The 64108-nt window shown below is 43.9% G+C and overlaps 1 protein-coding gene across 2 annotated transcripts; it reads left to right on the top strand.

Annotated features, from left to right (window-relative positions):
- The first annotated feature begins 25557 nt into the window (after positions 1–25557).
- LOC137336133 (dihydropyrimidinase-related protein 2) lies at positions 25558–52363 on the top strand. Of its 2 annotated transcripts, none has more exons than XM_068001617.1 (14): positions 25558–25760; positions 26703–26791; positions 26929–27113; positions 30313–30477; positions 33150–33211; positions 33313–33393; positions 37262–37330; positions 39417–39537; positions 42663–42819; positions 44097–44238; positions 46173–46343; positions 47376–47555; positions 49434–49599; positions 50821–52363. In XM_068001617.1, exons 1-14 carry the CDS (start codon positions 25722–25724, stop codon positions 50910–50912), a joined length of 1719 nt encoding a protein of 572 aa, XP_067857718.1. In that variant the 5' UTR covers positions 25558–25721; the 3' UTR covers positions 50913–52363. The 2 variants fall into 2 exon arrangements, with proteins under 2 accessions (XP_067857718.1, XP_067857717.1); XM_068001616.1 differs by having other exon boundaries at positions 49434–49605.
- Positions 52364–64108: the final 11745 nt, after the last annotated feature.

Here is a 64108-nt window from a genome sequence, read left to right as displayed (position 1 = left end):
GGTTCAAAAAAGATTTACTAGGATGATACCAGAACTGAGAGGTTATACCTATCAGGAAAAATTGAGCAGGCTCAGGGTCTTTTCTCTACAAAAGTGACCTGGTGGAGGTCCTTAAGTTTATGAAAAGGTAGACGTGGAGAAGATGTTTCCACTTGTGGGGGAGACCAGGACTATAAGGGCCATAAGTATAAGATAATAAATCCAAAAGGGAATTCAGGAGAACCTTCTTTACCCAGAGAGTGGTTAGAATGTGGGATTTGCTACCACATACAGTAGTTGAGGCAACTACCATAGATGCATTGAAGGGGAAGCTAGAAGAACAGAAGGATACGCAGATAGGGTTAGTTGAAGTCGGGAGGGCGGAGGCTCGGGTGGAGCATAAACACCGGCATGGACGTGTTGGGCCGAACGGCCTTTTTCTGTGCTGTACATTCTATGTAATTCAGCACTCCCTCAATATTGCTCTGAAGTGTCAGCCTAGATTTTGTGCTCAAGTCTCTGGAGCGGGGCTTGAACCCATGATCTTCTGACTCAGAGGCGCATGTGCTACCAACTGAGCCACAGCTGACAGTGGAGGGCAGCAGCTGAGGAACTGCAGCTATTCTCAGAGCTTAACAGCTCGGGCAGGAGGAAAAAAATCAGCCAAATGTTGCTGCACCTGGTCCTTGTCCAGTGACGCCTGCTGGAAAGGACGTGCATGGATGTTGGGAGAGGACAAGCTCAGTACCCTTAGCTGATCCACAGTAAATTATCCTGCTCGCAGCTGCTGAATAAGTAGAGCATTCAGCTCTCTCAGCCTAACTCTGGAACTATGCGGTTAAACCCCTCTGTCTTGCTACCTCAGCCCCCTCAAAAGCTACCGCTTCAAACATCCCTTCAGTTACCTCTTCATTTACCGCTCGCTGTCTGTTTTTCCTCTGTGAAACACCTTGAGGTGTTCATTACATGAAAGTTGCTGTATAAACACAAGCTGTTATTGACTGAAGTCTCAACTTTGTTCATGAACATGTCCTTCCCTTCTCCGTTTGAGTCAATAAAATCGATGGAAGGCCAAAGGTGAGAAATTAGCCTTATTGTACTGAGATCTCCGAGCTCTTGGCTGAGCTACGAAAGCGGACAGCTTATCATAGTAAAACATTAGAGCTCCAGGGAGGGAGAAATTTTAGCTGCAAGCAGAGTGGGTTCCTGCACCCAAAAAGGCCAAAAAATGTGAGGGAAAAGAAAAAAAAAAAAATCACAACATTACAGATAAAGATCTGGCATTGACTGAGCAATAATGATTCAATGAGCCTATGTACAGAGATATTAGTAAGGGGTCCACATCTGTTTCATTGTTGGGTACTCCACAAATCCTATTACTGACCCTGTTTGCTATTTTCTATCTCCTTTGGTATTTTTTTTTTTTGCAAGTGTAGATCCTGTTTGCTGTTGCTAAAGCTGCATGGACACCTGAGAACTCCATAGCCTGAACCTGCTCTGCTCTCCCAACTGAACTGTGCTTTATTTTTAATAGATTTAGAACAGTTTAAATGAACTGAGCTTGTTTTTGTAGCTAATTTTCTCCCCTCTGCTTCAGGTGTGGACTCTTGAGTCGGTACGGTTTCTTGGATATAGACTGCCTTCCATTAGCTCCAACAAGTGGCCATTCTTCACGTGTGAACCTAAACAGTGAGTATCAGCAGAGTATTCAACTGTGGGGTGGGGAACCTACCTCTGTCCTAGAAAGTACACCTTCTGTCCTCATGTACGCAGTTTCCAAAAGGATGATGTTCAGGAATGGGAAACGGGAGCTCATTCTCCCCCCTCCCAAGGCACTGAAGCCAATTCTAGCACTCATACTGCAAACCTAGTTCACTGACAGCAGACCGGGGATTGAAGGTAAAACCTTCGAATGGCTCAGTGACTCACTGACTTCATCAATTGAGCTATCAGGATGTTTTCTCTTTTTTTATTTTTTTTTAAACAGTCTGTTGTACAGAGGGAGGTTAAATATTTTTTCACAAAGTACAGTGACTGTCGCAGGAAACGAGAGAGACTTGACAGTCCAGAGGAAGGACGTGCAGCACATTTGGTGAGGGTGGGCGAGGAGGGAAAAATGTAAGCAAAAATAAATCCTGATGCTCTGTTAACAGGACTCTGCTTTTATTTTACTGTACAATAAAAGCAGAAAATGCTGTATATGGTCGGTCCAGCGCATCTGATTTAGAAAAGAAGGATTAACATACTTGGCCAGAACTGTCAGAGTCCCAGCCTGAAACATAAACCTGCCATCTCTCTTTTTTCTGATGCTGTCACCCATTCACAGCATTTCTCGTTGTTATTTCACATTTCCGCCATTTGCAGTTGTTCTTTCTAACCGGTGAGGGGGCCCTGACTGGGCAACATTGGTGAGCAGCAACGGAAGGTGTTTTTGGCACCAGGGGGATTTCTGCTCCCCCCCGAAAAATAATTGGGTGTATCAGAATTGTGGGCTCCTTTCTTTGCACATTCAAAATCCTGCAGACACCAAGATTTTAAAGTTTTTATCTGACCATCCTTTAGAATTGCTTATTTTCAAGTAACATTCAATTGTTTAAAAAATAGAAACAATAGCTCCTAATGTGCTCATTTTCTGAAAGGCCAGAGGTTCGTCATGATAGGGGTTGGCTGCAGTGCAGTGAAAACAGCAGCAGCAGCCTTGCCTTTTCATGACCAAATATCGCCTCATTAATCTCATGGTGAAAGATTAAATCATTTCTGTGGCTCTGCGCCGTGCTGTGTACCCGTGCTAAATGCTAGGTTGCAGGTTGAATTATTTGAACCTTTATGTAAGAAGCTGGCTTCAGTCCAGGCAGTCTGGAGGCATCAGTCGAAAAAACGTCCAGACTGTCAGAGGAAATGTGCCTGAAGCACCAGGCCAATCCACACCCTGAGTGCTTGTATCTTGTTGCGCCGTGATTGGATGTTTTCAGGTGTTCTGATGTTCTGCTGCAGACTGATTTGTTGGTTCAATGTCATGACAACTGGTCTCACCTACTAACAACTCCAGAGATGTGTCTGTCAGCAATATGGTGCCGTTTTAATATGTTTGGTCATGACGCACTGTTTTTGAACAGGAGCAATGTGCGGTTTGATGTGATTTCCAATTTCCAATAACTTAAACTTTTAACAATTAATATTGATTTGTATCTTTTCCATTATTTTATACACAAAAAAAAATCAGTCAGCAGTTAAGCAGTGGCTGAATGAAGTCATAAGAAAACAAAGCATGCACTGGTGATAAAATTTCCTGGAATATTTTTGATTTTTCTCCCCTCTTGCTGGACAATGGCTCCGTGGGTACCAGCCACATGCTGGTGCCTCACCCAAACGGCTGTGAATTTAGACTGTGTCGGCAGGCTATTTGACTGCTGAGGGCAACACAGCCAAGCGTGATTGTGTTCTCACCTGACATTCGCCCACATTATGTTAGCAGGAATCACTGGATGGGGAACAGGAATCCTGGCTGAAATTCCCTTTCCTGCCCCAGATGCATCAAGGATAATTGCAGCACTCCAGCTGCCAACTCAGCACAGACCAGGAATCAAACCGAAGACCCTCTGGTCTGTGTGACCACCTCGCATGATGCTAACTGACCAATATATCTGTTGTGGTAGTGAAGGTTGAGGGAAGAACGTTTCTCAGGACACTCCCGACTGCTCTTTGAACAGAGCCATGGGATCTTTAACATCTGTCTGACCATGGACATTACACAATGAATATTGCAAATGGGATGAAAATGAACAACTCATTTGCATCCATTACCGTGCAATACATCAATGATTCGAAAGCCCTCCCTGAGTCGGGTGACCACCCAGCTACTTTTAAATAGGATTTCAATAGTAGCAACTGATAGCCATACTCCATTTTTCAATTGCTGAATTTAACATAAAGACAATGTGTGTGCATGGTCTATCTTCGCACATGCATAAGTGGATCAGTTTATCAGCTGCAAAGGTTTGTTTACATCGCCCACCCCTGCTCGGTTTCGGACTGGCCCAGTGATGGCAGCCCCATGCCTGACCAATCGATTATTTTCTTCCCTGTTGAAATTGAGCCTTATCGCACCAACTCCCTAATTTAACTCATTCCACCCCAAGACTTCAAAATTGTGAAACTCCTCACCTTCCTCAATTTTCCCTTCTTCCTACAATGTTGAAGCTTTTAAAAACCTAAGCTTGATATCACTTAATCACAATTTTGTGATTTACCTCATCTTCTCTCCTCCACCTTTCAACCTTGGCGGTGTCCTGCACAGTACTTGGCTCATGATCTCGGTGTCTCAATTTTTAAAAAAAAAGTTAAAACCTGGATTATTTCAAGAAAGATGATACTTTTTCTGACCTATTTATACAGCACATTTGCTAATACATGAACTGCATAAAATATTTGTCTGAGACTGGGAAACATTTTAGAAAAAGGAAATGAGGGCTGCAATATTGCTGAGTTGATATTTTAGGCAAAATTTTGCAAGTATAATTTTTAGCAATGTTTCAACTGTGAACTGCATTGTTCACCTCAGATAAAATCGGCAAGAAGCAATTTTTTTCTCACCAGTTTTCTTGACCACGTTTTTGAATATAGAAAATACTTACACCAGCTTACATTGTGCATCTGTTTTCAATGCATGGAAGCTGTTTTTGAGACTGATATTGTCAGACGCTCTGGGGTAATGGTCACAACACAACAGGCAGCTTCTGTTCAACCACCCTCAATTTCCTGCGTTTAAAAATTTTCCCTCCAATTTTCTCACCCCCTTGCCCGAAGGCACCGACTCTCGCTGGGTTCAGCTCCTTTGGCATCTCACCCGAGTGGCCATTCCTCGTGTGTGATGTGAGAAGGTGAGTTTTAGAGGGCTATATTACCATGGACGACATCACGTTGATCCTGTCTTCATGTGGACACTTTCCAGCAGGGGTCACTGGCTGAGATCAGTGAACTCTGCACACACCAGAGATGGAAGCAGGGGCCCCTGGCTGCTTGTTCAGTGCCACACCATGCAGTATATTTACCAGCTGAGCAATTGAGATTTTTCTTAGTTTTGTTACCTTTCTCAAATATCACTGGTTGATACTTTCTGTTTAAACCTATAGTTTGAATGGGAAAACTTGTCAGGTTCCATTGGATGCAGGATTTGTTCAAAAGTTGAATCTATTGTCATAAAGTTTCACCTTGGCTCAGTTGGTAGCATTCTCACCCCAGTTCAGGTGGTTGTAGATTCGAGCGGTGCCATGGGAGTGCTGCATTGTCGGAGGTGCCATGCTTTGGATGAGACACTAAATCAAGGCCCCATAATGGCGGTCGAGGTGGATGTTGGAGACTCTGACACAAATTGAAAATCAAGGTCTTTTACCGGTGCCCTGGCCAACACCACTAAAAACATGAACTAGTCATTCAGTGCACTGGTGTTTTGGGAATCTTGCTATGCACAAAATGGCTGCTGCATTTGTTCACATAGCAGTCACTGATCTTCAAAGTAGTTGATTGTATGCAAGGTCGTTTTGAGAGATGTGATAAGGATGGATATAAATGCAAGTCTTTTCTTTTGCTCTGGTGACTTCAATCATTGCTTGTTAAACAAATGTCATAGTGAGTCCCTTTTTCCACCAACTTACTAAAGGAACCCATTCTTAAAGAAAAATGTTGCAAATTAACAGCAAGTCACCAGCATCTGAAGCAGAAAGACAAGCCATCATTTAAGATTGGCACTCAGTTCTGATGAAGGGAACTTAAAACTGTTCACCTTTTTGACTTGCTGAATGTCCGGCTGTGGAAAGTGACTTCTCACAGGTTGTCATATAGAGGTATATGGGATAGAGAAATTACACTAAGAACAAGATATATCAGGGTAGCAGGACAAAGGGCACAGATTCAGGGGTGTGAAGAGTCTCAAGAAGTATTTCTTTACACAGAAAATGATAAAAGGCTGGACTGTATTACAAGGAAGGATGGTTGAGACCAAGACATTGGACTGATTTGAAGAGAGAGATAGATGCTGTAATGGGAAGACTATCGGGTTTCTGGTTCAGAAGGATGAGATCAAATCAACCTCAAGGGGCCGCCTTCATCCAATTCATTGGTGCACAGACACTCCTTTCATGGATGCAGGAGTGTTTCATAGAATAGAATCATAGAAAATTTATGGCACAGAAGGAGGCCATTCGGTCCATCATGTCCATGCTGGCTGAAAATGAGCCATCCAGCCTAATCCCACTTTCCAGCACTTGGACTGTAGTCCTGTGGGTCACGGCACTTCAGGTGCATGTCCGGGTACTTTTTAAATGTGTTGCGGGTTTCTGCCTTTACCACCCATCCAGGCAGTGAGCTCCAGACCCCTACCACCCTCTGGGTGAAAACAAAATTTTCCTCAGCTCCCCTCTAATCCTTCTACCAATTACTCTAAATCTATGCCCCCTGGTTATTGACCTCTTTGCTAAAGGAAATAGGTCCTTCCTATCCACTCTGTCTTGGCCCCTCATAATTTTATATACCTCAATTAAATCTCCCCTCAGCCTCCTTTGTTCAAAAGAAAACAACCCCAGCCTATCCAATCTTTCCTCATAGCTAAAATTCTCCATTACTGGCAACATCCTTGCAAATCTCCTCTGTACCCTCTTTAGTGCAATTCCATCCTCCCTGTAATGTGGTGACCAAAACTGTACGCAGTACTCAACCTGTGGCCTAACTCGTGTTTTATACAGTTCTAGCATAACCTCCCTGCACTTATATTCTATGCCTCAGCTAATAAAGGAAAGTATCCCGTATGCCTTCTTAACCACCTTTTCTACCTGTCCTGCTACCTTCAGGGATCTGTGAATATGCACTCCAAGGTTCCTCACTTCCTCTACACCTTTCAGTATCCTCCCAATTATTGTGTACTCCCTTGCCTCGTTTGCCCTCCCCAAATGCATACTTTACACTTCTCGGGATTGAATTCCATTTGCCACTTCCTGCAGTCTCCAACTTTCCTCCTCACTATCAACCACACAGCCAATTTTTGTATCATCTGCAAACTTCTTAATCAAGCCCCCCACATTCAAGTCCAAATCATTAATATATACCACAAAAAGCAAGGGACCAAGTACTGAGTCCTGCAGAACCCCACTGGAAACAGCCTTCCAGTCACAAAAACACCTATCGACCATTACCCTTTGCTTCCTGTCACTCAGCCAATTTTGGATCCAACTTGCTACTTTCCCTTGGACCCCATGGGCTTGTACTTTTTTGACCAGTCTGCCATGTGGGACCTTACCAAAAGCCTTGCTAAAATCCATGCAGACAACATCAAATGCGTTACCCTCATCGACCCTCCTTGTTACCTCTTCAAAAAGTTCAATCAAGTTAGTCAGACACGACATTCCCTTAACAAATCCCTGCTGACTGTCCTTGATTAATCCGTGCCTTTCTAAGTGATGGTTTATCCTGTCCCTCAGAATTGATTCCAATAATTTGCCCACCACCGAGGTTAGACTGACTGGCCTGTAATTACTCTGTCTATCTCTTGCTCCCTTTGTAAATAATGGTACAACGTTAGCAGTTCTCCAATCCTACGGCACCATGCCTGTATTCAGTGAGGATTGGAAAATGATGGTCAGAACCTCCACCAAGTCCTCCCTTGCTTCTTTTAACAGCCTGGGATACATTTCATCCGGGCCTGGTGATTTATCTACTTTCAAAGGTGCTAATCTCCTTAATACTTCCTCTCTCACTGTTTCTCCCATCCAATATTTCACACTCCTCCTCCTTAACTACAATCTCTGCATCGTCCTCCTCTTTTATGAAAATAGACGCAAAGTATTCCTTAAGAACCATACCCACATCTTCCACCTCCACACAGAGGTTACCTTTTTGGTCTCTAATAGGCTCTACTCTTTCCTTAGTTATCCTCAGCTCTTAATGTATTTATAAAACATCTTTGGGTTTTCCTTAATTTTACTTGCCAATATTTTTTCATGCCCTCTCTTTGCTTTCCTAATTTCCTTTTTAATTTCACCCTTGCACTTTCTATACTCCTAGCCTTCGGTGTCTGACATAAGCTTTCCTTTTTTGCCTTAGGGGCTCCAGATTTACCAGTCCCACCCGCTTCTGCACTACATTTTCTGCACTAAATACTGTTAAATGAATATTAGTCTCAGTTCTTGTCCACATGCCCCAGTTTCTGGATTAAGCCTGTTTAATTCCTTCTGCATTTGCTAGTTTGGGCACTGATTAGGATGATGCATAATTAGGCACACATTGTGCTGTTTGAAAGTAGAAATAATGGGGAATGGTCCCATCTGTTTTTCACTGCTTCTGAACCTACGTTTGAACCCTGTGTCTCCCCTCACCGTGCCTCTGCACTCAGCAGCTTGCTTTGCCTGGGAACAATCCTCTCCTCTCCCACTCGAGCTGGTCAGGCAGCTTCAGAAAGTGAATGAGAAAGAAAATAAAAGCCCAGGCCTGCTGTCCTGTTGCCATGACAACTGCAGTCGGGCAACAGGGTCGCATTCTGCTTGCAGAGCTGAGCATTGTTACAAGTGGAGACACAAAGAAGACATAACCATTTAGCATGGCCATCGAAATTCGCCACAATCAAGACAGTTGGCTCTGACTTTACGTTTGGACAATGTTTTGATTTGTGGTGTGTTTAAAAAAAATGTAATATTGCAAGGAAAATTCATATTATTTTTCCTCAGTGGGTCTTGTTCCGTACATCTGCTATAAGTGAAGGATTGTCAACTTGTGCAGCTTACCAAAGTATTTAAAGCATCAACAGTGCAACACCTTTGGGTGTTTGAGAGGCCACTCTTCTCATGAAAAATTGGACAATATAATGTTAATTTTGTTGCATTCTTGGCACCTGCTGCTAAGTGTTTGAGTGGTTGGAGCTTTGTAAGGGGTCCTGAGTTTAGAGTAAGAGTCTGAACCTCAAATGGAAACAGTGATGTGGTTAAGTGTTACGGTGCCAACATCCTGCTGGCCATAACAAAGACACCGATGGGCCTGATTTTCCTCTTTTCCCACACATAAGGTTAATAGCTCCTAGTTTGTAGGATTTAACATCTTCAAATTAATGATGATGGGTGTGCGCCAGTTTGACCCTAAAGTTTCCATGTTTCCAAATCTGGCCAATCAGCACTCAGCTGTGATAATGATGCTTTCACACCTGTTAAATTGGATGGTAGCTGGCATAGATCGGGAATAGTGACTTTGGCCAGCTCAAAGCTCAGTCACAATGCTGCAACTAAGATTTTGCCTATTTTATAGATCGGGATGTGAGCTCGTCTGATTGAAATACGAGGTGACCTTTTTGGGATGGAGTGGGGAGACAGCCGACAAAAATCCACAGGACACAAAAAACCATTGTCGCGCATCACTGCTCCGGACAACTTAGGGTTGTGAGGAAGTCCACAAAAAATTTCCATGAGTTGAAAAAGGACCACCATGATAAGGGAAAAAAAATCAATCTATCATAATATAGAAAACAATTTTACAACACCAAGTTATAGTCCAGCATAACTTGGTGTTGTAAAATTGTTTACAATTGTCAACCCCAGTCCATCACCGGCATCTCCACATCATAATATAGAAAGAAAGAGCATGTATGGGTGGTGATTATTTTTTGGATTGCAAGACACAAAAAGCAATTTAAAAAAAACTAAACAGAGTGATACTGTAAGTGGAAATAAACTAAACCTGACAGGCCAGTGGTTTGGAATCTGTTCACTTGCCTCGAATTTCTCCCGGTCATCAAAAATATTGCACGGTTTTTGATTCTTGTTTTTACACTTCCCCTTATGAAGGCGCTGGCTGTTGCTGAGGGACGTTTGCACGGGTACCAGCGGCCCACTGGTACCTTGTCTGAATTGCCATTCTTCATGTGCAAGTCCAGACTGTAAGTGTTGATGAGATATTCAAGTGTGGGGGTCATCTTAGCCAAGAGCAATCTTGTCCTCATCTAACTTCCACATACACACTTTCCAGCAGGGGGTCACTAGATAACGATCAGGAGTGGGAACCCAGGCTAATTTTTCTCCTCTGTAACCCATGGACATTGACATAGCTCAGCTGCCCCCATAGTTGAGATCAGCTAACTCAACACAGTCCAGGAATTGAACCTGAAAACTTCTGGTCTGTGCAGTCCAGTACAATGCAGGGTGGTGCGTTTACCCACTAGGTTATCAGAGGAGTTTTCGAATGTTCCTTCGTGTGATAGTAAATATTTTTCCCATTGATGTTAGTGCTGGCTTACTGAATGAGTGATGGGATTGGCTGTGGGAATTGTTGACCTATCTGGTGGTTGATGTGAATTCCATACTGGCACGCGGTCTTTGTTTTTAAATCGAGGTAATGAGCAATTTATACAGGTGATAGTTAGGGTACTGTTTGCAGTTTTGGGTGGCCCATCATAGTAAGCATATTAAAGCCGTAGAGAGAGTACAGTGTAGATTGACCAGGATTATACTGGGGTTAAGAAGCAATGCTTATGAGGAGAGACTTCATAACAATGAGGAGATAATGGGATTATTTCCATTGGAGCAGAGAAGACGAAGGGGAGACTTAGTGGAGATTTTTAAAATTCTGACGGTTTTATATGATGTACAGAGAAGGGCTATTTTCTCTGATTGCAGAGCAATGATGACGGATCACCAATTTAAGACCGTCATTGGGAGTGTGGAGCGAGGTTTAGACAAATTTCTTCACACAGAATTGTGAAGAGGGTCGAATGCTTTGCCACAGGGAGTAGTTGAGATGGAGACCATTACATCTTTGAAGCAGAGGGAAATACTGAGCAATGGGATGAGAGCAGGGTAATGGGACTAGTTTTGAATTGCCTTAGCAAAGAGCTGGCATAAACACACTGGGTCAAATGGCCTCCTCCTGTGCAGTAAACTATCATGGTTTTATCTCCTGTTGGATTGCTCCCAATGAGTTGGACAATATTCTGGTTTGGATCAGGGATGTATGCAATATGAACAGGACATCTCAGTGATGCTCAGAACTCATCTCAGGGAAAACCCACTGGCAGAAGCAGCTGACCTGGTGGGCAGGCTCAGGGAATAGTGATCAGGACAGTGTGCCATTTGTTAAGTTGAAGAGATGCCACATAACTGAATCACACTGACGCAAAAGCCTTTTTAATAATATGGATGGATAGATGGGAAGACAGATAGATCCCCCTCTCTTTGTCCATTTCGCAGCACAAATTTCCATCTTCTTGAAAAGTACAAGAAGGCATTATCAAACTTTGTGTTTTGTTGAGTAAAGCTGGGGTGGAAATGAAGAGCTCAGTAATGTCGGAGAGACTTTATTTATTTAATTGCCACTGGTCTCGTTTGATGTGCTATCTGGTTGTCATTTCTGCCAATTGGAGATAACACACCTGTTGACATTTTGAGACGGAAGGAAAATGACCAGCTTACAGTCTCGTTAGTTGAGAGGCATACGAAGGGGACTGGAGCAGAGAAATTCAGTGCACAAGTCCCAAACTGTTTTTTAAAAAAACTGAGGTTGCTCAAAATCAGAAGTAAATACAGGAAGTACTGTAAATATACTGTAGGTCAATCATTGGGAAAAACAAAAGATAGGCTCGGGTACACTTCCTCAGGCACCAACCACTCTTCTTGAGCCGTTCTTCATGTATGAGCTGAGACAGTGAGTGTTGGTAGGCTATTTAAACATGGGGTGCGCCACAGTTGATTCCAATCCTGACTTCAGCCAATGTCCCACACACCTATTTTCCAGCCAGATGGAGATTCATTGGATTGTGATCAGGAGTGGGAGCCCTGCTTGATCCCTCCTTCGGAACATTTATGACTGAGTGGAGAAAACCTTCATGCACACATTTACGATGTCACTACATATGTCAACCAAAGCTGTTTCTTTCCTCCTTAATTACAGCATCCAGCTGAGCTCCAACGATGACAAATATTAGGGTCAGGATTCTTTGGCATTGCTGGCCCACCCTGCATTAAGGCTGGAAGTGAAGCTCACTGACTGTGCACATATTTGTCTGCAGTCACTACTGACAAACGTGTAGCAATGGCAGGACTTGGCTTTCCTTTCTTCTGGGGGCAGTGGCACTTACTTGCTGCACAACAAATACAAATTGTCAAACTGTGCGAGGTCAGATGTCAGCAGCTGATGTATTGGCTGATGCACAACTCATAAATTCATAGATGTGTCAGCACCGAAGAAGGCCATTCAGCCTGTTATGTCTGTGCTAGCATGTCCGAGCTATCTACTCCCATCTCCCTGCTCTCTTTCCGTGCCCTTGAATATTTTTCTTCAAGTCTTTATCTAACTGCCTCTTAAATGTTGTGATTGAGTCAGCTTCAATATTACTTCAATAATCCATTCCATATACTAATGTGAAAAAATTGCTTCTAATCTCCCACTTTATGCTTCTAGTACTAACTGAGTTTATGCTGCCTTGTTACCAATTCACTAACCAGTGGAAATAATCATTCAGTATTTACCCTCTCATACCCTTCCATAATTTTGAACACTTCTGTTTGATCCCATTTATATAATGTGTACAGCTCTATTTTAAAAAAAAATCTCACTAGATGTATTTCCTTTCCTCCGTGGTATAATAAATTGATGTCACCTCTTCACCATTGCTCGAATGCCCTTTCTGAAGCTGCATACAGTACTCCAAATGCAACCTAATCAACGCCTTGTGCAGATTCATTATCACCTTATCAAATAAATGACTGTCGACATTTTTAGAAATAATTTCCATGATGAGAAGGGTGCAGGAGCTAATATTGATTGACAGTTAATTTGACAAATTCTGGTGGATATAGTAAGACCAGGCAGCTACCAAATGAGACCAAACATGACTTGCACACCTCAGGCAGTGACAAGGATGCTAAATACCAACTTTGGGTAGTATGATTCGATTTTTTTTTTCAGGATCTGATTGGCCACAAGCTTACCAAAAAGGAGGTAGAGAACCGTTCCAAATTGCTCAGTCATCAAATAAGAGACCTCCGTTTGATGCAACTTCAAGGCGGGAGAATAATACTTATGTAAAGTAGGCTATTTGACTGTTGAGGGCATCACAGCTGAACTTGGTCCAATCCCATGGTGCTCTGGCTGATGATTTCCTCTCCTGTGCCCCTACCACTGCTGTGCCTCAGACCTGCTAACTCTGCACAGCTCTGCCTTATCCTTATGTTTTAGTACCACTCAAGCAGTGCATTTTCCCACAAAGCCACTGGGGGAGTTGTGGATCGTGGTTGCCGAATGTTTAATGTTGGCATTGGGAGCGATGGTGGATCTCGATGCAGAATGTAGCCAGTTGATAAATGGGGATTTTCTCCGTGTGGTAACTTTAGCGCGCTGCTTGACATATTGCCATCAAATTTCTGTATGGGCGATTTTAATCAAGTCATGAACTTATTTAAGATGGGTTGACAAGGCAATTAAAATATCATGGCCGGGAATGTGGTGGCAATGGGTTAAGCAGTTTACTAAAATTCGGGATAGTTGAAAGTTGAAGCCAGCACTGAAAATAAAAGAGCACATAGGGGCACGTATATGTCCTGCCTTTGCTCTATTTGAGTCAGAGCAGATTACCAGTATTGAAGCATGCTGTGCAAGGATCTCATTTCCTGTAACAGATGACTCATGCTGGTCACCAGATTATAATTGCTTCGTTTAGAACAGAGAGGTGCTGAAGAGACAGCGCCTTTAATTAAAATAATACATGAATAAAAAGGAATTGTCCATGGGAACTCTCAACTTGCAACGTAATGTCATTGCAATAAGTATAACTATTTAACTGACCTTGGATAACTTTAAGATGAGATATCGAAGGCTGCCCTGATGGTTCGGCTGCCTTGATGGTTCAGCTGCCTAAGTCAGCTGGCTGATAGATCAGAAGATTTGATCCCCAGACTGTGTTGAGTTAGCTGGTCTTGGTTGGGCAGTGGGAAAAGTGCAGCCACTGGCATCACAGTCAGCACCCTGATTAAACAAGGGGATTATCGACCAGAGTTGCTGCTTCGGATTGCTTTTCAGTGACTCCTGCTGGGAGGTGTGGGTGCGGACATTGGCTGTGGCTGTGATACCACTCTTCGCCCCACCTCCCCGGATCAAATGCACTGACTATCTCGATCCATACATGACACATGCCTCTGTGGATGGAGCTCTGGAGTGGAACCATGCCTGTGGGACAATACTCCAGCAAGAGCCAATGCCTTCAGGACAGGAAAAAACTGGCAGAGCAAGAGACAAGACAAATACATACATCATCTTATCTCAGGTGCCACTTCATTATTCGTGTGACTGCTGATGAACGTTATTAAATCTTGTACTTTTAATTCAATTGTACCTCGCCCTCCAAAAAAAAGTACTTTTATTTTACACTAAAGATGAATTGTATCCACCTGTTCTGGCACATCATTCCCAATAAGAATAAATTCTGCATTTCATCTTCCCCGCCCCCACCCCTGGATAATTTATGCTGGGGTTCAGTCCTTCAAACACTGGCATCCTCTGATACTTCACAAGTGGATACTCAGTTCTGTATTTCTACGCTTTTATTTAATCTTTTCAGCATTCACAGATTTCCTTTTTATCTCAACTGATGTAATTTAATATTTGAAGACAAAACAATTTTGGTAATAAATTTATATAGAGCATATATGGCTATTGAGAAAAACTGCAGCGTGTTGAAAGTGACCAGAATGTTATCCTCTGGTTAAAATTCATTCTGTCTTGAGATCATTTTTTGAGTTGAATTGAATCTGTCCTTCCGACATTGCTTTCCCCATTTAAGAATGCTTCCTTGATGGTCCCGACTGTCTGTGTGTATCTGTGTGTGTGTTTAGAGGAGGTGGTGGCAGAGCATCACTTCACTTCCACAGTAAAGCCTTGATTGATTGGGTTTGATGATGCAGAGTCTGTGTGCTGGGAACTCATAACATCACTGCTCATTTAAAAGGAGTTAGTTTTATTTCTCCAGTTACTGGCAGCAGCCTCTGCGAAGTTATATCAAGGCCACTAGCAAGACATTTAGACCACTCTGACAAAAGAGAGAAACAAACAAAAATCTGGACAAAATCAAATTATGGCTGAAAGGAAAATAAAGAAAGTGCCAATTAGACAGGAAGAACTTCCAGCTTATTTTTCAAAAATGGGATCTGGTAGCCCTAAACCTCGGCAGAAATTCGGGGGCATGTTTTCTGCAGTTGAGGGCTCCTCAGAAAATAAAACTCTGAATTTTGGTGCCTTGGGTCGTGGCTCCTGCAGGCAAACAACAAGTGGGAAAGAAAATGAGTCAGCTCGGCATTTAACTGACTCCAGTGTTACTGAGAAAGACAGTGATTACCAGGAATCGATTGCTAGCAAAACAGACCAGGGGATGGAAATCAAACCTGCAGCTGGCAAAGAAGCTCGACAAGACACTGATTTAAAGGTAAGGACAGATTTAGTTTCCTGTCATTGTTTTCTCGACGACAAGTTGTTCTTGGTATAATCTTTAAAGCTTCAGATACTCAACAATTTTGTTGCTGTCCGACATTGTTCAATGTTGGCAATATCTGAGTAAGCGTTTACCTCATGAAGGTAATTTATATCTTCAAATATGAAGAATTCTGAGTAATATCAAGTGAAAACTCTAAATAGCAGGAAATGCTCAGTCATTGGATATCTGGTAGAATCAGATGTATTTTAACAAGTCAAGTCTGATGTGATTGTTACATACTTCAAAGAAATGTATTCTTTTGAGCCAGCAAAGAAAGGGTTTCCCGAACTATTGGCTTTTTAGATAAAGTCACTATAGAGGTCCCATGTTACACTGATTATTTTTGCATTACAATTGAGGAAATGCAATTGTTAATAAGCTGGATGTCTGTCTGATGGATTCAGAGTATTTATTTTGTCAGGCTCTTTAAAGGCGGATGTTACGTAAGTGGTACCGACCTATTGATTATAAACAAACCCATGCTAACAGACTGTCTGTTATGATGGGATCAGGCAAGCTTTTGTCCCAAAAGGACTTCATTGGCAAGGATATGTGACTGCACATTTCATTTCAGACATCTGAGTTAGAGCACAAATAATAAAAGCTGCATTGTTAGGGACCATAGCAGCAACCTCGCCAATGATCTCAGAAAGTGGGGCAGTGGCGGCAACAGCTTTAAAAGAATTTATTAGTGGCCCCGTGGAGGAGTTCTTGATTGGACATTCAATCGATAAGCTCAGTAATGACTGATGTTCTTTTTTTCCCTGTTTGCTGACCCCCAGTTTCCTCCCTCCTCTGCTGGGCTATGGTTCAATAGGTGCTGAGAAGCCCTCTGGTACCTCAACCAATTGCCTGTTCCTCATGTGGGAGCCTTGACATTGAACAGTTCTTCTTCGACCCTGGAGGGGGTGGGGACATCAAAGTCAAGCCCAATTCTTGTCCTAACCTATTATACACATCGACTTCTGAGTAGGAAACACTGGGTAAGAATCAAGAGTGGGAATCTGGGCCAATTTTGTCCTTCCGAGCCCAGCAATAATGAGGCAAATTGTAGTGACCCAATTGCTACCCTGACTGAGATCAGCTAATTCAGCACAGACAGAAATGTCTTAATAGAGACTGCAGGTGGAGCTATGAATATTTGCAGAGGACTTCAGGGCCAGAACATAGGAACATGAGTAGGCCATTCAGCCCCTCGAGCCTGTTCCGCCATTCAACGAGATAATGGCTGATCTGTATCCCAACTCCATTTACCTGCTTTGGCTCCATATCCCTTAATGTCCTTGGCTAGCAAAAATCTATTGATCTCAGATTTGAAATTATTAATTGAGCTAGCATATCCTGCTTTTTGTGGGAGAGAATTCCATACTTCTACCACCCTTTGCGTGAAGAAGTTTCCCCTAACTTTTCCTGAATGGCCTGGCTCTGATTTTGAGGTTATATCCCCTTGTCCTAGATTCCATTTGGTTGACAGCTAATGGAATTTGGCTGTGTCATCCAGAGATGGTCTTCACCTTTAAAGAATCTGGTAACCTGTCTGAAAACGACGGTGGAGTCCTGGTTAGATAGTGATGGTTTCATTGTGAAGAGTGGTGTTTGGCTCTCGGGAGTCGGTGGCTACCTTATGGTGGTAAATTTTGCAAATGGATATTGGTGACATGTGTGGGGATGAAAGGTGAGGACAGGAGTGATCGCAGCTGGTTGTCTCCCACAGGTTGAGCTGCCGCTCACTGTCCAAGTTCAGAGGTGAAGAAAGAATACTTGGCCAAAATACCAGAGGATGCTTGGTATCCATGGAACTGTATCCCAGCAAGTTTCAGCACCTGCAGGAAAGGAGGGGAGGGGGTAAAATTGGAGAAATGGAAAGATAAATTAATAAACAAAATTAAAACTGAAAGCTGAAGATCTCCCTCTTGAGGTCTCTCAGTTCGCTTCACCACTGCCCCTGTCAAGGAGCTGGCATTAAAGTGACTGGACAGGAACAATATTTGAACCGTTGCAGTAATTGGTGATGTGATGATGTCATTGGACCAGTAATTCCATGGGTGGCAATCCTGGCGATTTCGCTAAGATCGTGCCTGCCAGTGCCCTCCAATACTGACCCCTGCGGGAGTTTGTGGGGTCAGTCGTAGGGCACCGCATTTGCATGGGACCAGCGGACGGAAATGCTGGTTGGAGTGTTCCTTTAGTGTCCGCCTGTCCCATGTCAGTGGAAATGCCACCGACTGCCAACACCCCCTTCCCCCCCCCCCCCCCCCCCCCCAATAGCCCTGGCACTGCTTCTGGGCAAAGGGGCATTTCAGGAGACGTTGTTTCCCAGTTCAGGGGTCCAGGCCTAAATGCCACTGGAAGAGTTCACGTGCATCCTTGGCAATCCAGGGCCTGAAGTAGGAACTCCCAGGCCTCATCCCTGGCCCGTCGTTTGTAAATGCAGCACCTCACAAGGCAACCCAAAAACTCACAGTTGGCGGAGACGTGACCCGGTCTCCCCCGTTTCCCTGGGGGTTCCACCAGTGTCCCTGCTGCAGTTCTGGTGGGAGACCGGTCGAACCCGTGTCGAGTTCACTCCCTGCTGACATTTGGTTCCATGGGCACCGGGTGCTCTCCACTATCTCACCCAAGTGGCCATTCTTCTTGTATGAACCGAGACAGTGAATGGAAACACTCCCACTCACAGTCACACTCTCTTTGGTCTGTCCAGCTCACTTGCTGACCCATCGGGGGAGCTGGACGGAGACATTCTGTCGGGCAAATCTTCAGTGTGATGGGTGTGGAAACCGAGGTTTTGGAGCAAGCAATTGCAGCCTCCACATAACCCCCTTTAGAGGTTGAAGACACCCTTTCAATTGACCTTGTTCTTTGGTACATACAAACCACTTTCAGGGCAAGTGGATTCAGCATTGAATTCAGAAGTGCAGATAATTGAGTGAAGTTGAGCAATGCAATTGGTTTTCCGTTCATTTTATGACATCAGTTGTTTTCTGTCAACCACCAGTGTCCTGGATTCCTGTCCCCTCCTCTGCAGCTGACATTGCAACACATCGATTGCAGTCACAGCAGGCAAGAAGCGTAAAATATCCATTGTAAATCACAATAAACCTAACTTGTGCAGCTCCAGCTCCAACTTCAACTGGATACAATATTGCAATTTTTATGAAACAAATTATATATTTAGACTTTTTTACCCTCCCTCCTTCCCCCACCCCCTCCCCCATCCAGTTTCTCCCTTCTTCTCGTAAACGCACTGAATCAGTTCCGTGATCGCTAACTGCACTCTGGGACCTCACCCAAGTGATCATTTTTCACAAAGCAGGTTCGTGTATCTCATCGCTGTTTGCGGGACCTTGTGCATAAACTGGCTTCTGCCTTTGCCTGCGAAACAGTGACTGCACTTCAAAGTTAATTTGTTGCTGGGGAAGCACTTTGAGACATCCTAAGGATGTGAAAAGTGATACATAAATGCAAATGTTGTCTTTCTTACACAGTGTTGGTGGGTTACTCAGTTAGAGGAGAGAAGGAACACAGCTGCTCTCACCTGATGTCTGCACAGGTGCACTTTCCAACAGAGGTCACCAGTAAGTGATCAGGAGCAGGAGTCCGAGCTGAATATTTCCCTCCTGAGCTCAGGAGCTCTGATCCCATTTGAAACAATCCGAATGTTGCTTTGGTTGAGATCAGCAGGCTCAGTATTGGGGTGAAATCTTTCAAGTGAATTTCACTCCATAACTACTGTTAAATTCTGTGTATTTTACTCATTACCCTCTGTCCTTTTAAACCTACAAAAACATCCTTTTTTAAAAATAAAACGATGGTGCATTTGGTTCTCTCTGCCCCGTCCCTCATCCTCAATTCTTTCCTGACACCCACACGGAATCTTCGCCCCCCCCCCCGTTCTCAGGCATTCCTCTATGTGAGGAAGTCCTGTGTAAAAGCAAACTGTTCTAACAGGACAGCCATTAAAACTGAACCTCCATTGGCTCACCAATGAGCAGAGCTTTGCACACACGTGTGGAAACACAGAGCTGGTAATGCAGCGTGGGTGACTCAAACCAGCATTGGATTGGTACCTGCTCTTGATGTAGAAATCATTTTCCAGTAATTTTGAAGCTCTACCGTAATTCTTTGTTGTGCCTGCGCTGTTTATCTCTCTCACATACATTGTCTATCTTTTCTGATACTACCTTGTGCAGCAATCAACTTCCGACTACAATGCAGGCCTTCTAAATAAATGGATTGAAGGACAAAAGTACCATGTGTAAATCATACAATATAGATCATTAGGGGGTTTCCTCACACACATTAATGGAGTTGCTTGTTTGTTCGGGCGTCTGTCATGAGTAGGGTAGTCTTCATTTGCAGTGTAATTCAAAAGCATCTCGGAGCACGCATAAACTCCTTTCATTTGCCCTATGCTCCTTTGTTTTCCATATACAATGCTATAGTTTATTGCATTGGAATATTGCATTCACTGTATCCTTGTGCTTTGAAGGAGGTTGACTTGAAGGAAGAAAAATCAATTAGAATCTATTCTGAGTTCAGTTCCTTGTGCTTTGTAAGAATGAGAGTGCATTCTTTTTGTTCCAATCTTCCCCCTCATACGTTGAACATCCTGCCACTTGCTGGGGTATGGGGCCACAGGTGCTGAGAGCCTTCCACTACTGCTCCTAAATGGCCATTTTTGATGAATGAGCCTAGGCAGGGGAAGAGTCAGTGGGCTATTCTGCCATAGCGGTCATCAGAGTGAAACCCTATACAGTTCCAAATGCCCTAGTTACCCTTTGGTGTGGACAGCTCACATGCATTTTCCAGAAGGGGTCACTAGATAGTGATCAGGGCTGGGAAGCAGGTCTGGTTTTTCCTCAGGGGTGCTGAAGCCAGTTGAAGCATCCCAACTGCTGCTCCAGCTGAGATCAGATCATTCAGCTCAGGATCAGGAATCGATCTTGGTCCATTTGGCTCAGTGGGCAGTGCCTTTACCATCTCAAGGGAGGAGGTTTTGCTGCAGCTATGCAAAACTCTGGTTGGACCACATCTGGAGTACTTTGTAGAATTCTGGGCATTGCATCTTAGAAAGGTTATATTGGCCTTGGAAGGAGTGCAGGGTAGATTCACCAGAATGTTACCAGGGCTCCAAGGGTTAGATTATGAGGAGAGATTACATGAACTAGGCTTGTTCCGGAAGGTTAAGGGGCGATTTGATTGAAGTTTTTAGGACTTTGAAATGAATTGATAGGGTAGATAGAGAGAAACTTTTTCCACTGGTTGGGGAGTCCAGGACAAGGGGATGTTACTTCAAAATCAAAGCCAGGCCATTCAGGAGAGAGGTTAGAAAACACTTCTTCATGCAAAGGGTGGTGGAAGTGTGGAACTCCCACAAAAAGCAACAGATGCAAGCTCAATTAATCTTTTTAAATCTGAGATTGATAGATATTTACTTGCCAAGGGTATTAAGGGATATCGAGCCAAGGCGGGTAAATGGAGTTAGGATACAGATCAGCCATGATCTTATTGAATGGAGGAACAGGCTGGAGGGGCTGAATGGCCTACTCCTGTTCCTATTTTGGAGCATGTGTTTATGATGGATGGAAGCAGGGAGGTGTTGTGTGTTTCAGAAGTCAATCGTGGGGGTGATGAAGATGTGCATTAGGTTTCAGCGGTAGAGGAACAAGCAAGCAATGTTTGAGAGATGGAGGGATGTGGTCTTCATGGTGGACCAATGTGAGGTAAAAATCTCAGCTCAGAGTTCAGCAGGATGTCAGTGTTGTGCACCACAGGATTCAGTTGGGGAAGAGGGGGGGGGGGCGGATAAATCAGAGCCACGGGCAAATAGGTGCTGACAGGAGCCAAAAAAGATGGTTTCAGCTTTGCAGATATTGAATTGACAGAAATGTTCACTCAGCTGGTCGGAAAGCCTGGCATAGATAAAATGAAAATTAAACAGCTCTTAATAATTGATCGTAGAACAAGAGGATACAACTTCATGGTGAGGTTTGACAAACGAGAGATCTCTTGAATATTTTTGACAAAACAAGTGTAAATAATGGGAGGGTGCCCACATGGTAGTTGGTCTGAAATTTCATTTATCTTGAGTGAAACAGTTGATTTGAAATTGTTGTTCAGAATTCTGCATGTAGAACCCTGACCTTAATTGGTTACTTGGCTTAGTCTCATCCCATATTTCTGATAATCTTGTTCAGGAATATGGAATATCTGGACAGTGTAATGGTTTAGCCTTTGACATTTGGGTCAAACTTTTATAGTTGGCACTACCATCATGCTAAATAGGATAGATTAAGAACAGATCGTGCAGCTCAAAACTGGGCATCCATGAGATGCTGTGGGCCTTCAGCAGCAGCAGAATTGTATTCCGCCACAATCTGTAACCTCATGGCCCGGCATATCCCTCACTCTACCATTACCATCAAGCCAGGGGATCAACCCTATTTCAATGGGGAGTGTAGAAGGGCATGCCAGGAGCAACACCAGGCGTACCTAAAAATGAGGTGCCAAACTGGTGAAGCTACAACACATGCGTGCTAAACAGTGGAAGCAGCATGCTATAGACAGAGCTAAGCGATCCTACAAGAACGGATCACATCAAAGCTCTGTCGTCCTGCCACATCTAGTTGTGAATGGTGGTGGACAATTAAACGACTAATGGGAAGAGGAGGCTCCGTGAACATCCCCATCCTCAATCATGGCAGAGCCCAGCACGTGAGTGCGAAAGACAAGGCTGAAGCGTTTGCAACCATCTTCAGCCAGAAATGCCGAGTGGATAATCCATCTCGGCCTCCTCTCGAGACCCCCACCATCACAGAAGCCAGTCTTCAGCCAATTCGATTCACTCCACGTGATATCAAGAAATGACTGAGTGCACTGGATACAGCAAAGGATATGGGACCTGACAACATCAAGACTGTTGTGCTGAAGACTTGTGCTTCAGAACTAGCAATGCCTCTAGCCAAGCTGTTCCAGTACAGCTACCATACTCGCATCTACCCGACAAAGTGGAAAATTGCCCAGGTATGTCATGTCCATAAAAAGCAGGACAATTCCAATCCGGCCAATTACCACCCCATCAGTCTACTCTCAATCATCAGCAAAGTGATGGAAGGTGTCGTCGACAGTGCTATCAAGCGGCACTTACTCACCAATGACCTGGTCACCGATGCTCAGTTTGGGTTCTGCTCGGACCACTCGGCTCCAGACCTCATTACAGCCTTGGTCAAAACGTGGACAAAAGAGCTGAATACCAGAGGTGAGGTGAGAATGACTGCCCTTGACATCAAGGCAGCATTTGACCAAGTGTGGCATCAAGGAGCCCTAGTAAAATTGAAGTCAATGGGAATCGGGGAAAACTCTCCATTGGCTGGAGTCATACCTAGCACAAAGGAAGATGGTCGTGATTGTTGGAGGCCAATTCTCTCAGCCCCAGGATATCGCTGCAGGAGTTCCTCAGGGCAGTGTCCTAGGCCCAACCATCTTAAGCTGTTTCATCAATGACCTTCCCTCCATCATAAGGTCAGAAGTGGGGATGTGCGCTGATGATTGAGTTCCATTCGCAACCCCTCAAATAATGAAGCAGTCCGTGCCCGCATGCAGCAAGACCTGGACAACATCCAGGCTTGGGCTGATAAGTGGCAAGTAACATTCGCGCCAGATAAGTGCCAGGCAATGACCGTCTCCAACAAGAGAGAGTCTAACCACCTCCCCTTGACATTCAACGGCATTACCATTGCCGAATCCCCCACCATCAACTTTCTGGGGGTCACCATTGACCAGAAACTTAATTGGACCAGCCACATAAATACTGTGGCTACAAGAGCAGGTCAGAGGCTGGGTATTCTGTGGTGAGTGACTCACCTCCTGACTCCCCAAAGTCTTTCCACAAGGAACAAGTCAGGAGTGTGATGGAATACTCTCCACTTGCCTGGATGAGTGCAGCTCCAACAACACTCAAGAAGCTCGACACTATCCAGGACAAAGCAGCCTGCTTGATTGGCATCCCATCCACCACCTTAAACATTCACTCCCCCCACCACCGGTGCACTGTGGCTGCAGTGTGTACCATCCACAGGATGCACTGCAGCAACTCGCCAAGGTTTCATCGACAGCACCTCCCAAACCCGCGACTTCTACCACCTAGAAGGACAAGGGCAGCAGGCGCATGGGAACAACACCACCTGCACCCTCCCCTCCAAGTCACACACCATCCCGACTTGGAAATATGTCGCCGTTCCTTCATCGTCGCTGGGGTCAAAATGCTGGAACTCCCTTCCTAACAGCACTGTGGGAGAACCTTCACCAGACGGACTGCAGCGGTTCAAGGCGCCGGCTCACCACCACCTTCTCAAGGGCAATTGGGGATGGGCAATAAATGCCGGCCTCGCCAGTGATGCCCACACCCCATGAATAAATTACAAAAAATGTTGGTTTCTGGCACCCATGAGTGATCCATCAGCTTCATAATGAGTCAACTGAATTGTCAAATGAGGCTTTAATAAAAACAGAAAATGCTAGAAACACTCAGCATGTCAGGCAGCACGTGTATAGATAGCAAGAATATCAACATTTCATTTTTTGTTTTTGTTTCAGATTTCCAGCATCTACAGAATTTTATTTTTTGTTGAATGAGGCGTTCTATCTTTGGCAAAATCTGGACATTTGATTTGGGAGAAACCTGTACGTCTTAATTAAAACAGGAAGCCTCACAGTGAGGACCTGCTCATCAGCCCTTTTAAGTTGCAGTCGATTGACCAAGTGAATGGGTGGGTAAGGGCAATTAAGTGGCACAGATGGCTCGATTGGTAAAGTCAGGGGATAGTTGGGCCATAAAGTGTCAGGTTTGATCCCCTGTCTCTGAGTTTGCTGATCCCAGCTGGGGTGGCTGTACGTTGCTGCAATTGGCTCAGCTTCCCTGGGTCAGAGAGGGAGTGAATCAGTTCCAACTCCTGATCACCGTCCAGTGACCTCCACTGAAAGTGCCCCAGTGAGGACAAGGTGATACCCCCATGGCGATGCCTGTCAGCACTCACTGTCCAGGTTTGGTGATCTGGAGCAGGTGCTGATTCGTACCCTCCCTGACCCAGGGAGGCTGAGCCAATTGCAGCACCCCACTGCCACCTCAGGTGCATGAGGTACCAGTGGGCACCTGCTGTCCGAGGATCTGTACTTGAGCAAGAGCCACAGGAAAGATGGTGGGGAGAAAAATTAGGGGAAATGGAGGACAGCAAAGGGGATTGTAAAACCAAAATAGAAAAACACAGCCAATCAACATCTGGAAGAGAAAAGACAGAGAAGTGTTTTGGTTAGGATGTCAGTTCCGACCAAGTGTACCCAGAGGATCTGTGACCTGTCTTTCTGTTCCAGATGCTGTCTGACCTGCTGCTGTATATTTCAAGCATTAGTGTTTTTTTTCATTTAACATAACAATAAATTCCTGTTTCATTTAAAACCAGGATATTGACGTTTTATGCTCTTCTGAATGAGTCTTAGCAAACATTACAAATTCACGCTGAATTTATTTGAGTCCTTTTGCCTTTGGAGTTCGGCTCTCTGAATATTGGTATACAACCACTTGGATGCATTTGTGTGAAAACCCCTTTAAATGGGTTGGCATCCACGTTAAAATAGTGGACAAAGAAACGTGTTGGCACAATGATAGGCAAACAGACAAGTTTCACGGCATCTGTGTTTTGTTCTGCACTCAGCCTTGCAGCAGATAATCCCACCCCAGCAAATCTCACTTTAAAAAAAATGATGCACTATTCTGTGGTTGGATTTGCAGCCCAATGTTGTAATTTTTGATTTGTTGCGTAAAATGGAATAAGCTGGGTGGGGTAGTTGGAGCTCTCCTCCACATTTTCCACTGATCTTGAATTCTGAAAGATGGCATCAAGCTGTTTGGATGATTTTTGCTTCAACACAATGCTGGGAGAAAATGTGGCCTCACATCCCGTTGTCTGAAACCAATCAGGACAGCAAGGGGGCTGGACTTGCCTTGAAGTTGGGTGCGGCAAGGCGCATGCTTGCAGCCGCAGCCTGGTGTCATTTTATTATTGCTGTAGTCTCTCCCAGCTGGGAAGGGCTTGGCAGAGGAGAAAGCAGCAAAAAAGCAGAACAAAAGTACATCCAAAAACAAAAATTGCAACCGCTCTGTGGCGACAGCTACAATCGGATCTTGCGGAGGAAGTGCAACGCAGGCATATTCTGCATTTTATCGTTTGTTGGATCCCTAATATTCCCAGCCATGTCTTACCAGGGGAAGAAAAATATTCCACGGATCACGGTAAGGATTCAGGAGCAATCTGGATGGCAGGGGCCGTTCTGTGAAATGCAATTGCCTTTTTCAGTTGTAATTCCACGCAGAAATGTCAAGTCGGATTGCTTGACTTTATGCAGTGCTCAGATCTCATTGAAAGAGACCGATTGCATAATTTCAACGCAACAGCAACGCAGTTTTGATATTGTGGGACCAAGGACAGCGACTGTGCAGAGCTTTGAGGGGATAATGGCGGTGCCTCAACACGGGGGCAGATGGGCGAGATTCCTCTCTCTTCCCCTCGCCTCTCTGATGCGATTGCTGGTTCATAAACGATTTTAAAAAAAAACAGAAACCCATTCAAAAAGGAACACTCCTTCCAAGAAGAGAAATGAATCGAAAATATCCTTTGAAAAATGCTCTAAGATATACATTTAGTATCAAAAAATGGTCTATTCCTCTCCAAAAACATTGCAACAAAGGAGGTGTTTAATGTGCCCCCATTGATACTGGGTTTCAGTAGTTAGTGGAATTATTTTTGGATGTTTTTAAATAAAACAGTTTTTGAATCAAAACAGAAGTCGTTAATATCTGGACTATTCCATGGATGTTGTGAATATGAAGGTCTGGCATTTTCAGGGTGGGAGTAAATGCTACTTTTCATGTGCCCAACCCACCCATGTTTTGACCTAAATACATGAAGATACACGGGAATAATACACCCCGGCTTTCAAAAATAATAAAACAAAACAAACTTGTAGAATACTTAAATTCCCATCGTTAATGTTTTGCACTTCACCAGGTCACAATGTTGCATTTTTATATTAAATGTATTTTTTTCTCATTTTCAGAATCCTAACTATATCTCATCAATGTAATTTTGTACACTTGTCAGAGGAGCACGTCTCTCACGTAATTATGTTTAAGATTTACATCTTTAAATTAATGGATCTTAAAAATCTCTTTCAGAGCGAGCGCATGCTGGTAAAAGGTGGAAAAATCGTTAATGACGACCAGTCTTTTTTCGCCGACATTTACGTAGAAGATGGTCTGATCAAGTAGGTGGCTTTATTCATCTGTTGCAATAGGGCTTGGTGTCAGCACTGTGTCTTCGGCAAAAAAAAATGTAGTGAATAAATAAACCTTTTTTATAAAAAAAACATTTTTATTACTAACTTTCTTGTGCCGTGTGTAGGCAAATTGGTGAAAATCTGATTGTGCCCGGCGGAGTTAAAATCGCAGATGCCCATGGACGGATGGTTATACCTGGGGGAATTGATGTCCACACCCGTCTGCAGATGCCCAATAGAGGGATGACAGCAGCTGATGACTTTTCCCAGGGAACAAAAGCAGCCCTGTCTGGGGGCACGACCACAATCTGTAAGGTTCAGTTTTGTTTCCAAGATTCAGTTTGTATGTTAATTTTCATAAACTAATGTATTTCATATCATGTCATTATTTTTTTTTAAAAAGTTGTGTTTTGTGCTAATTTGAAAGAGCAGGCAATCAAATTGACTAGCCAGTAACTTGGAAAGGAAAATAATGGATCAAATGATTATGGTGATTTATACATGGCAGCATACACTGTGGAAAGCTGGGATTTAAAGTGCACCTGTATGGATCTACTGCAGCTCATAATTTATGTGCTGTATAATTTTTAATAATTATATACAGATGAATGAATGGTCCAATTCTGCTAAGGTTTATCTCCTTTTTTTCCCTTTGATTTCTTGATTTTTATGTCTGCTTTTTATAAAATGTTGTTCCTCTCTGGTTTCCTCCTCCTCTCCTCCCCTGAAGGCGGAGGTGGGGGGGTGCGGGGGTGAGGGTCGGGGTCCATGGGTACCAGCAGCCCTCTGGTATCTTGCCCAGATGACGATTCTTTATGTATGCGAAGAATGAGTGCTGGCTAACCATGTAACCGGTGGGGGAGGGCGGCAGGGTCAAATCCAATCCAATGCTGACTTGCACACACAATCATCTCGGGTGAAATTATTGGCTTACTGATGGGGAGCAGGAGCCTTTGCAATCTTTTTTTCTCCCTCCCTGTTCCATGGATGTTGAGGCCAGTAGCCACGCCCAGCTGAGATCAAGAAATTCAGCATAGATCAGCGATCGAACCTCGGAACCTTCCTGGACTGTGTGGCTTCGTAACATATCACACAGTGAATTTAACCTCTGAACCATTGATGGGGGGGCGGGTGGGGGAGGGGTATGATTTTATAATGGAAGATACCAAATCATTATCATTTTGCACAAAGAAAATTTGAGCTGAAAATGAAAGGTATGAAATGCAATGTGCAATTGCTGTTCGAAATTTCCATATATTTTTGTATTAAAAGTTGTGCTTAAACTCATGGGATGTGGGGAATTTAAATCGTATTGCTGGACTATAATTGATGCAGCCTGGCAGCTCTTCCTGTTCAGTTTGGACTCTGGTCCCTGGATTTAAATCCCGGGCCCTGGTGCTTTTTGAACTCATCTGTTCCCTTTAGATGGATTTTGCCAGTTAACTCAGCATCAAGATGGAGCCCCATGTGGTGGGGAGTGCCACCTCTCTTGGCAGGAGTGCATGTTGTGGGATTTGCCTGCTGTCAGCTGAATAGAGCAGCACTGAAGCCTGAAGTCAGCTGAAGGGCTGTGTGCAGCTGGGAGAGATAGAATTAGATGCAGAGATAGAATTAAAAGTTTTTTAAAAAATCACTTCAAGTATGGTGACTGTAGGTATTTTGGAGAGGAATACATGGAATCATCGGCTGCAACTACGAGATTGACTGCAGAGTCCTTTGATGGTCTAGTGCGTAAAGGGTCTATCGTTTCTGATCCAAAATCCAGAACTCATTGTTTAGGGTCACACATGAATAAAGGTGAATACGAGTGCCCTTGGAACCAAACCCCAGCAGGAATCAGTGCCTTCAGAAGAGAAGAGAAGGGAAGAATATTGGCAAAAAAAAATCAGTGTCCAAGTCTTTTTTCCAAATGTTAAATCTCACCAGTAGTATGCTATGAGCAAAGCCCATCAATTGGCTTTTTTCAGGGATGGCCATATATCCAATTGGTGTCATGCAATCATTAATCGAACAGGTAGATGGAGCTACGATACAGATCACCCATGATCTAATTGAATGGTGGAACAGGCTCAAAGGGCTGAATGGCCTACTCCTATGTTCCTGTGTAGGTAGCAGTTACCTATGGTGCTTGTCATAACCTTTATGGCACTGAGTGGCACCAGTGCACAGTTGGAGCTGGAAGAGACTTGCCTTTCAGAAGCTTGACAGGTGTGTCAACACACTACGGTGAAATAAACTTGATCTATTTAACTTCTTTTGATTTTTGATGCAGCTTTGATGTTGGTTAAAAAGGATAGCTCTGTGGAACAGTTTGTTAAACCATTATGCAGGCCCCACCCGAAACTGTAACATTATATCTGAAGAAAGTGCTGAATTTGGAATTGCTTGACAGGCTAATGTGTCTCTTTCTCTAATTTGGACCTTCACGGCTCACTCCTTTCCTCCACCTTTCTCTGGTTTACTTTTCTCAGATCGCTCTAGTGCATGCACATGATAATAAATCTTTAAAAAGAACGCACTTTGTAGAACTACTATTTTTTTTTAGTCCTCTTCTGATGCTCTGGTGAGGTCCTCCATATGAGTGAATTAATTGTTTTACCTTGGGGCCGTCACCACTGAGTCCGATCCTGGCCTTGCCCAATGTCTAAACTCGCACCCTTCTGGAGAGAGAAACTGGATTGTTTCCCCCTATCCCTTGATTAGAAACACTGTAGTCTCTTGCAATTCTTCCATCATTGCCCTATTTCAGGTTGGCTAACTTGGCATACACTAGGGATCAAGCCTTCATTGCACCTCCAACAGGTGGGATACCAACTTGGAGGGATACCAAATACACGAGTGAGTTACCTCGGGTTGCTTCTGTGTGTCTCTTGGTGATCTGTCAACAATACTGGTAGAATCCCCCTAGCAGGTTGGCTGTTTGTCTCTATTGTTCTGTGTTCTCCCTTTCTGTCGCATAATTCGATGTATTGACAAAAAATATGTTCATCAATTCAAAAATTGAAGTGTCCTCCATAATTTGATACAAATTACCTGACTCTTTTTCTTGTCGATTTTCTCCCCTTCCCCATCTTTCCCAAAAGATGTTAACTCCATTCTGGGATGTTGTTCCCCATTGCTGGTCCCCCTTTGCACATGTTGCCATTCCTGTGCACTCTTTTTATGGAGGTGTTTACCTGTTTATTCTGTGTAACTTCTGGAGGTCTGAAAAATACTCTTAAGTGGAACAACCTGGTTGTGTCAATTAGGACACCACTCTCGGGAATCAAGCACTGCTATAACTGACCCTTGGAAATGCTCTCCCATCTAAACTTTGCAGTATAGCCACAAAATTGGCAGACGACTTCCAATGCGGGCAGGGCATACTGACTTCTGCACCAGTTCTCTGTTTCGTGCTTCCATCAAGCGAGGGTCTTCATCAGGAATGGAGTCTTGTAATTTCGGAATTGATGTGTATAATCGCATTTTCTTCCTGCATATGTGTTATGTTTACGATGTTTTTATTTCAGTTGACCACGTGTTGGCAGAGCCTGGAGTCAGTCTGATCACTGCTTTTGAACAGTGGAGAGAATGGGCAGATAGCAAGTCCTGTTGTGACTACTCGCTACATGTTGATATCACGGAATGGTATAAAGGCCTTCAGGAAGAGATGGATTTCCTGGTGAAGGAGCATGGTAAGGTCTTGATGAGCTATTTAATTTGTTCCCAAGTCTGTTTGTTAAGAAATAGTTGTGTGTCTCAAATCTGGGCTAACGATGTTTAGAAAACAGATTTGTAACTCCTTCAGTGGCTGGGTGGGTAAATACACTTATCCTGTGTGGTGCTGAGCCATACAGAACAGGAAGGTCCCAAGCTCCATCTCAGGTCTATAGAACCAGAGAAAAGATACAGCACAGAAGGGGGCCACTCGGCCCATCATGTCCACGCCGGCTTGAAGAACAACCAGGTGCCCATTCTAATCCCACCTTCCAGCACCCGGTCTGTAGCCCTGCAGCTTACAGCACTTTAGATACAGGTCCAGATACTTTTTAGAAGAGTTGAGGTCCCTGCCTCTACCACCAATTCGGGCAGCGAATTCCATACACCCACCACCTTCTGGGTAAAAAAGTTTTTCCTCATATCCCCTCTAATCCTTCCGCCAATCAGCTTAAATCTATGTCCTCTAGCTCTTGAACTCTCTGCTCCGGGAAACAGTACTTCCTGTCTGCTCTATCTCGGCCCCTCATAATTTTGTACACCTCAATCAAGTCTCCCCTTAGCCTCCTCTGCTCCAAGGAAAACAACCCCAGCCTATCCAATCTCTCCTTGTAGCTGCAATTTTCAAGCCCTGGCAACATTCTTGTAAATCTCCTCTGCACTCTCTCCAGAGCAATTACGTCCTTGCTGTAATGTGGTGACCAGAACTGCGCACAATACTTCAGCTGTGTCCTTACCAGGGTCTGTACTGAGATAGCTTACCCTGAAGTAGCAGTAGAGATGCTACAATAGGTGTTGATGCCTTTAAAATAGGGAGAGGAAAAAAAATCAGGTAGGGTTCCTGCTATTGATCACGATCCAGTGATCCCTGCTGAAAAGTGTCTGTGTGGACGTTAGGTGAAGACAGGATTGGGCTTGGTTGTGATGCACTCCATGTTTGAATAGCTTGCTGATGTTCACTGACCAGACTTCGACATGAAGGATGAACACTTGGGTGAGGTGGTGAAGATTGGCTGGCACCAATACAAACACACCCCAGCAGCATTCAGGAGAATCAGGGAGAAAAACCTGAAAGAGTTGACAAATCAGGGCAGATAGTAATGCTGTCCAGTGAGTTAGTTAAATTTGGAACTGGGACACTTCCCATGCTTGAACTCCCTTGAGATTGAGCTAACAGAATCAAAGTGCCCTTCAGTCAGTTGGAGGAAGAAATGAAACAAAGATGACAGGGTTTTGTAGATTTGCACACAACTCAACATAACATGAAACCATTGCTTGTGGCCGTTACACAATTGAAGGGTGGACTCAGCCTGGGAATGGTGGAGGTCATTAACCCTGACTTCTACTGGCCACAGCTCAGTCCAGGAAGAGTGTGACTGCATCCAGCCATTGGTCTCGATGATCCTGATCGGAGTATGGACCATTTCCACCAAAGGTCATCGTGAACACAGTTGCATGCTAACCACTTGGAGGATCACAAGACCTTCACGACCGAGTGGGATCAAGGTTTAAGTCGTGATGTTTTCTTTGTTGCTAATGAAAATTCATTGAAAAGCTTAATAACAACATCTATATATCATGGGACACAAAGAAGGAAAAAAAATGGGCAGAATTTCATTCAAGTAATGTCTCGATCCGTTACTTCAAAAATGACATTAAGCACTTGGCTGGAAAAAATATTGTACGATTGAATGAAAATATAATCCAGAGATTGGAGGTAGTGGAAAACTTCTAGTGAGGTGAATGAGCTCTCAGGGGGAATAAGTTGGCTGTTGCTGTTCAGACATGGAGTTACAAAAAACACTTGAAGGGGAGGGTTCCCTCACTGATCAAATAATGTTCGATGGTGTTAATTCCTGCCCTTTTGGAATTGTCCCCGGAGAGAGAGCGCAGAGAAAATTGGAAGAGAAAATATTTTTTACATGTCTGCTCTCATGCTGACTCTAGTTACCAGCTTTAAAGGATAAAACAAGGTGATGAGACTGAGGTACATTGTAAGTTGAACGGTTTATCTCCTGTTTCTAAAATCTCGTATTTTGTGACCATTCGGTGACACACCCTTCTCTTCCAAAGTTTCTGACCAGGAACTGCTTATCAATTAAATGAAAGCCATAAATCAAGGAAAACACTTGTTTGCCTAAACCTTGTAATAGTGTAGATTTAGATAGATTTGGGAAAAACCTCACAAGATATCAGCTATCAGGCTCAAACTAAGTCTCCACAGCCAATGTAACACTAGAGCAGACTGCTAAAGGGACAGACTCCAATGCCCCTGACAAGGAATGTCACTGAGTACTCCCACCCAAACATATTGATCTGTTTCAGGTCCTCAGTGTATATACCTTGCAATTATCATGTATCTGTAATGTAGCATGTTCCCCTTATCAAACACGAGCTGGGACAGTGTCCAAACTTTTTGTATAGCAGAATGATGTATTAAAAAAACAAACAAAAAAATCTAGTCAGGCAGCTGAACTTTTGGCAATCTGGGTCTGCATTTCAAAAGATCCCCATTTAACAGTAATTGTCCTCCAGTGGCCTGGCAACCATTCTCCACAAGGTAAGAATAATATAGCGTTATTGATGTAACAAATATAATTCAAATTAGCCTCGCAAAACACGTTTATACCTTTCCAATCCTCTTCATCAGGTGTAAACTCCTTCCTTGTCTATATGGCCTACAAAGACCGTTATCAGCTCTCTGATGCCCAGGTAAGGCAACAATAGAATGGCAGAAATGTACTGAAAAAAATGCTACCTTGTCGGGTTTATGACAATAACGTCTCGTGTTGTTTGTGTCCTTTTACTTGCAGATGTATGAAGCCCTGAGTGCAATCCGTGACATGGGTGCCATCGCTCAGGTTCATGCTGAAAATGGTGATATTATTGCTGAGGTATTATAGTTGGTAGCATCATGAGCACTAAATTTCCCAAAACAGAATTGCGTTTGAAATGACAAAATGGCCTCTCCTGCATTCAGAGGGTGCCATTTTGTCGTGCACTGGGTTGAACAGTCGATACTGAGACATTTTGGATTCGCGTTTGAATCCAGCCCAGTCTGACTGAGTGAAAATTTTCCCTCTGTCGATATTTCACTCCCAGTGAAATAGAGTTTGGGGTAACCTTGACCTGATTGATAAATAGGTCTGAATTCACAAATGGAAATGATCTATAACTTGGCTTTAAATTGGTGCCACAGAGGGAAATTCATGTGACATATGTAAACCAAATTCTTATGAACTTATTTATTCTAAACAGTTTTCACAATGTAGTAAGAACTAAAGGATCTGCAGATAGACCTTGCTTTTATTCGCTTAATTTCTTTAAAGGCGATAGCAGGTGAATTTTAAAGGTATGACTGAAGGGTACAATGGATGAACACTTCATAGGTTTAGGATAGCCCTGAGCTGATTTCATGGAACAAAAAAAACACATTTGAGCCTGACATAACACAGTGACAAAATTCAGCGAAGCAGGTTCTGATTCTGAATGGAATGGCTGAGACCAATTTATAGATTCCCACTCCCTGTTAATGTCTGTAAAATACTGGACCTGGCATTCACATTTGGCACTTCAACCTAACTAACTGGTAGGAACGAACTTCATAAGAACTGCCTGCTTTGAAGTAAAGAAAAAGAGTCACCTTTCTAAACCTTGTTTGGAAGAATGCTACTTTTCATTTCATCCGCTAAAGGTAAAAGTAGCATTGTGCTGAACAAGAAGCCTGGCTGATTTTTTTGCTCTGCGTAGTCCAGAGAATGCTCAGGTTGATTGTAATTGCTCTTGCGCTACCCTGGCTACGTTTAGCTAATTCAACACGGACTGGGGATCAAAGTTGGAATATGCTGGTCAGTATGGCTCAGCGTCACATTGGATATGGGCCATGAGGGGAGCCCAAGCTACAACCACCTTCTTGAAGGGTTATGGAACCAAAGCGGGTGGATGAAGCTAAGATACAGATCAGCAGTGATCTGATGGAATGGTGGAACAGGCTTGAGGGGCTGAATGGCCTGCTTCTGCTCCAATGTTCTGAAGGCAATGGGTTACCTAGTGTTGTTGCTGACTCAAAAGCATTGAAAATAATGGGAAAATATTTGAAGTTGCGCAGTTGATTTGCGCAGTCTGATGTTTCGAAAATCCATTTCCCTGAGCTCCAGTTTGGCTATATTTAGCAAGATGTTTAAAAAGAGGACATCTGATCCCATCACGAGGCTGCCTTCACAATCTGAACATCATACATTCATACAAGAACATGTCGTTAAGCGCTGTCATTGCATTCAGCGCTACCACAAGCTACACGAACATCAAATGCAACTTTCCTACAATAGAATCATGGATTCATAAAATAATACAGCACAGATGGAGACCATTCGGCCCATTGTGCCTGTACCTGCTCTTTGAAAGAGCTATCCAATTAGTCCCACTCCCCATGATCTTTCCCCATAGCCCTGAAAATTTTTCCCCTTCAAATTTTTATCCAATTCCCTTTGAATGTTAGTATTGAATCTGCTTCCACCACTCTTTCAGGCAGTGCATTCCAGATCATAACAACTCGTAAACATTTTTTGCCTCATGTTGCCTTTGGTTCTTTTGCCAATTACCTTAAATCTCTGTCCTCTGGTTACTGACCCAGAGCCAGAAAAGAAAAGCACTAATGAAATCCAACAGGTAAATACTGGAAATACACAATAAGTCAGTCAACATCTTGAAACACAGTCACACCAGCAACTAAGTCATCTCCAGTTATTGCCTCTTATGCCTATCTCACAGGTTGACATAAACCGCACAGGCTGATAAAATTCACTCTTCACAACAGAACTCCAGTCAAACTGATCTGCTCCACTGGCTTTGAGGAATGATCAAACTTGTCCGAAATCTGTTCATCCATGTTGCGATGATCGACTAGGAGGTGTGGGTTCAAGGCCCACTCCTGAACCTGAGCACATAATCCTGGTTGACTCTTCAAGGCAGTACTGAGGGAGTACTGCATTGTTGGAAGTGCCATCTTTCAAAGGAGACCTTAAACTGAGACTCCATCTGCTGTTCTGATGTTTCAAGAAGGTGTTGAAGGTCCATGGCACTCATCAAAGAAGAGCATTGAATTCTTCCAGTGCCTTGGTCAACATTCCTCTTAAACAAGACCACCAAAACTGGTCAAGTGGTCATTTAAGAACATAAAATAGGAGCAGGAGTAGGCTACATGGCCTCTCGAGCTTACTTCGCCATTCCATAAGATCATGGCTGATCTTTTACGTCAACACCACTTTCTCGCCCTATCCCCATAGTCCTTGATTCCCTTAGTGTCCAAAAATCTATCGATCTCAATCTTGCATATACTCAACGACTGAGCATCCACAGCTGTCTGGGGTAGAGAATTCCAAAGATTCACAACCCTCTGAGTAAAAACATTTTTTCTCATCTTGGTCCTAAATGGCTGACCCCTTATTTTGAGACTATGACCTCTAGTTCTAGTCTCTCCAGCCAGGGGAAACAGCCTCTCAGCACCTGTCAAGCCCTATAAGAATTTTATTCGTTTCAGTGCTATCAACTCTCATTCTTCTAAACTCCAGAAAATATAGGCCCATTCTACTCTCATTGCTGTATTTGCTGACATAACAATCACTGCATTTCAAAGTAATTTACCGTCACACTTTGGGATGTTTCTGAGAGGCATGTTAAGGAGTTGTATAAATGCAAATCCTGAAAGTCTGCCTTTCAGGTCAAACAGAAATTAAAAGAGAAAAGATAGGTTAATGGAGATTGCAACAAAGGATCTCCACCTGAAAATGTTATGTTCTCTTCTCTCTCGAATATGTGCCCCGATTCAGGAGGGGGCTTTGAACCCACACCTGCTGTGCATTCCATTATTCTGTGTTTTGCAGGTAAAAGTGGCTTGCAATACAGAAGAACAGATTTGCTGTCAACAAGTTTTATAATTCCTCAAACCAGATCAGTTCAGTTGGTATTCTGTTATTAGGGTCAAGGACGTTTTGTCAGCTACTGCTTCTAACGGCAACTTTATGTCAAGCCAAGTCAACCTGTGAGAAAGGGATGACAGACCACGAATGAGATATGGCTTCCTTGCCAGTTGGACTCTGTGGAAAATTTCCTGGAAAGAATAAGTTGGATTATGAAGTGGTGTGATCTGTACCAATTCCTCAGCTTTGCGGAAGTGAAGAATATCCAAAGTTAAGCAGTTTTCCCCCCAAATTTCTCCTGTCTCTTGAAGGGACTGACTTCTGATGACTCTGGCTCTGTGGTACTGGCAGGCTTTGGGTCCCTTGCCCACATCGACATTCTTCATGTGTGAGCCAAGTTGGTGCGTGTCAGCATGCTATCAACATGATGTCCACCGGGGGTCACTAGATATTCCTATTCCTAACCCAGGACACTGTAACTAATTAGGTCACATTCACTGGTCTCCAAGGACATCTCTAATTCAGCACAGACCGGATATCAAACCTGGGACCTTCTAGTCTGCATGCAACTCCACTCAGTGTCTGCCATTTCTTGGAGCTCAACAATAGTTTACAAAAATCTTATTTTAAAAAAATTAAATCTTTATTTATATCTGTGTATGGATTTCATCACTGTGTGACTTTTTTGTGTTCTTCTTGGGAGTTTGTCACTTGACTGTCACTTGGCCCTTGCTCACTGGAATGAAGCAAGAGCAGGATTATGTAATTTCTATTAATTATCCTCTTAAGATTGCATTGAATGTTTTATGACACTGTACCCTGACCATCTCACAACCTGTTACAGGAACAGCAAAGGATTCTAGCACTGGGTATCACCGGACCTGAAGGACATGTACTGAGTAGACCGGAGGAGGTAAGAGGATAAGTTTTTAAAGGCAGGGGTAACGGCAGGCTCTGCTCCAATTTGGGATCTGGATATTCATGAATTCTAATTGAGTGTTCGTTGTTTCCACTTCCCCATGTAAAGAATGCTCTGGCTCAAAACTGGTGGAATGAAGTTCTTTTAAGCATGAAAGCTCCTCTGCAAGAAACTGAATTTGCACAGAATGAAAAGGGAATCAGCAGTCGGAAGTGCAGCCATCTATCAAGTCTTGGGGGAGGCGTAATTTGGGGATTTAGAGTCGATGGGTAAACATAACCCATGCCAAAACATTTGTTTGGGGAGCATGTCTCCATCATCTGCCCCACGCCGTTGGCTGTACTGATGGAGGACTTGATTGCGTTCTTGTTTTTCAGAGTGAAAGGGCAGGGAACTTAGTTTCCAGCCCTTCAGCAGTCTCTGTAGACAATCCTGGCACTACATGTACTTTTCTTTTGAGAGGAGAGAAGGAATAGGCCATAACCTTTAACTGGCTCCTTGAATTGTGATCTGGGCTACTGCAGACATGAATCAGTGTCTTACTGTTAATTGGCTCCACAGGTTGATGCTGGAACACAGTTTGAATGGAACCTCTTTTGTTGTTGATGGTGAGATTGAAGATTTTGGTGATTGTGTACCTTAGCGAATTCCACTTTATGACACTGAGTGTAAAATCTGAGTGCTGACACTGCTGTGCTGGATGGAGATGAGATGCTGAGCAGAGCCACGGGAGGAGAAGGAGAGGGAGGGTCATCTCTCGAGGCTCTTGCAGCTTGTTAGAATTCTGCGAACAGATTGCTCAAATCCCATCTTTGTTGGGAGAAAATTGAGGGTTGTTGCATCCTCCCCAAAAAAATGTAAAACTGAATTTCCTTTTTGGATGTTGAAAGTTCGAGCCTGCTTGTAATTCCAATCACTGTTGAGGACCTGCAGAGACAGTAGGGTTGGAGTTGTCCTTAGTCTGAGAAACAAAGACAAGCAGATGGTTGGGAGTTTGTTGCTGATAAGCACGAGTCGCATCCTCACTCGGACACAGGGGAACACTTATTTTTATCCTCTGTGAAATATATTGAATTTTTTTCCATTCGCCCTTCGGTTTATGACCATTCCCACTGGAATTTCATTGTTGGGAGCTAACGCCATCTGTCCCATTATCCATTATGTCAGCCTCTTGACCACTGGATAGCTTTTCATCAGATGACAGCAAGAGTTCAAACAACGTTGGTTCAGATGTCTGGCTGGTAATTTACACGTGTTGAGCATTCACATCAGGACTGAAAAGTGCTGCTTCTGTGAAACCCAGCAGCTCAACAAGTTTATCCAGTGAGAGGCTGAGTCATCCAGACCAGGATCGTCCTAGGTTCTGCCCCTGGTCTCTGCTGAGTTGGCTGATCTGATGTAAAATAGCAGTTGAGACATGGACTCAGTGACTGCTGCTGCAAAGCATGTGTGAGGTGAGGTGAGGACAGGACTAGGCTTTTTCTTGAAGTCCTCACAATTATATAGCAAAACAGATTTTCAGAACTATTGCTTGATGAGTAGGTATAAGCAGGTTATTTCAGCTGGACTGTGAGTTCAGAACCACAGCGTAGGATACAGAATGAACCAGCTTCAAGCAGAATTTGAGAATAGAAATTTCTGCCACAAAGTAATGGCAATGTAGAGCAGACAGTCAATTAATGTCGTCTTGTTCAAAAAAATAAGAGCTGGCTGAATATCTGGTTAAGATGGGGATCGAGCGTTATAAGGATGGGTACAGATAGCGACAGTCGAATGTTATGTGTAACAGGATGATGTCAGAGCTGCTGCAACATGGAAAATGCTAAGGAAGGGAGCTGGTCTGGGATGAATAATATAGGTTGCACCGTTGGATATGTGTTGTGGAATTTTGGAGTGAATTTGGGTGAAGTCCATGGTAGGGCAGCTTGTACAGTATGTGGAGTGAATGAGGGGGCTAAGCCAGAAGATCTTCTGTTCCATTCCGTATGTTTTTGCTCATTGGTGGTTAATTCATTGAATTGAAAGCTGATTTGGCTGGGAGGTTTTTTTTTTGTGGTCCTTAATGTTTCTCTCTGCGCAGGTTGAGGCAGAAGCGGTGAACCGAGCCATCACTGTCGCAAATCAAACTAACTGCCCACTCTATGTAACCAAAGTGATGAGTAAGACTGCTGCTGATATCATTGCTCAAGCCAGGAAGAAAGGTAAGGTCTACCCCTCCTCCTGAGTCAGGAACATTGTTCCTTCACCTCACCTACCAGGATTTGCACCTAACCAATGCCTACCAGTTGAAAGTTTCCCCACTGCTTTTCAGGCTCTGTCCAAAGCCTGGAACCAAATAGTCAGTCTCACTCAGAGGATGGCTGTTAGCAGAATTGGAAACATTGAAGCTTATGTATTAATGGTGCTCGGCCATGGTTGTGCTTCAGATTATTGTTTGGGATAGGAGGCAAAGTGTCACTCCATCTGATGTGTGCTGTACCTGGCCTGGCAGCAATTTATGGGGCAGCGGAGGGAGCTTAACATCAAATTTGCACATTACCTGATCTTGGGAGTGCTGATTTAATTAAGAGCAAGAATGGAACAATGTTCTATTCCCCAGTGGGATGTCACCCACTTTAATGAGCAGAATCATGGACCAAAAACACAACATTTTTGTTGCATCATATGTCTGAATTAAAGAATTGATTAAGTTTTGAAGAATGAGGACAAGCTCAATTCACTGGTTCAAAATGAAGATATCCTTTACTGTGAACCATCAACCAGTATTTTTGTTAAAATTATGATTGTTGTACATTATTTCTATTGTCGTGTTGGTGACAATAGAAAGAAACAAAACAAATACTTGCCTTTGGATAGCATCTTATCTCATCAAATCATTTCAAATTGCTTCATATAGTAGGAACAGAAGTAGGCCATTTAGCCCCTCGAGCCTGTTCTGCCACTCAATGAGATCACGGCTGATCTGTCACCTAACTCCATATACCCGCCTTAGCCCCATATCCCTTAATATCTTTGGTTAACAAAAATTTATCAATCTCAAATTTAAAATTCATGTTTGCAGAAGAGAGTTCCAAACTTCCACCACCCTTTGCATGTAGAAGTGTTCCCTAACTTCACTCCTGAAAGTCCTGGCTCTAATTTTTAGGCTACATCCCCTTGTCCTGGACTCCCCAACCAGCGGAAATAGTTTCTCTCCATGTACCCTATCAGTTCCCTTTAATATCTTGAAAGCTTTGATCGAAACATCCCTTAATCGCCTAAATTCCAGGGAATACAAGCCTAGTTTGTGGAATCAGCTTTAAAGTGCATTGGCTGTTCCGACAGTAATTTTGCACCAACAATGTCCCACAAACAGCACTGAGATGAATGACCAATTGATCTATTTTTTTTTGTGTTGGTTGAGGGAGGAATGTTGGCCAGGGCACCAGGAGAACACGCTACTCATCTTCATGTAGGCTGGATTGAAGAACAGCACCTCCAAAAGTATTGTGCTCCCTCACTTCTGCACTGGAGTGTCAGTTTAGATCCTATGCTCAAGTATTGGAGTGTGGCTTCAATCCAGACTTCTCGATTCAGATGTGAGAGTGCTGCTAACAGAACCCGCCTGACGTTGCTGCAGGTTTATTGAGAGAAAATTTTCTGGTCCAAAATAAAAAGTAGTAAAGTAAAATAGCACAAGCAGAACTAGATAATGGCATTTGGAATTGACTCCATTAAAAAGGAAATAATTATAGAAACATAGAAAATAGGAGCAAGAGTAGGCCATTCGGCCCTTCATGCCATTCAAAATAATCATGGCTGATCATCTAACTCAGTACCCTGTTCCCGCTTTTTCCCCATATCCCTTGATGCCTTTAGCATTAAGAAATATATCTCTCTCCTTCTTGAATACATCTAATGACTTGGCCTCCACTGCCTTCTGTGGTAGAGAATTCCACAGGTTCACCACCCTCTGAGTGAAGAAATTTCTCCTCATCTCGGTTCTAAATACCCCGTATCCTGAGACTGTGACCCCTGTTTCTGGACTCCCCAGCCATCGGGAACATCCTCCCTGCATCTAGCCTGTCTAGTCCTGTTAGAATTTTATATGTTTCGATGAGATCACCTCTCATTCTTCTAAACTCTAGTGAATATAGGCCTAGTCGACCCAATCTCTCCTCATACATCAGTCCTGCCATCCCAGGAATCGGTCTGGTAAACCTTTGTTGCACTCCCTCCATGGCAAGGACATCCTTCCTCAGATAAGGAAACCAAAATTGTGAGCTGTTTCATTCAGCTACTGAGCCCTGTACTCGGTCCCCACAGTTGTACATGCAATGTACACTATATCAACTACATATCTATAATCGAAGTCCAAGTTAATTAAAGGCTAACTGTAGGAGAAGTGCCCACCTAATTTTGAAGGCCGGAGGCCAGAAGTGTGCGATTTCTGCTGTCAGAATCCAGTCATTAATGGAAATTACAACACGGAAACAGGCTGTTCGGTCCAACCAGTCTGTGTTGGTGTTTATCCTCAACGAGCAGTGGTCCTAATCCCATGTGCCTGCTGCTGTACTTCATCTCGGAGCCCCAGATAAGCTCCATTTATGGTGAATCCCTTGATCAAGGGGATTGTTCTTGTCGGAAGATTCTAGAGCAGGAAGACTTCTAACTAGGAATTTATTGATCAAAAAAAGCTGGCACCCAATCTGCAGATGTAACTAATCTCATCCGTGGCTGTTACTGATGCCAGTTCTTGTGGCCTCTGCATTGATGTTTGAGACCTGAGGTTGCACAATAAATTGCATGGCTTGCAGCAATATGTGCTCAGTGCTGTGTAACCAATACAGGAGGTTGTAATTAAATTATTTCAGTTCTGAAACCAAGCAAAAGGAGTTGAAGGGCAGAGTGTATGGTGTGCATGTGCGTGTGATCTAAATAGGAGCTCAAAATATATCATCCAATACTTGTACATCCATGATCTGTGAAATGAAATTAGATCATTCTTCTCAATTAACCACAGACTCCAATCCATTATCTGACCGTAACACATTTACACAGTCCTGAATAATTGTCCACTCTTTCAGCAATCCTATGTGAACTCCTTTTCTGTCCAAATGTCTGTTCCAATCCGAGTTCTTATTTCAACTAGAGGTTCTAATCCCTTCTCCAGCTTGGTTTCCAATTCCAGGTTCCTTGTTCGAGAATCTTTTCCGATTATGTTCTTGTGGTTGAAGGTGGTCCCTCAATTATTGCCATCGGACAGATGGAGCTGTGGCTTAAAAATCAAATGTTCTCTCAATTCAAGTCTTTTAAAAATGTTAACGATTATCCCTTTGCCCAACAGGCACCGTTGTGTATGGAGAGCCGATCTCTGCAAGCCTTGGCACTGATGGATCTCATTACTGGAGCAAGAACTGGGCCAAGGCAGCTGCTTTTGTGACTTCCCCTCCACTGAGCCCTGATCCTACCACCCCAGACTACCTGAACTCCTTGCTATCGTGGTATGTGTTTGGTGTTGTTTTGAGCTGTGGATTTGTGGATTTTTCCCTCGGTGATAAATGTCATCCTCACCAATAGAGATGATGAAGTGACCAGTGAGGACAATTTCAAACAAAATGTATAATTGAAGGGTTTTGAGAGGCTAAAAAGTGATAGATTATCCCCACTGAATCAGTAATAAGGGGATAGACTCACGATTATCGCTAGAAGAACGAATGGGGAAAGTAGAACACATCTATTCACACAGAGGGTTATTAGGACATGGAATGATTTCCAACAGGGGCTATTGAGACAGAAACTATAACATCATTTAAAAGGGAATTGGATAAGTAATTGACAAAGGATATAAAAAGACTGGGAAATGGGATAAGGGAGCTAGTCGCAGCACGTGCACGATGGCCGCCTTCTGTGCTGTCATGTTTAGAATTTTATGAATGCTCCAAGGAGCTGATTTGGGATCTGTGAATCGGACCTTAGGAGCAAAAGCGTAAGGGCCCGTTACTCTCTGTAAAAATACTGACCGTTTGGCTCTGACAGGTACTGTTCATTGATGCAGGATATTGTGTGTATGGGAAGATGCCATCGTGCTGCACTACACCTCCTCCTCTACACCCCATCTGCCTTTCTGATTGTTGCTGCAATTTGTTGTATAGCGTTCCATCGATCTCCAATCAGAAGTCTCCACAGAGATCCAACCTTTGAACCACCAGCAGTGTGTGTTTAATAATGATCGCTGGCTTAAGAGACTTTTAAATGTTTTCTCCCCCCTCAATTTTCCTCCCCTTCTCTACTCCCTTTCTCTTCTGAAGGTGCTGAGACTTGCTGGGATACTGCTCCACAGAATGGCCACTACTTTCTCCTTACCTCATGCACGTGGCCATTCTTCGTGTGGCTCAGTCAGTGTCAGTGAGCTATTAGACAACAGGGCGGGGAGGGGAATTGAGGGAAGTCCAGTTGTGCCTTCCCTCAATTCCTACACACACAAACTTCCAGCAGGGTTCACTGGATGGCGAATGGGAATTGGAAGGCTAACTAATTTTTCTCCTCTCTACTTCAAGGGCACTGAGGTCAATTTGGATGTTCCTTCTGACTTTTCAATTGACATCAATAATTCAGCACAGACCAAATCTTCCTGGTCTGTATAACTCAGTACCACACTAGGTAGTAAAGATCTGTTCTTTAAAAAAAAAAATAGTGGTTTGTCAGTCAGCGTGTTAAACGCATCTAGGAAAGCACATTTACTGACCCTCAAGTAAAATCTGTTTTCCTTTATTTGCAGTGGTGATCTGCAGGTCACTGGCAGTGCACACTGTACTTTCAACACCTCACAGAGGGCTGTAGGGAAGGATGACTTCACCTTGATTCCTGAAGGTACCAATGGAATTGAAGAGAGAATGTCCATTGTTTGGGATAAAGCTGTGGTAAGTACCATACGTACCCCAGAAAGAATTAAAACAGAAGGGAAAAGGGGTTCAGGCTGTGGAGGCACTGCAGAGAAAGGCCGCGAGGCTGACTCTTTGGATCAGAGGATTGGGTTATGCGGCAAGACGGAGGGACACTTAACCCTTGAAAGGAGGCAACGAAGAGGGAACCTTATAGAGATATCAATGGTATAGGTAAGATACATCTGGTACACCCCTTCAAGGCAAGCCAGGATATAAGCACAAAGGGGCACAGACTAAAACTGAGAGAGGTCAATTTCGGAAGAATTTTTTCATTGAAAGAGTATTGAACATCTGGAAAGGCCTTTTGTGAGAAAAGGCACTGGGTGCTAAAAGGTGGTGTTAAGCTTGGTATGCCAGACGAGTCCCTGCTATTGGGGAAGTTGTGCAGCGTTGAGGCAGTTAACCACAGCAAGAGAAAACTGGGAACACATCAAAGTGCACGGCTGTGTGCAGCTCTTGGGCAATTACATAGTAGAGGTGGGAGAGCACTGGGAATGGGTCACCAACCGTCTTCTTCATTCTGGGGAGATCTGGGAGTAGGAAATATTGAACATTGCATCCGACTATCGGGGAAGAAAAATTAAATGAAGAATGAGAACCAAAAATGGAGGATTTATGTCAAATAACCACTGGGTACAATATCCGTCTGAAGATATTGTGTATTGAACTATAAGTCTGCCCATTGGATATTTTATCCCGCGGATCCCATGTGTTTGCTGTCTCGACAATGAATGTGTGCAGAAACAAGGAAAATAATTCTTCCCAAGTGCGGTTGGGGGTAGCAAACAGTTATAAAATCAAGCATACTTAGCAGAGAGAAAGGCAGCACAACCTGTGGCTTACTGTGGCCGGTGGTGGATGTGGGAAGTGTCTTTACTGTGTGACTTCCCTGAATTGTGTGGCTGAAGTGAAAGTATATTGGTTGAGCATGGGACAAGGTGTTAGACGCTGGCTTTGCACTGCTGGCATTTGGCTTCAAATCTTCAAACCCAGACTGATGGGTTGGAATTCTTCTCTTTGCTGGGTCTAAGGCTTCTCGGTGAAATATGTTTGGGGTAGTCTCAATCCATTTGTTACTGGCCTGTTGGACTCCAATCAGCAGCCTCACACATACACAGAGGCCTCAGGGTGGCTGGTGTGTGAAACTGGAAAGATCACACTGGTTACGCTAGCGGGGGGGATGCTGTTCGGAGGTTGGAAGTGAGAATATTGCTGGGGCGCAATAAAAGAGAGAGCTTTATTCTGCATCCAAATTGTTCAGTACCTGACCCGGGAATGCTTAATGGGACAGTGAAGTGGGAGCTTAACTCTGCTTCTAATCTGTACCGTGCCTGACCTGGAAATGCTTGACGGTGAGCCGTGGCTGCCCAAGATGGAAAGTGTTCCAATCACTTTCACTGACATCCATCACCTCGATGATCACTCTCAAAAATAAAATCACCAAAAGATTTAGTACGGTGAAAATTGCCGCTCGTGAGCTGAGGAATGCAACCGCAGTTCAACAACCAACTTTGTGCATTAAATGGGATGTATTTTAAAGCCCAAAGTGGTCTGTTGGCTCTTCTCGTGTAATTCCCAGCAATTTTGTCTATTTATCGAATCATAGAAGTTTACAACATGGAAACAGGCCCTTCGGCCCAACATTTCCATGTTGCCCAGTTTATACCACTAAGCTAGTCCCAGTTGCCTGCACTTGGCCCATATCCCTCTATACCCATATTACCCATGTAACTGTCCAAATGCTTTTTAAAAGACAAAATTGTACCCGCCTCTACTACTGCCTCTGGCAGCTTGTTCCAGACACTCACCACCCTTTGAGTGAAAAAATTGCCCCTCTGGACCCTTTTGTATCTCTCCCCTCTCACCTTATTTTCTCCAACTGAGATGTTTCCTATCATGACAATACACAGGTCTCTGGTAAAATGGATGAAAATCAGTTTGTAGCTGTGACCAGCACCAACGCAGCCAAGATTTTTAACTTGTACCCAAGGAAGGGTCGCATCGCGGTGGGTTCAGATGCAGATCTCGTCATCTGGGACCCTGACGTAGTCAAGACGATCACCGCAAAGAACCATAACCTGGTAAGTTGACAGCTTTCTGTGCAAGTTTATAGAGCACTGTGTCTACAGTGAATTATTTCAACAAAGTGTTCTGCACAAGCAAAGAAATCATAGCCCAATGTTGTTGCTTTCATCAATGGACAAAAGACTATATACCTTGGACTGTAATAATAAATATTCGTCGGGAATATTATCGGAGTTTCTCCTGCTCTGCCGCCATAACTTTGATGGAAACCCCGTTTATGCAGAGCTTCTTGCGCTGTAATTTCCGCTGAAGTGGCAGAGTGGGAGAAGCTCTCAGGAAATTTGCAGCAATTAAATAAGTTTCGGTTAAGCAAGTCATGAGTGATAGCTAGGGTCTGGAAGCAAAGAATAGATGGATGTTTTTAAGATTGGTGTGATGTGGGTAGTTTTGTGTCCCAGAGATTTGTGCTGGGACCTCTGTTGTTTTTATTTATATAAGTAATTCGGACATAGGCACAATAAGAATGACATTGACATCTGATGAAGTTCGCAACTTAGTGGGCATGGCAAACTGTGAGGAAGATCGCAGAACAGAGACAGATTGATAGTGTGGGCAGATAGGTGGCAGATACAGTTCAGTAAGTCATACAGACTTGTAAGGTCCCAGGATCTATCCCTGCTCTGTACTAAGCTGGCTGATCTCTGGACTTCCACACTCCTGGAAAGGGGAGGGTAAAAAATTGGCCAGGGTTCTTGTTCCTGATCACCGTCTTGTGACTGCTTCTGGAAAGTGTGCATGTGTACGCAAGTCCAGTGGGGACAGGATTCATTTCAGTTGTTATGCCTTTCACAGTTAAATAGCTTGCTCACTGGCTAGGCTTGGACTTGAAGAATGACCACTTTGGCATGTTCCCAGAGGGCTGCTGATGCCCATGGAACTGAGCCCCAGCAAGAATCAGGAGGGAAGGGGAGAAAATGGGAAAAGAAAGGAACAATAGGTTTTGCAGCATTGACATAATTTTTATTCAGTTGGATATGTGTATGGTGTAACACTGCCCCCTCTTACTCTTTTCTCCCTCGTTCCATCAGGCAGTGGAATACAATATTTTTGAAGGAATGGAGTGTCGTGGTGCACCCTTGGTTGTCATAAGCCAAGGTAAAATTGTCTTCGAGGATGGCATTGTCCATGCCACTGAGGGGTCTGGCCGTTTTATCCCCAAGAAGCCATTCCCTGACTATGTGTACAAGAGGATCAAAGCACGGAGCAAGGTAATGGCTTTTCTGTCTTGTCCTGTATTTTGGATGAAAAGTGGATTCACGAGCGTACGAATTAAGAGCAGGAGCAGGCCATTCGGCCCCTCGAGCCTGCTCTGCCATTTGATAAGGTCATGGCTGATCTGATTGTGACCCCAACCCTACTTTCCCGTCTACCTACTATAACCTATGAGTCCCTTGTTAATCAGGAATCTATCTAACTCAGCCTTAAAAATATTCAATGACCCTGCCTCCACCGCTCTCTGGGGAAGGGAGTTCCACGAACCTGAGAGAAAAAATTTCTCCTCATCTCCGCCTTAAATGGGAGACCCTTATTTTTAAACCGTGGCCTCTAGTTCTAGTAAAATTTGATGAATTTGATTTTGTAATGTATTTTATGACAAGCTTTTAGGCCTTGTCGGGCGAGATATTCTGTTCAGACTCAGTTTACAGCCATGACTCAGCAAACCTTGACCTACATGTCAGCAGATTTTTCAACGTAATTGAAAACTGCTCGGATTTTACCCTTGTGGCAGCTTCTGCGTAAATCATTAAGTCATTAATTCTGTGACCGCTTTGGGTCACTTTAAGATAAGTGCAGCCCTTTTATTTTTTTCCTGTGCAGATTGCCTTTTTAGGAACATTGATCAGTTTTGTTCCACTTTGGAATTTGAGCACATAATTTAGGCTCACACTGCAGTGCAGTTTGGAGCTGCATTGTCACTGGTGCTGTCCTTTGGATGAGACATTAAACCAAGGCCCCATCTGCCTGTTTGTGGTTCAGGTGGATGAAGAAGATCCTATAGCACCATTTAAAGAGCAGGGAGTTCTTCTCGTGCCATTCCTCCCTCGGCCACACTTCCAAAAACAGATTAACTGGTCATTCATTCCATTGCTGCTTGTGGGATCTTGCTGTGTGCAAAATGGCTGCTGTACTTGTCTACATAACAACCATCATTCTACGTGATGTACCTTGAGATCTTAATGAAAGATGTGATAAATCGCAATGTAATGCAAGTCTTCCTTATTTTTTTCCTTGTTTCTTTTCGTCCCTGGCTATGCACCAAATTGGGCTCACTGACCACTGCCAATCCCACTGTACGAGTGACTGAGTGTGTGGTGGGAATGATTATTCTTCCATTATGCATACTGCAGTGTAAGCCAAGATTGTGTGTTCAAGTCCTGATATGGAAGAGAAGCACAGAATGATGCTTCCAAAAACACAAGCTTTGTAGAAAAGACGGAATATGACAGCTTGTTGCTAGTGCACCCAGCCATCGCTTTTCTGCCCCAAGGGTTAGGCTCAGTAGGATGGGTTGCGCTCCCTTTAATGTAGGACTGGGCCATGTGGGTTATCTCCACATCTTTACTGCAGTCCTTGGGAGCGTTGGAGGCAGAATGAGGTTTCCAACAAGGAGAAACGTAATCACAAGATAGATGGTTTGTGAGGATGGCCATGCATCTCACCCGAGTCCATTCATCCAGCGAGAGTCCACAGTGCCCCATCACAGCATCAAGCTGTTTCTTAAATGGCTCTAGGGTTTGTGCTTCCATTACCTCACGCAGAAGTCCATTCCATGTGTTGATTACTCTGTGTGGAAAAAGAACTTCTTGACACTGCTTTAATTGGCGTGAACCCGTGTCTCCTTGTGCTGCTGTCACAGTTCCAATGTTGGTGATCCCAAAAAGATGAGGAATCATTAAACTTCTTGATTTCACAGCAAGTGAACATACAGAGCAACATTTATGAATGGACTCACTTAATTCAGTCAGTCCCAATAGATTGAAATATTGTATTTCAGCTTGTTGCAGGTGAGCTGCAACACAGTGTTTTTTTGGTCAACTTTCACCTTTCGATTGTACGCAATTTTTAACTGTAACTTTTTCTCCCAGTTAACAGAACTGCGAGGGGTCCCTCGAGGACTCTACGATGGTCCCGTCTGTGAGGTTCCAGTGACACCCAAATCCGTCACACCTGCTTCTTCTGCCAGGACCTCACCTGCCAAGCAGCAAGCCCCCCCAGTGCGAAACCTGCACCAGTCAGGATTCAGTTTGTCTGGTAAATGTGTGTTTCCTGTTTTATTACCTCTCAGCATATTGATGTGGCAACCTGGTACTTTGTATTCGTATTAATGCAGTCTTAGCTTTAGCTACTTGGGTTGGTCTTGCATTGAAGCAGCAGATGTGTAGAATGTGTAGAACAAGATGAGTTATGTTTGCACACATGAACGTCCGTGTTTTACCTATGCTGGTGTAAGTCAGCTGCTGCAATGGTGGGTGGAGTTCTCCCATCAGCCCGAGATGGACTCTTTTTGAAGGTACTCGTATGTGGTTTCTCTCACTCCCACTCCAGCATTGACAGGATCCTGTTCGTGAAATGTGGTTTGCTGATTCCAGCTGAGCAGCAGCTGGAGTGTTCCAAGTAAGGAGAGAAAAAACAATGTACTCGTTGCTGATCTGGACCCAGCGGTCTCTGCTGGAGAATGTGGGAGTTAGCTAATGACAGGATGGAGCCTGCCAGCACTCACAGTGTAGGATCGCGTGACGGGTGTGGAGCAGGAGAGGAAAAAAAGCAAAAGAAAAAAGGCGGCAGTGTACAGCAAGCAGCATTTATATAACACCTTTTAATGTAGTTAAAATGTCCCAAGGTGCTTCACGAGCGATTATCAAACAAAATTTGACACCGAGCCACATAAGAAGATATTAGGACAGGTGTAAGAGGTAGATGTTAAGAAGCTTCTTAAAGGAGGAGAGGTTTTGGGAGGGAATTCCAGAGTTTAGGGCCTGGGCAGCTGAATGGTGGAGTGATTAAAATCGGGGATGCGGGAGAGGCCTGAATTCAATCGGCGCAGAGATCTCGGAGGGTCACAGAGATAGGGAGGGGCGAGACCATAGAAGGATTTGAAAACAAGGATGAAAATTTTAAAATTTAGTTTAGAAAAAAGTTTTGAAATCATTTGCTTCAGTTGCAGAGTTAGAAAGGGAGCTGATCACCTCCTTGGGCTTCACTCTTCCAGTAAGCTTTGTTGGAAATCTGTGTATCCTGCATGAAAATAGCAAATGTACGGACACGTTCCTTGAGCTTCAACCAAAACCTTTTGCACCACCAAGTGTCGTGCAGTTAGTGATTAAAAAAAAAAAATATTTCTTTCCTATCTCACTGTGTTGATATGTTTAAGAACTTAAGACAGTGGTGGAGGGTGGGAGGGTTAGAGAAATCAAATATTTTTTCAAATGCGTCCCCGTCTTTGCATTCTAATTCTTCCCTCCTTTCCGACAGGTGCACAAACAGATGATAATCTGCCTCGCCGTACCGGCCAGCGCATCGTGGCACCTCCTGGCGGCCATGCGAATATCACAACGCTCGGATGAACCTCCACTGTGCAATGGTTTTGGCGGAGCAATCATTTTTTCTTTTCTTTCATTTTAAGAGCCTGTGACGGTTACTGTGGACAAACAATCCTGGGCTCACATAACCCCCCCATTCACATCCACTTATATTAATCAGGGCAACAGCTAAAGCAAGAGAGAGAGAGAGAGAGAGAGAGACACTCTATTCTTAAACCCACACCTGATGCTAAGACCCACAAGGTAACTGGTTTACTTAAGAAGTAAAGAAAACTTCAGCATTCATCTTGCTTGAGGGAGACGGGAGTGAATTCCCTGGAGCCGTACATCCTTGTACAACAGAGTCGTCACTAAGTCAGCCATTCTAAATCCAAATGACAGCTCAGATCAGAGTGTTGAGGAAATCAGTGTGCCAGAAACCAATCTATTCTTGGTTTATATAGTTTGTACACTACAGAGACAAGTAACAATGCAAACATACTCTTTATTTTTAAAAATTGTTTTAATTGTATTTAACACGTTGGTTTAAATTTTGATTTGTTGAACACCGATTAAAAATGCACAATTAATATTTTTTTAAAATTTCAAACATGCAGCAACTGATGAATTGGGTATCCAGTTCTGCAGATAAGATTTTGTTATTTATGACAAACTGCAAATACAGGTCAATGTTAACGCATCTTTTCTGTCTCAGCCTCTTCTGGGCCTGCTGTAAATTTCCAGCATCTTCTGTTTTTAGTTTTGTACCTGAATGCCATTTGAGAACAAGTTGCTTCACAAGCTGCGCATGCCACACAGCACCCTTAAATGTAACTGTAATGTGTGTCTGTATGTATATAAAATACTGACGTGACTTGTACTGAGAAATGAAAAGCATTAAGTTTGAGGCAAGGCTGAGATAAATTCTAAGAACAGAAGAACTAGCTTTTAATGACTAGGCTGTTCTGACTAACAAGCTCACTCCTTCCTCAGTCCATGCGTAATGACTTCAGTCATGGACTATCATCCCTCCCCCAACAGAAGGTCTCGTCCATCTGTTCCTAGCTCCCCTGTGGGATGGGCCACTTGGCCACGAGCCAGTCACCTCGTGGGGTGAATTGGTTTTGCCTGCAGACAGCTCAGCGGGATTCACTGCTGTCTTCCTCTGTGGGTGCTTAAAGTGCATTTGTCCTCTTTCAATTTAATTTTTCAGACTGGAAACACTACATGGGCTAGCAGCATGTACATGGTTGGCTTGCTTGAGTTTATCACTGGAAAAGCCTAATGCATACTGGGGGAGTCTCGAAGATTAATTGACTGCAGTGACTTGATGCTCTAAAAACTCATTGTAGTTATAAAATGTAGTCTCAATGGCTTTTTTTCCCCCCAATCCTGTGTTGTGTCCTTATTAAAGAAATGAGAATAAAAACCAATTTGAGTTTTCATTGCTGATGATAGGATTAAGGATTGTGCTCTTGTTTTATTCCTTCTTCCACTGTCGTGTTCAATTAAAGTCTTGTGATTTATCCCGTGAGGGAAGGTTGAAAAAAAATGTTGTGTTTTACTAATGTGAACTCCTAATAAAACACGTTGCTGTTTAACCATTAAGTATGTGTGGTATTTGAAAGCTGGACTCTGTATGTGTGACCAGCTCTTCGAGGATGAAATCCCAGCACAACAGCGAGAGCATCCTGCTTGTCAAGTTGTCTCCTCTGTCCCTGTCCTTTTTCTTCCCTGTCCTGAAGTTGGTGATTCATTCCATGATAGCGTCACCCTCCAGTTCCTGACCCACGCGGCTGTACTTCACCTGTGAGGCTGGACAGTGAGCGGCAGCAGGTTATTGTATCACGGCGTGACTGCCAAACTATTCCCGTCCTCGCTCCGTTTTGACCGTTGCCCATTCCAGTGGAGGAGCAGGAACCCAGGCTGATTTTCTCCTCACCCAAGGCTTACCAAGGCCAATTGGAGAGCAACTTGTAACCTCGCTGAGATTGGCTAACTCAGTGCTGATCAGGGTGCGATCTCCCTGGTCTGTACTGATCCCACCCTGAATAGGATCCATCTAATTTGGACCATGTTACTTGTTTGGAGATGGCCTGAATTTTCCTCAGTGGTGTGAGTGCCACCAGAAGTATGGCAGGATGGGACTTAAATTCCTCTGACTGTACTAAGCCTAACCTTGCCTTATTTTCCGGGGCCAGCTTAATTAGAATATTGCAGGTGACTCTTGTCGTTGTAAATGGCTGTCATTGGGAGTCGCCTATCTTGGGGCAGGTAATAGCGTGCTGTTTAAATGGCTGCACTAGTTAAAACGGCTAGATATCTCGTCTTTCGGATGAGACATTAAACCGAGGCCCCCCTCAGGTGGACATAAAATGCCATGGTACTATTTCGAAGAAGAGCAGGGGAACGTCCTGGCCAATATTTAATCCCTGAACCAACAACACTGAAACACATGATCTGGCCATGAAGAGATATAAACATAAGGATGAGAATTTAAAATTTGAGGCACCATGGGACCAGGAGCCAAAGTAGGTCATTGAGGACGGGGACAAATCTTCCAAGAAAGCACAATGCTAAGCCTGCCTGTCATACAGCCACCTCCTCTTCCCTGTGCTTGAACAGTATCCCGTGAGTTAGCCTTCACCTGCAAGTATTTCTTCACTCACATCCTTACATACAATCACCCTACCAAAATCCTCACGTGAAAAATTATCGCCTTCATCTCTCAGCACCCCGATTATGGTCCACATGCTGTAACCTGGATTTTACTGCATCTCGTGGTTACTGAAGCTAATTAGGTCTTTTTTGCCTTGGAAGACAAAACCACAAGGAGAGATGGACGACTGGTGGTGCAGCCCCAAATGTCTACCCCTCACCCATTTATGAGGGTGAGCGCCACAGGTTTGTGCTGGCATTCTGTTTCCTCCTATTTTACCCCACATTACCCGTTAGCAAACTATCTCGTGAAACCCTCATGTCACTCCTGCTGAAAGTAACACAGGAAGTCCACTCCTCTATCTCTTTCTAACCTCCTCTTTTGCTCCTCTAGATGTGCCCAAGGGAAAAGAAGCAGAGAAGAAAGCAAGAAGATTCAAGTTGCTTTACTTCTGACCCTGCCTGCAGTTTGCCATGTGCATCGTTAATTTCACGGAGTTTGCTTTTCAAAGAAGGATGTTTCCAGAGTACCAAGGGTATGTGCAGGGATTGGGTACTTTGTCTAACATTGTGCATCAATTGATGGGTCAATTGGAGGACTTCATTGCCTGCATCTGTGACTGGTTTTGCAGACCTGGAGTGAGTGGCAGCTCAAGGGATGTCTGCATGCCCCCTTCCCACCACCACAACAAAGGCCCTGAGACCACTCTGCACTTCCACACGTGCTCTGACTGCTGCTGTAGAGGCCTGGGGTGCTGGATTGGGGCTGAGATGCAATCAAGTGTCCCACAGGGCTGCACTGATCTCATTGTACCATTAGGTCTGCTTGATCAAATGAGCCTGTGTACAATGTATAGTCACAGATTACTTGGGGAATCAAAAAGGCAAATGGAATGCTGGCCTTTATATCTAGAGGACTAGAATACAAGGGAGTCGAATTTACGCTACAGCCATACAAGGCCCTGGTTCGACCACACCCGGAGAACTGTGTTCAGTTCAGGGCACCGCACCTTAGGAAGGATAGATTGGCCTTGGAGGGAGCGCAGTGTAGATTTACTGGAACGTTACCTGGACGGTGAGGTTTGGTTAAATTATGGGGAGACATTACACAAACTAGGGTTGTATTCTCCGGAAGTTAGAAGGTTAAGGGGTGATTTGATCGAAGTTTTCATGACATTAGGGAGAACTGATAGGGTAGATAGAAAGAAACTATTTCCGCTGGTTGGGGAGTCTAGGACGAGGGGACATGGCCTAAAAACTAGAGCCAAGACTTTCAGGAGTGAAGTTAGGAAACACTTCTACACATGAAGGGTGGCGGAAGTTTGGAACTCTCTTCCGCAAATGGCAGTTGATGCTAGCTCAATTGTTAATTTTAAATTTGAGATTGATAGATTTTTGTTGACCAAAGGTGTTAAGGGATATGGGGCTAAGGCGGGTATATGGAGTTAGGTCACAGATCAGCCATGATCTCATTGGCGGAACAGGCTCGAGGGGCGCAATGGCCTACTCCTGTTCCTATGTTCATACGATGCTATTCTGTGCAATTGCCTTGCTGCTGCCGGTTCACAGGGAAGCAGATGAAATTATATAGTGTAACAAACAATGTATCTGTGATTGGCTATGTAGCTCTGTGCATCTGATTGGCTAATGTTACTGACGTCCCAGCAGACAGCTGTAAATGATCTCATCACAAATACTCAGTGGTACCCATGGTGGAGATGGGTTGTAGCATGAAGCATAGCTCAGTCTTGGCTTCCTTTGTCAGTGACTGTTCGCTTTGTGAAGTGCATAATTTCTGGGACAACTGGAGGTACAAGTACCTCAGTCTATCTATTGGTGTGGGGGAACCAATGGGTCAGTGCCATGCACTGAATGGAGTTCTGCCTGACTGGCCTGTCCTCCCTCTTTTGCTCCTCTTCCTCCAAAAGACAAAGATAGAGGAGAATTCCATATGGAAATCCATTGTGCCCTCTTCAAAATAGGGGTTGGAAGGAATTAGAGACCCACAGAGAAAATTCTTTGATATGCACGGAAACAAACAGCAAAATGAAAAGAGTAAGACAAACAATCAACAAACTAATCAAGATCCTGAAGATATTTTGACCTTGGAAATCCTCCATATGCCATGGAGGAGGTGCAAGCATTTAGAGCGTTTAGTGGACTTTTTTTTTTCCCAGCTAGTGTTGACTTAAAACAGACCATTTTGGAATGTAAGCGTTATCTTGGTTGAAGTCCCCATGCATTTGTAGTTCAGAGAATTGGTCTGGTGAATAATCACTGCTGAGCCCAATCCTGCCTTCATCTAACGCCCACAGCTGCATCCTTTCCAGCTGGAGTGATGGTGATCAGAAGAAGGAACTCCAGTTGGAACTTATTGTCCCTAACTCAGGACTAGGGCGCCAGTTATAGTACACGTCTGCGATCAGCTTGACAGCACAAAGGGATCAAGCCGAGGACCTTCCTCATCTGTATGGCTTGGAGATGGAGGCCCAGAATTAACATGCGGTGAATTGCTCCACTTTGACGGCAATGGGAAAAGACCTGCTGATGTTCTGGGAAGGTATTTACACCAGAATTTTCATTTGCATTTCCATTGGAGTAGTGGTTGGTGTAATGTGCAAAATGGGAGTAATGTGCTGGAGTGCTTGGAAGTTAGAGTGCAGCCTTTAAAAGGCCATTTCTGGTTGAAGATCGCAGCAGTAGGTAAATAAGCGACAGTGCTGGGCTCACTCACTTGACCACCTTAACTCTCTGTCTCATTGTTTTTGGTGCCAATTTTCAAGAATGTCAACCAGAGGAGCAGGTGGCATAGGCAGCCAAACAAGGCACCAGGGCAGGGCGCAGAGGCAGAGAAGAAGAACTTCACGGAGTCTGATCTTCAAGCCCTCCTGGATGAAGTTGAGATCAGGAAACATAGATTGCTGGGTGCCTGTGGCAGGAAACTTGCCAAAAATGATCCTTGTGCCAAGCGGAGGGAGTTGGCACTGAATGCCAAGTCTCACCCCCATCACTGACAAAGGGATGCCCATAGGGAATGCCATACCTGCTGCTGAGAAGCCCTCACTGTGGGTGGGGGTAAAAACCTCCAGGTGGTCTCAGAAACAGTGAGAAGTCTCTGCTGGCCCTGGCAAGAGCTGTCCCTTGTAACTCTCAGTCTAATTTACCCCTTGCGCTTTGTCGGTATAAACACAGGAAACTGGCCCTCATTACAATCGGGACTCGGGGACGGAAGGGTCCAAAAGCATGAGAGAGATCTGGAGATTGATTTTTGGGGTGGAAAACTGGTGTAAACGCTTTCTACCCCATCTTGCTGCCAAAAAAAAGTTACTTGCCCTGATTATACGCTGAGAAAAGGCTAAAAATGGTGTGGAAATCTCCCTCCCCCCCCCCCCCCCCAGAATTGACCTCTGAGCCATCGGGATGGCTGAATCCTGAGTTCATTATCATAGTTTGTAAAAGCGGTGAAGTCTATTCAAAGTCGCTGTTGGGCATATCACAGACAACATGACTTATGGTTGAAAAATGGAGTCAATGAACTCTATTAAAAAGGAGTTACTTGGTAATCTGGCTGGAAATTAAAGGTTAGAAATAGGTCATTCAGCCCTTGTGTGAAATATCAGATGTTGTTCAGGCTGTGGCAACATTACCTGGAGGAAATTTATGGTTTTAGCTTCTTGGAAGCTCCCCCTGTGCTTAATGGACTCCCACGAGGAAATGTAAGTAAGTTAGAGGGAATGAGCCGCCAGAGGTCATGCTGCAGCTTTACCAGGCACTGGTCGGGCGACGCTCGGGAGTTCTCTGATCATAAAGTGACGAGATATTCAGGCATCGGAGAGGGTGCAGAGCCACAAGGCCGATCCCCAAGGTATAGAAGATGGACCACACGGGAAGATTAGAGAGGCTTCAGCTCTGCGGCCTTTAGGGGAGAACTTCAATGAGATCCCCACCGAGAGCCATGAAGATTTAGATGCTACCAATAAGGTAAGGCCAGAATATTACTTCAAAGTAAGTAGCAAAGCAGGACCAGAAGGATGTAAATTTAAATGACTGAAAGGTTCATTTAAAACAGACACAAGGGAAAATGTCTTTACTCAAAGAGTCATAAATGTTTGTAATAATTTTGGTAGTTGGTTATTCTGTTCACACTTTATGACTTTTTAAAATTCCCGTTTACAGGTTTTTAATCCATTAACTGCTGCTTTGGAACGAAAGGCAGCAGACTCACCTCTTGACTGCTGCTCTTTACTCTCTCCTTCTGTTTACCTCTCTAAAGGCGTAACTTCTCTCCCATTTTCCAGTTTTGATTGAGGCTCTCTCTGTATCCGAAATGTTCACCACCTTTCCACGTGCTGACGGCCTTGTGGGTATTTCCAGAATGTTCTCCTTTTATTCCACCTGTGCCTCTTATCTTGATATATAATGTCCACCAGGGGGCAGCATCGTCCCCGAGCTAAAGTTGCTCTAAAATTTCATCCTTTGATCCCCAACACTGAGCTGCATTTTATGGGGGACTTTATGACTATTCAGTAAAGAACCAGTCAAATTACAAGGTTTGTCGCCGATTTTTTGCGAAGAGAGGAGGCAAACAGCTTGTGCAATGATGAAGGAGACTAGAAATGGGATTCGGAGAGCTTAGTTATACAATGCCTGTCCTTCGGTTGGTGAGCTGTGTTTTGTAGTTCCTCACTTGGCCCACTGATGTAAATCAGAGTTTATAAGAAATAAGGTGAATTGATGGCATCATAACATACCTGTTTCAAGTGATTTGGGCCCAGCGGACCTGAGTTATATGCTGTCACTGAGTAACTTTGTGTATTGACATTGCACAGAACTCTGCTCACTGGTTTCCTGAATGCCAGACACATTTTGAAGTTAGAAGCGGGTTGATGGGACTGTCGCTCCCCGCTGCGAAATTTTTATCGAATTTGTAATCCGAGATTGGATGGAAAAATAATCTTTCCTCAAAACAACTTGGTCTGCAGCAGCTCAGATCTACAGTTTACAAATTCCATCTCACTGCATCAGCCTCTACGTTCCTGCAGTCTGGATCTGGATCTGGCTTTGGAAAGGGTGCAGAGGAGGGGCCACTCGGTTAATTGTAAGTGTGAAGCATCTTAGATGTGAACATAAGCTCAAAGAGCTGGGACTTTACATTTTAGAGAAGCGTAGACCTAGGGATGATATGTGCAAGGTTTATACGATGAAGAAGAGAGTAGATTGTGTTTCTGTAGACCGCTTGTTTCAGCTAAATAACATTTGCAATTTTCTAGTCCTCTGGCACCACCCCCATTTCTAAGGAGGATTGAAAGATTATGGCCAGCACCTCTGCAATTTCCACCCTTACTTCAGCAACCAAGGATGCATCCCATCCAGACCAGGATGAGAAGGTGAAAGTTAAAATGTTACAATACATAGGCGCTCAGGACAGACAGTTACACAGCACTGTCTGTGTACCTACTTTAAGTACAGCCAGCCTTTCTAGTACCTTATCTTTATATCAGTTTTTAGCCAATCCAGTGTAAGCTACCTCCTCTTTTACTGTGACAGCATCTTCTTCCTTGGTAAAGACAGATGTAAAGTACTCATTTAGTACCTCAGCCATGCCCTCTGCCTCCATGTGTAGATCTCATTTTTGGTCCCTAGTCAGCCCCCACCCCTCCTTTTAGTACCCGTTTACTATTTATATGCCTATCGAAGACTTGGATTCCCTCATGTCAGGTGTCAGTGTATTCTCATACTCTCTCCTTGCCCCTCTTATTTCCGTTTTCACTTCTCCCCTGTACTTTCCATATTCAGGCTGTATTCACTTGTATTATCTGTCAAATGCCCACCCTTTTCTGCTTCATCTTACTGTCTTGTGCAGTGAACGCTGATTTACTAAATTCCTTCAAGGGAGAGCTGGACCTGTTTGTGGCTGGGGCGGAGATGACCTTGTACAAGAGGTAGGTACTGTGAAACATCAATCAGAGCCAGAGTGGTCTCCTGGACTAGTTTCGATCACCTAAGGGGGCCGGAGAGGAATTTCCCAAATATTTTTACCCAAATTGGCCTGGGTTTTGCCTGGTTTTCCGTCTGTCCCAGGAGATTACATGGCTTTTGGGTGAGGTGGGGAGTGTTTACATTGTGATGCACAAGGCATCTCAGTTGCATGGGACATGCTGGATGGACCAGAGGGTCTTTTCCTGTCTGTCTTCGTTCATGTGTTCGTATCTAACTGGATGCCTAATTGACATATTGTCAAGGGAACCTTGGTAAATTACAAAGTCATGTAAAACAATGTTTGAAGAGGCTGCTCCTCAACCTTTGGCTTAAATTCTCACCAGCATCGTCCAGTTTTGGTCATTCGGTCACCAATGATCGTTTAGGGAAAGAGAATCAGTGGGTCTATTACTGGGCTAAATCAAGTCAGGATGCAAAGGACCTCCAAGTGCTTGGCCAGGTCTCGACCTTTGCTACATGTCCAGGTAACCCTGGAATACATGAACTGGTTCACCATAAACCTCCTGTGATCCGTGGGTGCTAAATCGGAGCAGTGCGTCCTCCAACCCGACCTGACGATTGTCATTTGTTATTTCAGGACATTAGATAGACTGCTGGAGTGATGGTCTCCTCGTTGGAGAAGCATGACGTCCAGAGCCAAATCAAGGAGCCACTGAAGTTAATGCTCACATTACACCATCACCTTGGCCAACCTTAAAAAGATTTAAAATGAAATGTGGAACAGGGCAGGTAGAACAATGGACCACCAGGAAATAAGAAACTTCACTTTGCCCCGGCTGCAGTCTGGGGTGAAGCTGAAGTGGAGTGAGACAACCTTCACACTCTTTGCCCAGATTCCATCACTTACATTCACACCTGAATTACGCTACAGATCTGAAGCTGGTTTGCCTCAACACAAACTGTACGGTGTAAATTGCCTCTCAGTCACAATTTTGGACTTTGTGATTTACAATAGATTTTAAGCTAAATTGCATGAAACATCTAAAGCAGAAGCAGCTGGAGGTGTTGGACTGTGGGCCTCAGTTTGCTCTTAGTACCTTGCCCGAGCAGCTGCGTGAGCTGTGATGGTGTACCCTCAATAGGGAGAGATGGACATTGCACCCAAACCTGATCCTCTTCTCACCCGACCTCCGCACATGCACAATTCCATAGGGTTTGTGGATCGATCCGGAGTGGGAACCCTGGCCAACTCCAGCTTTTCTCTCCCGAATCCGGGGGGGCAGTGGTGTTTATTCTTTGAGGTTTTTTTTATATCATCAAAGTGAGAGGCTGTATTTCCAAATAAGAACACTTTATGAGCAGTAATATCTGTCATAACTCTGCTTTCTGACTCACAGTAGATTATTGACAGGCTCGTGCTTCAGCGTGTGATCTGTGTCTGAGTTCTGTCTGGCTTTTTGGAAGCTCTGCTCCCTGCACACACACACAGGCATTTCGTTGAATCTAAAGGTACGATTAATGCTTTCCAATCATTGCAAATCTCTATCCACTTCATAACTTTGGTTCATTCCTGAGTCAGGGCTCGACCTTACTGGAGAGATGCAGAGTCAGACTAAATGATCTCCCTGAAGGAATCTGCCCACCACATGAGTGCAATTCCACAGTAGTGACACACCAGCTTTAGAAAATGCCCAGGGGGTTTATTAGACATGCTAGACACTTTTAAACCCACCTCGAATTTACTTAAATGTTTTGACAGTGTAGAAACTGATAGCAATGTTGTCTTAAGCATTTGCATTTTAACTGCTAGGAGAGGAGCTGTGTGAATGTGTATGGATGCATCTGCAGAGCTCTCCCTGGGCACCAGAATCAGAAACCAGTCACTGCAGTATAAATGCAGCATAGGTTTGTCTCGCCAAGGTGTCTCTCCCTCAAGTGCATTCAATTCCAACATGACCCTGTCTCTGACCAAAGATTCATTTTTAAAATTAATTCTCGGGTTGAGAGTGTCGCTGGCAAGGCTGGAATTTACTGTCCATCCCTCATTGCCCTCAGTTTGATACAACTGAGTGGTTTACTAGGCCACTTCAGAGGGCAATTAAGTGTCAACCACATTGGTGTGGGACTGGATTCACATATGGGCCAAACAGATAAGGACGGCAGGTTTCCTTCCCTAAAGGACATTGGTGAACCAGTTGGACTTTTACGACAATCCGACAGCTTCACGGTCACTTTTACTGATACCAGCTTTGTTTTTCCAGATTTTTCAAACTGAATTAAAATCCTCAAACTGCCATGGTGCGATTTGACTTCACGTTATCTGGATTACTGGTCTAGTAACATAACCACAGCACGACTGCACATGCAATTCCCGCTAAAATTGCACTAACCGCTAAAACTTTCCAATCAGTGATGTACTTCTGCAGTTGCTCTCCGACCTCTTCGTCGCAGGGAAGAAATTTGTAGAACTCGGTTGTCTCGTTTTTTTATGGGGTCACAGCTCATCAAATGTACACATTAACTCTGCGAGGGTGCATTCTTCCGCAGTTGTAACAAGGTACGTAGATAGTGCTGTGTAACTGTCTGTCCTGAGTGCCTATGTATTGTAACATTTTAACTTTCACCTTCTCAGCTATTAGTCATCGGACGTTCCAAAAGTGACCGGAGCTGTTCCTTCCGATGCTCCCAGACCTGTGGTCAGTCATTGGCAATGATTCCCATTTGTTCTGTTTTACTTTTCTGGTTATTTATATGGGGTAGAAGTCTGAGCCTGTATTTCTAAACCAGGACAATATTCAGAAGTGCTTTTTCTCGCTCAGGCTCTAGGCTCAGCTTTCATCGTTCCTGGTGATATATACACACACATTGGCACAAGTAATTGCTCAGCTTGTACCTCAGTTTGGCCCTGTTCTAGGAACCGAGAGCGAAGGAAGCTGTTTGCTGCCTTGGAATAGCAATTACTTGCTATGGCTGAGATCTCTTTTAGGAGCCCCATTGGTACCCACTGATCAGTCTAGTTCAGCACATCCTGTGGATGGATTCTGGTCTGTGTGTCTCAGCTAATAAGTGGATCAAGCTGCTAAGCCCTTGAAGGACCTCTAGATCTTAGCCTTTGAAAACTATTGGTACATATTGGTAATCCTTCTACCAATTACTTTAAATCTATGCCCTCTGGTTATTGACCTCTCTACTAAGGGAAACAGGACCTTCCTATCCACTCTATCAAGGCCCCTGATAATTTTATACACCTCAATTAAATCTCCCCTCAGCCTCCTCTGTTCCAAAGAAAACAACCCCAGCCTATCCAATCTTTCCTCATAGCTAAAATTCTCCAGTACTGGCAAATCTCCTCTGTACCCTCTCGAGTGCAATCATACCTTTTCTGTAACGTGGTGACCAGAACTGTACTGTAATCCCCTCCATTTTTAGTTATTTTGCTCAACTTTTATCTCTTCGATGTAATAGCTTTTGTATATCATCCAGACATGTCCTTTTTCTATTAAAAAAAAAATCTGTTCACAGGCTAATAAAGCCATTTGCCTCCTCTTGGCCCCTAAATAAATGTGATAACCTCCGAGCAAAATTTTAACAAATTGGAAAGCTGGGATCAGCGCACTCACGTCTGAGACAGAAGGTCGTGGGTTCAACCCTGACCCGAGGACACAATCTCGGCTGGCACTCCAGGGGAAGTTCGACACTCACATTTGTCGTCCTCTGGATGTCATGTTAAACTGAGGCCCTGTTTGCCTGCTCCGTTGTTTCAGGTGGATGTTTAAGATCGCATGCCACTATGTGAAGAAGAGCAGAGAATTCTCCCAATGCCTTGGCCAACATTCCTCCCTCAACCAACCCCATCAAGAACAGAAACGACTATTTTTTCACCTCACTGCTGTTTCTGGCACCTTGTGGTGCACAAAATGGCTGTTGCATTTGTCTACATGACGCGAGACACCGTACTTGAAAAGTAATTAATTGTATGAGAAGGTTCTGAGAGATATAGTCAGTTGCTTTGTAACTGCATTACAACTCTCTTTGCATTATAATTAGTTTAGAAATTTCCAAGAGCTCGCTCAAAAACCAGATTATCTGGATCAAAACTCGGTGGGCAACGATGTCAAGGACTAAAATGTTAGATGATATATTGCATATTATAACAGCGATTGTACCGTACATATGTCTAATCTTGTTCTTCATTGTTTTGGTCAGTTCCATAAAGAGCCTATCCTCCTCCTCATACCAGTTGTGATGAAGGTTCTCCATTATCTGTTTTTAGTTCAGGAGCAATATTGTATTGTTTTTGGTGGTCATGGGAACATATCTTGAGTCTACGACCCAGCCACGTTTGCTCGCTTTACTAAAGAGCACCTCTGTCTTTATCTCCATCTTATGCGATGAGCCAGTTTGCCCTGGTTATGTCCTTAGCCTAACAGATGCTGTGTATTTTTGAACTGTAACAGTTATAATGAATATTGTTAGAGTCCTGTTTTTGTTGATGAATTTCAGAATACTGCCTTTTCTGGAAATTTCCCAACATCTGGTATGGTAGCCGATTAATATCTGCCAACAAACAAAATCTGACGGCCAGTTTAATGGCTAGTTTTCAACAAACAGGCAATTTTAATGGTGAACTTTTGCTTATTAGC

The sequence above is a fragment of the Heptranchias perlo genome, chromosome 20 (genome assembly GCF_035084215.1).
Source record: "Heptranchias perlo isolate sHepPer1 chromosome 20, sHepPer1.hap1, whole genome shotgun sequence".
Taxonomy (NCBI): domain Eukaryota; kingdom Metazoa; phylum Chordata; class Chondrichthyes; order Hexanchiformes; family Hexanchidae; genus Heptranchias; species Heptranchias perlo.
The sequence above is the reverse complement of the archived record's forward strand: the minus strand, read 5'-3'. Positions and strand labels throughout refer to the sequence as shown.

Coding starts and splice junctions, on each gene's coding strand:
- LOC137336133 (XM_068001616.1), top strand. CDS start 25,722: ATGTCTTACCAGGGGAAGAAAAATATTCCACGGATCACG. Junction 37,331..39,416: donor TACTGAGTAGACCGGAGGAG/GTAAGAGGATAA, acceptor CTCTCTGCGCAG/GTTGAGGCAGAAGCGGTGAA. Junction 46,344..47,375: donor CCGCAAAGAACCATAACCTG/GTAAGTTGACAG, acceptor TCGTTCCATCAG/GCAGTGGAATACAATATTTT.